The sequence below is a fragment of the Taudactylus pleione genome, unplaced genomic scaffold, assembly GCF_031769625.1.
Source record: "Taudactylus pleione unplaced genomic scaffold, aTauple2 ptg000212l, whole genome shotgun sequence".
NCBI classification, from domain to species: Eukaryota; Metazoa; Chordata; class Amphibia; order Anura; family Myobatrachidae; genus Taudactylus; species Taudactylus pleione.
In genome coordinates this window covers 1,850,767-1,922,855 of record NW_028284614.1, presented here as the reverse complement: position 1 = coordinate 1,922,855, position 72,089 = coordinate 1,850,767, and the positions used below count along the sequence as shown (strand labels likewise).

Sequence of the window (72,089 nt, the reverse complement as noted above, 5' to 3'; positions counted from 1 at the left end):
CTGAACGTCTGAACATTCAGTGTATACACTTCACCCCAAGGAAGATTACTGCACCATTACAATGTCGTTATCATCACGGCATCCAAAAAAATAGAAGTGGATGGGCACCTTGAGTGTGTAATTAAACTTTAATGTCATGGTGTGTGTGTCTTCTGTATTTTTTTTTTTTATTATTTATTTTGCATGTGAACTACAGGTACCATCAGAACCGTAATGCCACAATTTGTGGTACATGTGGTTCTCCAAGTAAAAGCATGCGAGGGAGGCTTGCTGTGGATATGTATTGATTAAGCAAAATACTATGTAACTACATCTATTTTTAAAATAAAATTTACACCATCAACCTAGCACACAACGCCTAGGGGTGCCGGGGATAGCACCAGACTGGAGGGCACCTTTATTGGGGCAGTAGCCTCCTTCCCAAAGATCCACAGTCTGTGCAGACTAGCGGACAGGCATAATGTTTTGTTTGGGGGATCCGGTGCAAGGGTTCTCCAGGCTGTGTAATTACAACCCTTTATAAAGAGTCCCGTGATAGTTATGGAAAATAAAGAGGTCTCAAATTATTGTGACCCATGTATTTGCAATTATCAGATTTATCCCAGTTGTACTTGTGCTAAATACAGGGAAAACGTATGTCTTTTGTCCCCTGTATTGTCCCCTGTATTATTACCAAGGACTGCCTCTGAAAAATAATTTGCTGGTTGTGATTTAGAGGGGCATTAAATTTATTTTAATTTTTAAATTACACTGCACATGCATATTTTTATAGAACACAGATGCATGCATGGGATCGGTATTAAGGAATCATTAATAACGATCGTCCCTAAGGTAAGTACTAACTCACCAAATTACACCCCTAGCCCGCCTTTACAGTGCCTAAACCCCCCTCTCCCTAAACACAATTCCCCCTCTAACAGCCTAAACCTAAACCCCGCTTCACCGCCGACTAAACGTTTGATTGTGCTGCCGTGCAACGGTCTCCCTGTTAAGGTAAAATAACATGCGTCGGGATTTAGACGCCTGTAATTTAACAATTAGCCAGGATTAAACAATTGGGAAGCTTGTGGTTGACAGTGCGTCCGCAGGCTTCAAGACTGCTTCACAGTATTGAAGATCGCCTGACCTATGTCAGAAGAACGGCAGCAGTGAATATGAGACAGCTAAAAAGGTAAGTATCAAATAACCCTACTCCCCCCTAACCATCTTTAAGGTGTGCATAACCCCCCCTAAGTGCATAAACCTAACCCCGCACCCATCCCTACAGCCTAAACCTAAGTCTCCCGGGGGGTTCCTATCCCTAACCTACCCTTCCCCTAGGGTGCATAACCCTATGTCCCCCCTGGAAACCCTAACCTAACCCTCCCAACCCCTGCAGCTGTACACGGCCGCTGACCGGCTTACCTTCCTTCGGTATGCCAGGCGTCAGGCTCCCGGTGTAGGTATAATGACAGACGTTGTTATTTTGACGCCTGTCATTAGTACCCTGTCTGGATTTGAGAGACGGGATACATACATACATATATTATATATATATATATATATATATATATATATATAATACATACATATATACATACAACTTAACGGCGGAACTTGGATAAACACTCATCACAACTACCAGTGTGCTGAGAGCCTTATTCAGAGCCGCTCACAAAAAGCAAGCGCTCTCGGAAGGCCGCTTTTTGATAAAACCCAGCCTCCTGGCAGCTCACTAATCAGTGTGTGACCACCCACAGCTTTAGCAGGCGGACACGTGATGGTCACGATTAACGTGACCATTGGGTTTGCAAAAAGAACCTTGTGGTAGGGTCTTGTTCACGCAAGCCCCAGTGAGCTCAATGCTCTAATAGACAGGCGACATAACGAGTGATGTCAGTAGGGCCGCACACAAACGGCAGGCGTTCCTTCTAGAACGCCTGCGTTTCTCCAGCCACCCCACCCTCCCGCCTACAAAACAGGGCGAGCTGTTGATCAACATCGACAGCCACCCCGTTTATAGTGAGTCCTGGAGCAAGTGAATTTATCACTTGCTACGGGGCTTGCACTCTTGGCGCGTGCACAATGCCCCACCATCGACCCGCTTGCAAGTGGGTCTGAATCAGGCCCTGAGTCTTTATCTAAGTTACGTTGTTTTATTGTTTATGTTGGATTCTGTGATGGAGCTACCTACGGAGGGCAACAGTACCTACATTTCAATATAACCTGCTATCTATAAGGAATAAAATAAATATATATATATATATATATATATATATATATATATACACATATATACACATTATATATATATATATACCACGTAAGGGCAGCACTCCAGGAATAATACATACAACAGCAGGCAACTGCTGTTGTATGTATTACTGGAGTGCCGCCATTACCTGTTATATGTTGGAAGCACAGCTGGAGCTTTTTATGTGAGGCACCTGGGACTATTGTTCTTTTCTGGGGAGTGCCATCCAAACAGAACTATATATATATATATATTAGGGGTGTGCACCGGCCACTTTTCGTGTTTTGTGTTTTGGTTTTGGATCTGGATCTTTCTTCGTGTTTTGGATCTGGATTGGTTTTGCCAAAACCACCCTTCCGTGTTTTGGGTTCTGGGTTTTGTGTTTTGGATCTGTATTTTTTTTTAAAAAAGCATAAAAACAGCTAAAATCACAGAATTTGTAGGTTTTTCTGCTCCTATGCTATTATTAACCTCAATAACCTTAATTTCCACTCATTTCCAGTCTATTCTGAACACCTCACACCTCACAATAGTGTTTTTATGTCCAAAAGGTTGCACCGAGGTAGCTGGATGACTATGCTAAGCGACACGAGTGGGCGGCACAAACACGTGACCCATCTAGGAGTGACACTGCAGTGGCAGACAGGATGGCAGTTAGAAAAACTAGGCCCCAAACTGTACATAATGCAAAGAAAAAAAAAGAGGTGCAAGATGGAATTGTCCTTGGGCCCTCCCACCCACCCTTATGTTGTATAAACAGGACATGCACACTTTAACAAATCAATCATTTCAGCGCGAGGGTCTGCCACACAACTGTGGCTGAAATGATTGGTTCGTTTGGGCCCCCACAAAACAAGCTGGCAATTAATGTGTCCCTGCACAAACTGGCTCTACGGAGGCAAGATGTCATCCTCATCCTCCTCATCCCCTGATTCCTCACCCTCTTCAGTGTGTACATCCTCATCCTCACAAAGTATTAACTCGTCCCCACTTGAATCCACCACCACAGGTCCCTCTGTACCTTCTGGAGGCTGGTCTCCCTGGAAGAGCTGATAATTCATTTTGATGAACATCATCTTCTCCACATTCTGTGGAAGCAACCTCCTATGCCTTTCGCTGACAAGGTTCCCGGCTGCACTAAACACTCTTTCGGAGTACACACTGGAGGGGGGGCAACTCAGGTAAAATAGAGCCAGTTTGTACAGGGGCCTCCAAATTGCCTCTTTTTCCTGCCAGTACAGGTATGGACTGTCTGACATGCCTACTTGGATGCTGTCACCGATGTAATCCTCCACCATTCTGTCAATGGTGACAGTATCATATGCAGTGACAGTAGACATGTCAGAAATTGTTGCCAGGTCCTTCAGTCCGGACCAGATGTCCAAACTTGGTCCAGCCTGCCCTGCATCACCGCCAGCGGGTTGCTTAGGATACCTAAGTTTTTTCCTGGCAGCCCCAGTTGCGGGAGAAAATGAAGAAGGAGCCGTTGATGTGTCACGTTCCGCTTCAGCTGACAGTGTGTTCACCAGCAGGTCTTTGCACCTCTGCAGGCTTGTGTCGGCCGGAAAGAGAGACACCACATAGGCTTTAAACCTAGGATCGAGCACGGTGGCCAAAATGTAGTGGTCTGATTTCAACAGATTGACCACCCTGGAATCCTGGCAAAGCGAATGAAGGGCTTCATCCACAAGTCCCACATGCCGAGCGGAATCGCTCTGTCTTAGCTCCTCCTTCACTTTCTCCAGCTGCTTCTGCAAAAGCCTGATGAGGGGAATGACCTGACTCAAGCTGGCAGTGTCTGAACTGACTTCACGTGTGGCAAGTTCGAAGGGCTGGAGAACCTTGCACAACACGGAAATCATTCTCCACTGCGCTTGAGTCAGGTGCATACCCCCTCCTTTGCCTATGTCATAGGTGGATGTATAGGCTTGTATGGCCTTTTGCTGCTCCTCCATCCTCTGAAGCATATAGAGGGTTGAGTTCCACCGCGTCACAACCTCTTGCTTCAGGTGATGGCGGGGCAGGTTCAAGAGTGTTTGCTGGCGCTCCAGTCTTCGGCACGCAGTCGCTGAATGGCGAAAGTGGCCAGAAATTTTTCGGGCCACCCAAAGCGTCTCCTGCACGCCCCTGTCGCTTTTCAGAAAATTCTGCACCACCAAGTTTATTGTGTGAGCAAAACATGGGACGTGCTGGAATTTGCCCAGATGTAATGCCCGCACAATATTGGTGGCGTTGTCAGATATCACAAATCCCCAGGAGAGTCTAAGTGGGGTAAGCCACTGGGCGATGATTTCCCTCAGTTTCTCTAAGAGGTTGTCGGCGGTGTGCCTCTTACTGAAACCGGTGATACACAGCGTAGCCTGCCTTGTAACGAGCTGGCGTTTCTGAGATGCTGCTACTGGTGACGCTGCTGCTGTTGCTGCGTAAGGTGATACATCTACCCAGTGGGCTGTCACAGTCATATAGTCCTTAGTCTGCCCTGTTCCACTTGTCCACATGTCCGTGGTTAAGTGGACATTGTGTACAATGGCATTTTTCAGGACACTGAGGACACTTTTTCTGACGTTTCTGTACAGTCTCGGTATCGCCTGCCTAGTGAAGTGGAATCTAGACGGGATTTGGAACCGGGGACACACTACCTCCATCAATTGTCTAAATCCCACTGCACTAATGGCGGATACCGGACGCACGTCTAACACCAACATAGCAGTCAAGGCCTCAGTTATACGTTTTGCTTCAGGATGACTGCTGTCGTACTTCATCCTCCTCGCTAAGGACTGTTGGAGGGTCAATTGTTTAGTAAAAGTAGTGGTGTTCCTACTTCCTCTCTGGGATGATGAACGACTCCCAGCAGCAGCAACAGCAGCAGCGGCAGCAGTAGTAGGCGTAGCAATGCAGGATCCTCCGGAGGAATCCCGGATAGGAGAGTCAGTCATGCCAGTGACATGGCCTGCAGGACTACTTCCGATCCTGACTAAGGAGGAAATTGACGAGGAGGGAGTGGACGGTGTGGTTTGCAGGCGCTTGGATACAACAGGACAACGGGATTTAGGTGTCCCTGGACTGCTTACGGTCTTAGCCAAAGTTTCTGAACTTGACAGTAACTTTTTATGAACGCGCTGCAGGTGCCGTATAAGGGAGGATGTTCCTAGGTGGTTGACATCCCTACCCCTACTTATTTCACCTTTACATATGGTACATATGGCAAGACAGTTGTTGTCCGGATTTGGATAGAAATATTGCCAGACCAAAGAGGTGGAATGTTTGGTCTTCTGCCCAGGCATGACCGTGATGGGCTATTTCATCCCACGGACAACAACTGTCTCCCCCGGAGCCTGATTTAAACAAACCACATCACCATCAGAATCCTCCTCGCCAACTTCCTCCTCAGCGCCAGCTACACCAGTATCCTCATCCTGTTGTACTTCAACAGTGACATCTTCAATTTGCATATCAGCAAGTGGACTGTGGGTGCTCCTTTCAGCACTTGCAGGGGGCGTGCAAATGGTGGAAAGAGCCACCTCTTCCCGTCCAGTGCTGGGAAGGTCGGGCATCGCAACCACCACCACACTTGGACTCTCCTTGGGGATTTGTGATATCTTCTTAGAAAGCACAGTTCTTCGCTGTGCTTTTGCCAGCTTAACTCTTTTGATTTTTTTAGTGGGAGGAGGGCTTCCATCGTCATGTGAAGCTGAACCACTAGTCATGAACATACTAGGGATTGACCTTAGCCGTTCCTTGCCACTCCGTGTCGTAAATGGCATATTGGCAAGTTTACGTTTCTCTTCAGCTGATTTAAATGTCTTTTTCAAGGTCATTTTCCTGAACTTTGCCATTTGGGATTGTATGTGCCCTCTACTATGACATTGGGCATCGGCCTTGGCAGACGACGTTGATGGCATGTTATTGTCTATGTCATGACTAGTGGCAGCAGCTTCAGCACTAGGAGGAAGTGGTTCTTGATCTTTCTCTATTTTATTTTTATCGGAGAAAGTTTGGTCCTCCATTTATGTTATATCAATTTGATATACGTGCGGCTAAACACAGAAAATAATTTTTTTTTTGGTTTGGACTGGAGTGTACTTTCGGGGGTTACAGCACCCTTAACGGTCAAGCCAGCCGGCCCTTTACTTATGACACAGGCGCACGCTTGGCACTACTTTGTTGATGCACGTGCGGCTACTGCGCACACAATTCACAAACACAGAAAATATATTATTTTTTTAGCACTTGGGGGGGAGCACCCCTGATGGACAGTGCACCCCCTGGACAACACTACAGCACCCCTTTAGGACTGGGACACTGCACAGGACTTTGGAGTGGACACAGCCCCTATGGAGAACTGGCTGCACAACAGCAGCACAGCCAGCCCCTATGGACTTTGAAGTAGTGGACAACAGCAGCACTACACTACACAGCCCTAACTCCCACCCTCCCTCTTCACTGTCCACAGCCGAGTGAGAAAATGGCGCCAACGCGGGTACCTTATATAGGATCCAAAACCCGCGAGACTCGGAAGGCGGGATGGTGACGTTTTGCCTCGATTTCAGATCCGAGTCAGGTGGGAAAAGTCGAGCCTGACTCGGATCGGGGGGGGGGTTAGGGAGTTCGGATTTCAGAAATCCGAACCCGCTCACCCCTAATAAATATATATATATATATATATATATATATATATGGGATACGTTTAAGATGCCAGGGGTTGCAAACCCAAACGCCGGAAACTTTAATGCTTAAACCCGGCTACGGTTAAATGACAGGCGTCTATAATCCAGACTCCTGTCATTTTCCCAAGGCCAGCACAACTGCAGGGATGCCAGGAGACACGAGCGGACATCAGTGTGGTTGGGGGGGGGGGGGGGGGGGGGGAGTTTGGTTTAGGCCACCAGGGAGGGACTTAGGGTTAGGGCCGCCGCCCCCCCCCGGGACAGTTAGGCACAACCCCATGGGTTTTAGGTTTAGGCAGCGGGGAGGGTTAGGGGGGTAGAATAGTATAGAACATACTTACCTTTAGACTATCGGGATTTCCAGCACTGTAGGTCTTCCGCTGCTGGGTTCAGCTATGTTTTCTGGCTGCAGCAGCCGGGATTTGAACTGACGGTCAGGTGGGAGCAGGCATTCCATACCGAATGCCTACATATATGTACACAGACAAAAACACACACTAGTAATTGAGTAACAGCCCCAATCAAATGAATGTAGAGAGTTGTCAGAAGTAGACAGATATATAGATGAGAGAGAGAGAAACATGTAAATTAAAAAAAAAATATATATATATATTATATATATATATACACACACATACACATACACACAAATATATATATATACACACACACACACACAGTTGGCTATATATACCCAAATTAGAATATATAAGGATAAATAAATGAATAGTGAAATAATGACATGCATAAATAAATGTTTTAAAAAGCAAGTTTATTTAAATGAGAACATGTATTTAATATAAATAAGGATTACACTTACAAGTGCCCCGTAAGAGGACAGTCCTCTGCTATATGAAGCAGGAGCGCACCGCTAATTAAAATGCTGCCGGCGGGTCCTGCAAGTCAAGGGGGACGTGTGGAGATCCAGACGCGAGGCAGCAGCGGGGGTAAGATTTGCCCAACTACGGATGGGCAGACGGCAGCCGCTGACAAGGAGGAGGGAGGGAGGAGCGCGCAGTTACACAAGCTGCCGTGCAGTCACAAGAGGCAGCTTGAGAACAATTTCAACAGGTCAACGCCGTCTCCAGACAGAACATTTTCAACATCAAATACCGAAAATATAATATTTTCGGTGTTTGATGAATACAGTAATTTCCACATCCCCATACTAATGTATGGGGAGTGTGGAACTTCACGGAGAACTGATTTAACAAGGAGAAATGAATAATTTCTCCTACGTTAAATCTTTACTGAGTACTACTGTAAGAAAAAAATATACAATAGGGAAAAACGAAACTTTAGGGTTGATGAATAGGCCCCTAGGTCTCTTATGGTAGATGACTGGGGCTCCATTTTCATATCATGCTTCCATATTTCTAAGTGTATTTCACATGTGGAAATGTTTTATAAACTTATTCACAGGATGTATTTAACCCCAACAGGCTTCATAAGATCTGGCCTTCCCTCCCTAACCAATGCTGGCGCAAATGCGGCCAAATTGGGGATATTTATCATGTATTTTGGGCATGTCCAAAATTGAATATATTGTGGCATCAGGTATTTCTGTTAATCTCCAAAGTGACTAGGATTGCTATACCTCCAGACCCCTTTTTAGCACTATTTCATGTTTACCAGGGCAATATTTCTGTGGGGGATAAGAATGTGAGCGGGAATATTCTAATTGCCACTAAGTCTCTTATTGCTTATCATTGGCATTCAGATGTTATACCAAAATTAGATACTATAGAGGATAAAATACAGTCCCATTGTGATTTTGAGATAGCGGGAGTCTCATACTCCACCTCAGTTAAGAATCCAGTAATAATTTGGTTCAGTTGGAGTGAATATCGAGCAGAGTCCCGACGCTCTCAAAGCATTGCTGGCCTTACTTTGCCGGTGTTAGATTCTTAATGGGAGAATTTTATATGTTGGTTGTTTGATATATGTTTTTATAATATATTGTTTACATGTAAATAATTGTACGGTATGTTAACAGTACTTTGATATTTTTGTGATTTATGTTGATGTACTCTGGCTCTAGGGCCAATTTTTTCCCTGTCCCTATTCTTATATTATTTATTTTTTGTATTGTTATTTTATTGTATGTCTTGTTATTTATATTTTGTGACCAAAAATAAAAATAATTCAATATAAGAGAAAAAAAAAAAAGTTTTAAAAAAATAGGGACACCCCAAAAAATTTATTTAAAAATTGGGGTAAAAATTGTTTAAAAATAGGTTCAGGGCTATTCTGCAAGTATGCGGCAGGTGTTTTGAAGAATAGAATTATAGCAGCAGGTGCACAATTGCAGAATTTTTTAAAAGTTACTATGGGGGACTTAAAAATATGCTAGTACCCATTTTCATGTACCCCAAATTTGATGGGACCACTTAAAAAAATAACCTAAGTGCTCTTCTGCAACACTTCAATGGTCGGAAAAAAACACCTGCTGTGGCTATTTAAATCCCCGGCTTTCAATTAAAGGCTGAAACGGGGGTACCCATAGTGATCCCCCATGTTTTTACAACTTTAGGGGGGGGGTCTTACAAAGTTTTTCCTTAAAAAAAAAATTGTAACTTTACGCAAATCCTACTTCAGAGTTTCCCGTTTTCGTTAATTTTATATTGAATACGGGGATAAGCGGGAGTGCACACCATACTTTAATGCAGGTAAAAACTCAGATATGAAACGCTAACTTCGACAGTGAAGTTAACGTTTCATATTGAATACCCCTCAGTCTGTACACACTGGCCAACGGGGATACGATCTATTGGCCAATCAATTGATCGTCCAGTGTATACCCAGCATTACACGCACAAACTTTGTTATACATGTCTGGTTGCAAATGATGTTGGGGGGGGCGCAGGTTGATGACTAAGGACACATGTTTAAAGTGCTCAATTCTACTTTAATCAAATGTAGCAAGGAAAACAGGAGGTAGCTATAAACCAGCCCATCAGGAGACAAGCCCATCTAAGTAGTGATAGTTCTGTTAGCACAGGGTGTGACTTGTCTGACAGATTCTCCAGTCAGACAGCAGCGGCTGTGAAAGTTGTTACTTTCTGTCTGGTACATAATTGCCCCATTCCCTATAATACACATTCTAGGGCTGGCCATTGGCAGGTCCATCATTGATGGCACCATCAGTGGTTTATTTGAAGGCAGTAAACACATACTGCCATTAGAGCAGTGGCATGAATGAGTGGGAGGAAAGACTCAGCATGCCAATCAGTGACGCTGTGGTGTGTCAGGACTAAGCTCCATGCCCCACCTGTACCATGATGGTGTGCACAAAACACTCAGCCTGTGCCATCAATGGCAAAACCATAGTCAGTTAATTGCAGTTAGCTACCCTGAATGATAAGGTACCAGCCAATCAGCTCCTAACACAGCTTAGTAAATAAACCATATAATATAGCAAGGGCGGAGCCTAATATGTTACTCATAAAATTCTATCACTCTCCCATTAGAGCAGAGGTTCTCAAACACTGTCCTCAAGGCACCCCAACAGTTCGGGTTTTAGGGATATCCATGGTTGATCACAGGTGGTTATTTGTTGACTGAGGTATAAAAATCATCTGTGGTCAATAATGGATATCCTTAAAACTTGGCCTGTTTGGGTGCCTTGAGGACTGAGTTTGGGAACCTCTGCATTATACTATACACATTTTCTGCCACCATCTGTGGAAATAAAATAAGGCACGCCACACACAAATTGTGCAGTCTCTGCAACACAAAGTAGAACTCAGTTCATTGGTCCCCCCCCGCTTATAGCAATAAATAGTGGTTATAACATTGACAATGTAATAGATTCTTCAAAGACTGGGTTCTGCAGTATATGAAAATAGAACAAACACTATTTACAAGAACAAATTTTACAATGCCTAGTTACAGAAATGAAAAAAAAAAAAAAAAAAAAAAAAAAAAAAGCCACATTGCTTATGCAGACTTCAACATACTTGCCAACGCTCCCTCATTGTCAGGGAGGCTCCCTGATGAGTCCAGCAATCTGCTGGATTTCACCTTACCCCAATCATGAAGCTGTTATATGTAAATAAAAAAAACAAAACTTCAAAATGGGATCATTAGCATAATTTCTATGATTTGGTTATAAGGCACAGTGATCCCTATGGCTACATGCTTTTTCTTAAAAAAAAAAAGTATCAGTGTGTTTTCAACAAGTAGATCTTACTGACTGCTTTTGGGCTAGTTTACATTTGGATATAAGTCAGGTATATGACACGCCTCCCAGATGTAGCAGTACACGCCCACTTTACCGCCACACTCATAGGTGCTGCTTTCGAAGAAGCATGTTCGCTAGATTGTGAAAGTAGGCAAGTATGGTTTAGTTAGAATTGAAGCCAACCCTGACAAACTGCTCCCATACATACTTCCTTCCACCCCATAGTGATGCCATGACCCAGTCCCTGATAACAGGTTAGCCGATAACCCAGGATCCATGCTAGGACCACCCATGTTAATAAACTGTACATAATTGCCTCTGTAGTAGCCACATGAAGTATGTATGTTCACATTACTCCATTATTTAAGCTATAAATTATTGCAAACAAGACAGCTCATCTCAGAGCAATCTAACCAATTGTACATATTTCCAGAAACCATGCATCCTGGGGACTCAGAAATACACCTGAAGTCTGTATGCTGGTCTGGCGTGATGCAAGATTTTGAAAACACCAAGCTGTGGTAGAAATATTTGTTTTACACAAGTGCAAATATGGTTTTGGTCCTTGTTCCTGCTTGAAGTTTCACAGTTAGTTCAGATGGCTGTTGGAATACCCTCACTGTGCTAGAACACAAGACTTTGTAAATAGTTTGCAAATATCACTTGATCAGGTATAGCCAGAATCTATACTGTAGATTAGCAAGAACATTGGTGTTATGACAGCACACCAGACCCTGCACCCAGATACAATAGCCAATAACCATTTGAATATTACATGCACAGGCCATAATGTTTTAAGCTCTCATTATAGACAGACATTTTAAGTGTGGCACTAAAAATTGGGCAGGTATGATCCAACTACTAAGCCCCAGTGTGATGCACCACAAATACACTAGTATTACAGCAGTCATATACTGTAACATGTTTAAAGTAAACATTTAGAATTTTAACACCTTTGTGAGATTTGTAAAATTATTAAATTGATGGGCCAAGTGTTCAAGTAAGCAGAGTGACTTAATACCCATTAAACAATGAATATATTGAGAGCACAGGCAGTAAGACTACACATTAGCCAAGAACTGTAGAAGACAAATGACACAGGAACAAGTCAGTTGGGAAATGGCACTTTATTTATATTACAGTGGGCATGGTTGAGCTCTGACTCCTGCGATGCCACCAGACACCTAGTACTGCAACAGTCACCACCAAGATGCCTCCTCCGGCAGCCGCTCCCCTCAGCCATGGCATAGTAGAGGAGTTAAGGTCCGAGGAACCTGAGAACAGGAAAATAAAGTCAAAACTAAGCAGTCATGTAGCCTAGTGTAGCTTCTCTGCCCCCACACATTAGTATGATGGAGGACAGACTGCATTGGAGAACAAGGCTCCGGGCTTGGTATGTGGTGAAGGTTTATCATTAGAAGACACTAAACCCTTCTAGTTTGTTATCAGGGTTCTAGAGAAGTTTCTCTTTCCTGAGGGATAGGTCGCAGCTAACAATACAAATATTGGGTGTGTACCACTGAACATCCACAGTTTAGAATGGCTGAGATGCAAGTGGACAAGTTGCCCATAAGCAGCTTCACAAAAAGACAAACACTATTTTTTTCCCCCCATGCCAACTTGAAGCAGATTGGTTGCTATGTGCAGCTTTTCCATGCTTGGTAAATACAAATTCTGCAAGCCACAGGAGACCTCAAGGTTCTACCAACATCCTACACGACCTAGTCAATGGTTGATAAGGTACCAGGTAGGTCCATGACAGCCCACTGAGAATTATGGATTAGAGCTTAACAAAGTAGCATTAATAGTAAGCCACCTAGAAATTAAAAAAAAAAAAAAAAAAGTTACCTTGAACAGAAATGGCAAGCCTCCTATCTGATGGAATCTCACTATTGATGAAGTCAACTGGACCTTTGCTTACTGTGAACTCCTGCACAGATTCCTCAGCTGCTCGCTCTGCAAATATAGGATATCAGAGATCATGAGATATTGTTCTCATACTAAGTAGAGCATGCTTGTGCACACAGAGCCCTTACTTGTTCTTTGGCCACATGACCTTGTGCAGGAATCAGCAGCAGATGGGACGCACACAGAAGCGCTGCAGTGGAAGTAGACCTGTGGAACAGATGCTCATTAAAGATGGACATCACTAAAACCTAGACTGTTTCCCAACCTCTGTCCTCAAGTCAGTCCATTTTAGAACTTTGAATTTGTGTATATCCAAGCTTGTCACAGCTCAATGACCATTAAACAAATTACACCATGGTACAATATACTTCTAGACCCATAACATCTCATGCAATGATTACAGCATTATGCATGTAAAAGTAGGTTTACCAGTCCTTCTAGAGCAAGCTGGGAACTCTGATCCACAAAAGTGAAGGTGCTGACAATGAAGCGCTGGTAGTGGGTGGGGAATGACATGCTCTGTGTGGGTGTGCCAACTGGGACCAGCTGAGTCAGGTAGTTGTCCCCAGCATATGGGCACCTGGAATGAGAAGAATTAGTCATGTGCATAGAAGAATTATACCTTGTTGTCTCATACAGAGGAAGGGGGTGAGATGGAATGCCAGCCTTACCGATCCACAAGGATGGGCCATTGGACTTGTTGGGTGGGGTCAGGAGAGGGAGTGGCCCAGCAGTCATTTAAGATCAGGACCAGGTTTGGGTCTGTTCTTTGTAGTATTCTGACCTCCAAGAAGACTGGGTCTCTGAGCACTTTGACCACAGGGTAATCTCTATCCATGTAGTATGAAGCGTACTGCATGTCTGCCAGAGGAGAAGCCTTATTACCATCTATACCTGAGCCTGTCACCTATTCTGCAGGCATTCTTCCCATTACATGAATCAATGACTGCAGAAACAGATGTTAAAAGGCATGCTGCCGAGATACTCAGGTCTGCATTGCTACCACTCTTACCTCCAAAGCCTGTCCAACCCAGTCACCCACTGGCATCTCATTTATCATAAGTAACTGCCTGCCAGATTATTTATTCTTTAGAAAGCAGACACCTGGCGACAACCGCTCCCCAGTCCTAGAACACTGTTCTGCAACAGAGCTAGAGCTATGGGTTCTTGCTTCTTTTCCATTGCATTTGTTCTGTAGGACATTGTTAGTGCACCACCAGTTTGGTACTTTTAACCTCTACATTGCCAACAGTCCCTAGGCTCTAAGGCCCAAAGCATTAGCTGCACAGAACTGTAGTTTAAGTTAGAGGTACCCATTCTTATTAGGGATAGCTTTAGGTCTAGTAAACTAGTATGTTTTAAACAAGCCCACCTCCCCCTTAACTGAATTACAGTTCTTACAGCTAAACCGCAATTCCCTAGTGTACTGCTGCATAGGAGCTAAATACACCAGTCATTACCTTGCGCTATCCTCATCTCCAGGAGCAGAGGGCCTGAGGTGGACACAGGAAGGGGTGGGGGCAGGGTGTGCACCTCAACGTGCAGTGGGAGAACACCAGTCCGAGAGTAAATGCAGCGGACAGTCAGCCTAGGGCAATAATACAGTATTATTTTTGCTCAGTGTACAGCTCCCCCAGACACATACACCAGTGTATGGCTTACCCAAATGTGCTGTCTCTTGTGATTGATGAACCTTGCCATGTCCTTATGTCTTTGGTGGCATAAACTGTATTCTCATATACTATAGTGTTATCCGATGCCTGGCAAAAGGAAGAGTAGAGATGTGGTAGATGGGAGGAATACAATACATAACTCGTCACCATCTAGCAAGTGAAGTGCATGTGACTGTGGGGTTAATGCATCAAGCATTGAAAAGAGCAGAGGAGTTGCCCAAAGCATCCAGTCAGCTTTGAGGAGGTATTTATAAAATTGGTAGATGCTGGTTGGTTACTATAAGCACCATCTCCACTCTAATGCCTAAAACCCTATGTCAAAAGCCATGTTTGGGATTGGAACCTGGTTTAAACTGTTGCAGCAGGTCCAGATCATTTCACATAGTTAATAAATTAAAGATTAAACATTGCCCCATTTTTCAAAACTAAGGGCCCCCATTTCTTCCTATAGTACCTTCAGTGGCTGTATAATGTGGAATCATCCAATGCAAATGCATTGTTACCACCATATGTATAGCCAAGGGCTCTTACCGGATAAAGACACAAGAGTTGCAAACTAGTAGAAAGTCAACCTTAGATGGACCACAGGGAAAGCACCAGTTTTACTGCTCACTTCCAGTTACACAGCAGACATACCTGACTCCACCACAAGAGAGAGGGAACCGGAACAGTATGAAAGCTGAAGTCTTCAAAACACTCAGCATGGGGCACAAGGTGGGATCCACATTGAGAACACCGGCTGAAGCCAAGAGCAGGGATGGTGTAGTCACATCCTTAGAGATAGCGATCAGGACCTGGCTGTCATCTGTACACAGTGCAGTCACTGGTGGGAGTAAAACACAATGGAAGAAGTTTAAATCCTTCATCTCACGCTTTGTGAACTACAAGTATCTCTGGGATTTCTCTCAGGAGCAGTTAAGTTGACTTTTTTTTTTAAAAGTTTCCAGATGCAGATGATGTTCCACAACCCTGACACCCAGCCCAGGTAACCAGAAGGTGCAGCAGTAATTGTTTTGTTCACCAAAAATATATTATTGGGTGGGGAGGGAGTGTTTATTTATGGCTTAACAAGTGATGCCCATGTATAATGCAGGTTTAGGGCTGTTCTGACCCACTCCCTTATAGGAACAACTGTCCCGTTCAGAATAAAAAGCCTAAACCCTCATGTAACTGCTGGAGTATCAGATCTACTAACAAACCTGGGGCGGAGGGGAGGAGAGTAGATTGCTGGGAGACATGGGAAAGGTAGACAGATATGTGGTACAAGATGCCAGGGCAGCTCAGCTCAAGACGACATGTTGCCCATAGTAACCAATTGACTTCTATCATTCATCTACAGTATATAATAAGTGAGAAAGAATGTCTGCCTTTTTTTAATACAGTATTGTTAGAAGCCAATTGGTTACTATGGGGAACTTCTCTACTTGCCCTCTTTAAAGAGCATCTCCTTTTAGATCACTGGTCCAGATTAGACATCTCACCTTTGTTTCCATAGTAACAGGGAAGGGAGGGATCACTGGGAGAGAAGCAGCAGTCTAGTCCTTCACAGACAGCCCTGGTCACAGAGGCATTGGCACAAGGCAAGCGGTCACCACTCTGCACAGCAGCACAGTCACTGGGACTGGGAGCGTCCATAGCTGAGGGAGAGACAGCCCTTAGTGTACAGTAGTGCTAACACCCACTGAGTCCAAACTAATGATGAACAGTGATCTAGTAACAAGCAGTCTGCAGGAGCAGATTCTTTTAACCATTAACTGGTCAAGATTTGTTCTTTAGCTCAATAGAGAACATTCCTTAAAAAGCATTACTGACTAATTGGCTGCCCAGGGGAGATAGATCAACCAATACAGCCAAGAATTTAGCTCATCAGCATTTCCAGATGCATCCAGCAGTATCAGTGAGGTATACCTCACACCTAAATGAGCACACTGGTTTAGCAGCATTTGTTACTGGTACAAGCTATACAATTTCTTGGACAACATGCCAGATTTCCACGTATCGGATGACATTGTCCAAATAGTGTAGGGTGTACCCACTGTGCTGGCTGCTGCGTCACCAGGTCGTCCCTATATGCAGCTGAACCTGAGGATCCAACAGACAACCCCATGTAGCAGGGGCCAACGCAACTGGTACTGGATAATCTAATGTGTACCGGCCGTGCAATATGTCACATCACTGGGTACACATTGTATAGTGTACAGGTATAACATGCCTTGTAGAAATGTGTAGCAAACACATTTGGTTTAGTTTCCCCAATTACTGAAGACACAAGTAGGTAATAGATTAGTAATTCTGGTGATTAATAATTTTTCTTGGGCTTCAGTTACCATCGAGCTCCCCCAGTTACATCCTCACACAGGACATCCCAGGTAACGCTGTTTTCTCTACATGTGAAGAACGGGCACCGGATGTCTCGCTTACTATATTCTACCTGACCGTTGGCAATTTGCTCCACAATCAGAGTCATCACGTGGTCTCCATTCTGTGACATGAGAGCAATATTAGGCATGCTCAATACAATTCTAAGTTACAGGATACTGTACATCTTTATGTGCATAGTCTCTAGGAAAAGCATTTTTATTTAGCCCAAAGATCTCAGCTCCGGGGCTCGGCAGTGAGATACAGCAGGGAGTTACTTTAAATGCATCCGAATACTTGAATAAGTTGGAGGATAGATAAGCACCCTGTTTGATATGTAATTTTGTTAGGTAAGTTAAGGGTTAAAAGCTGGAGGGGGATGTGGTTAGTATTCGTCACTTGAGGAGTATAAGCCTATGGTAGGATTTAGGGGAGGGCTTAGAGGTCCCATATAAATAGCCTGGTGAAGGGAGCCATCTTCCTCTTTCCAGTTTATTTCAACCAGGCTGGCTAAGTGGCATATGTATTGTATTTTATATGTCTGTCTCTCTCTTCTTCTTTCACATTTCACACCCCATTTATTTCCCCTGGTCTACCACCCTCTCTGTCTCCTGTTAATTTTATCTTTTACTAACTTCCTTTTTCTAATTTCCCCCCTGTCCTTTCCTTTCTGCACATGTTCCATACTTTTCTTCCCCCTTCCCCTGCTTGTGTTTCCATATAGTCCCTGTTACCTGCCAGTGCCCTCCCTGTCATTTCCAGATACACAGGCCCCGTGTCCCCCCTGGCTGCCAGGCCTCTCACCTCCGTGACTGCTTCCCCAGCCAGGCGAGGGCCATGGTCCGCTCAGGCGCAAGGCTCCACCTGCCTGCACTCCCGCTGCCGGCTCTCGATTGCCGCCCCCCACATCGACCACCCCTTCCCCGCGGCCGCCTGCTCTCAAGCGGCAGTGATATTAGCTAGACGGCCCCCACTCCCCTCACGCTAAGCGCGGCCATCCCGCTCCCTGCACTGGTGGCTAGTTCCACCCACAGGGTTGCGGCGGCCATCTTGTGCAGCCAGGTGCCGCATGGTGCTCTGCCACACCCCTCCGACCCCCCCATGCCCCCACTACTTAAGAACAGGGGGGCACCTCCCTGCCAGCACCAGAGACCCCCTTGGTGCGGTGTCCTTCTAGTGCGCCACCCACCAACTTGTCCCCTTTCCCCCCCCCGCACCCTGGGGTGGGGGTTACACCCCCCTTGCATTTAGGGGCAGCTGGTGCACAGCACAATAATCCTGCCCCATTCAAGCCTACAATGACGCGCCGCCGGGCTGCCCCTCCCCCTTATTTCCCTGCCACCAGGATGCTGCACATAAGCCCAATGCATTTTTCAGCCCCTTATCCGCCCCGCTTATGCACTGCCAGCCACTGCCCCCCACTCTCCTCCAGTTCGCCCCTTCCACTGCTAACGCAGCCCCCCCCTTTTTTCCCAGGGATTGGCGCCTCACTACAAGGCGCAATAGCTATGCCCATCCAACCGCATGCCACTACAGCTGTTTTCCTGAACCCATACATGTTTCCACTCCCTCCTCACACCCCTCCCCCCAAAACCTGATCCCGTACCCCCGCTGGCTACAGCATCTCCTGCACTTTCTTCTGCAGAGGGACTTTGTTGCGTGGGTTTCACCGGATATTTTTTTGAGCCCCCAGGTCACAGTTTTTTGAGCGTCTAGGACCATTGTCGAAGTCCAGCGGACAGATGGTGCTGATGTCGAATCAAGTCGTGGTGGGCGCACCGCGCAGCGAGGGACTGTTGGCAAACACAAAGGAGCCAGTGGCTGGGCCTTCCACGTCAGGATCAGGTGAGCATGGTGTTACCCCATTAGCGCAGCACACATTCCCCTTCCACTGATTCTAGCGATTCTTCCAGTTCATTTGTAAATCCGCGCAAGCTTAGGCGTTACTTAGTGCAAATTTAATGGGTAGCAAGGGTGCCCTTAGAGATTTAACACAGTGTCAGCAATTGAGGTACCGGATGAAGCACGGGTTATGATTCACTGAGCGAATACGGCTATCCTTAAAGATTTAAAGTTTTAAATTAGGGAGCGGTTAGTGAAGAGTAAATTTGTGGATATGTTTGTGATTACGGCTGACGCACGTAGGTTTAGTTCAGGCTAAGTCAGCAGGAGTAATGGCGGGGGCCTTCGGGTATGTTATGTTTTTTGCGGCGTGCTACCTTGAGTCCAGACAACAGGAGGGACAGGCAGTGTTTTCAATTAGGTTTCAAGGATGTTGAGGTTTGGCTTGCTTGACCAACTGCCTAGCTTGCCCGCGGAATCCTCGGTTGGTCGGAAGCAGCCCTTTCTGGCCTGCCCAGATCTGTGGGCATCAGCCGCTGGTAGTGCTACGCGTGTAATAACACGCAGGGTCATATGGGGCAGGCTGTGGATACAGTCATATCTGCATGCTCTGTGGGAGCATTCATCCAGCCAAGGTGTGCGCGTTGGTCTGCCGCACAGGGTCAAGGAGAATATTGCAGCAGCAGCGCAGAGGTGTTCAGAAAAGCACAGTCATTGATTAATTTGGTTTTTTTTGGCGTGGGTTTGCATTTATCTTTGACACAGGAATATCTGTGGTTTCTGAGTGGAATCTGAAAGCGGAAGTCGGGTGGGGGCCCATGCGTGGCCCCTTTTGTTCCACCCACTTATGGTAGGGTTTAGGTGCACCGCCTTCAAGGGGGTGTCGTAGAAGGAATTGGGTAAATTGGGGTTGTTACAGAGTCTCTTACATAAATGGAAGGGTTCGGCAATCACACAAAATATCTGTCAGATCACTGCGCCGTTTAACAAACGGGGGGAGGGCTCTACTAGCTAAGGCAGATATCTCATCTGCTTTTTGACTGCTGCCCATTTCACCCCGAGTCCTTTAAATATTTGGGGTTTGGAGTTGCAGGGCTCAATTACGTTACACAGAGGGAAAGCCCTTATGGCCTTGTGGTTAAGATGACTGTTTTTACATGCCGGCCGATTGGCTTTTTCATTTCGTGTACTTTAGTTGAAGGTTTTAGTTACTTTTTGCAGTAGTTGTCCATGCGGGTATTGGGACATACTGTGGTGTCTCGCTACCTGGATGTTTTCATGTTATGGGGCTAGTAGATACCAGAGTTTGCCAGTATTCAATTAATTTCCTTAGTTTGGTCGTTATGGGAGCCCCGATGGCTCGTGACAGGTAAGAAGGTTCAGTTATGCGCATTATCTTATTTGCAGATAGAAATCGATACCTTGATAGGATTATGCCGCTTGCCTAGGGCGAAGGCGTGGCGTTTTGGGGAGTTGCTAGTAGCATTTCATTTTGGCCAAAAAAAAAAAAGTTTCGCTAGTACAGTTGCAGTTGCTATCGGGCCCCCTCATTTTGGCATTTAGAGTTTGTCTGTAGCTGCTATGACAGGGGTCGTTCCAAGGCGGCTTGTCTCCAGCGTTACCCAGTATAATTTTCCAAGTTGCACGTTTGGCGGATCCTGACAAATTATTTGTATTAAACAAGGCATTTAATAGGGTGGGCAAGAGAGTATTAACAAAAGGTATTTAATAGGGTGGGCAAGGGAGCATCCTAACAAAGGCGTTGCGCGGAGCCCCATCAACGCAGCCCTATTACAGGATTTGATTGGGTCAGTAAAGGAGTGGCTTCAGTCAAGTGCTTCCCCCCCCCCCCCTTTTGGTTAGCATTTTCATTAGCTTACTTTAGGGCTTTTAGAACGGGTGAGCTAGTTGCTGCTACTAAGATGTCTGCGCTATCAGGTTTAATGTTAAAATAAGGTGGTTATCAAACCGGTATTGAGCTTGTGCTAAATAGATGGGTCTAAGACAGATTAACTGGCAGGGAGCGAGGGATTTCTATTCAGATGCATGCAGATCCAGTGATTTGGCCAGTTGCTCTTTGGGGTACTTTAATAGGGTTTGCCCTCCAGGTGGTGGGCAGGGTTATCCATGTTAATCTAACTCCCTTTTGTCCAGGTCGTAGTTTACGAGGGCGTTTCAGAATTATATTATAGCTAGGGCAGTGGAAGTCGTATTTAAAACAAGTAGCATTAAGTAGTTGCGCTCCTTGCAAGTTTGTTGGGAAACCCAGGGGCCTTATGCCTACTGCCGCTAGGGATTCTGAAAGGATTTTTAGCTTTTGCCCTCAAGGAGGTTTTGCCGTTTTTAATCTTCAGATGGGTCACCCAACTATTTGTTTCCCTTTCCTTGTGGTTAGATTATTGTTGTTATTATACATAGCAATTTCTGTTTGTATTAAATACCAATATCTGTCTGTATAAATGCCAATTCTGTCTAGGTGAACTTTCGGACAGGGTTGTCCGTGAGTGCTAACTGTCGGGTGTGGGAAAATTCCTATATTTACTGGACTAGCCAGCACCCTTTGGAGTTACATGCCCAATTTTGGTTGTGAGTGCGTAAGTGGCATTGCTTAGGATTACGAGAAATGCACTGTAAGTGCCTGCTAGATGCCCCATGGGCAGCAGAGGAGAAGTTTGGGGCCAGACTTGGGAGGCAATGATATGGTCGCGTTCGTGGGTATTGAACAGATATGGCCATTGCACGCTTGTCATTTAGCGTTTGGTGGACACGTCATACAATACCCAAGTTTATGTCACGGGGCAGAGAGCTTGCATAGGCCCGACGGGGTACATCTCACGAGCGCGCGGCTAGAGCGGTTGACCTCTGCAGTTTTCAATTTCATTAAGAAGGTCACAGTTTTGGTGGCGGGCCTGGTTCTGCAAACCGGGCTTTGGCGGGAAGCAGTGCTCATGGGCGGCCTATTATTAGCGCAGGAGTGCCTGTGGTAGCATTCTTCCTTTGAGAGCGGCCAGTTTATCACCGCCTAAAGGGGGGACATGGTCATTGTTCCAAGGGAGGGACCAATGCTGTGCCAATTAGGGAAGGATGGTACTGCCCCAGGTCAGTCTGTGCAGGGCGGGGATCCGCCCCTTTTTATTTGTATTGATATCCACTGGGCTGTGGCCTTGGAGCACTGCTTTCTTCTTGCCACCTATTCTAGAATTTCAATTTGATCAATAAATTCTGGCTGTGACCTCTTTGAATTTCATATACATGTGTCAGTGTGTTTATTTCTAGGTTTAGGATTAAGTTAAGTTAACAAAAGGGAATAATAAAACAAATGGGTGACTTAAAGATCTGTGCTGTGGCTGGCAGGTAATTTTTTCAAAGGCTGCCGTGTAAACAGCAGCTTGTGAAGGTTATCGGGGTCTGACCACCATCTGAGTGGTGTTCAGTAACACCAAGTTCAAATTTTTTTTTTAAAAAAAGCTTTTTTGAAAATTGATGAATAGCCCTGACATTTGTTAACATCCTTTATTAAAAAAAAAAAAAAAAAATTAGTGATGAATAGGCCCCTATGAGATGTGTGGGTCCTGTTTACTGAAAATACACCCAAATGGTTTATTTTGGAATAACTTTGGGGTTTCAAGTACAACAGTCTTGATTCAGGTATTTCAGAGCTCATGCAAGACCAGTTTTGTTGTTTTTTTTAATTTAAACACACACTATTGGGTTGGAATTAGACATCCTCTGACCCCTGTGTTTTGGATCTGGATTAAAAAAAATAAAATAAAAAAATAATGTAATTTATGCATTCCAAAACGCTAAATTTGGATTTAAAATCTGAACCTTGACTCAGATTTATCCAGATTCACAAAATTCAGGTGGATTTCAGGTATCTGGAGAACTGAACCTCTAGTTGGAATGAATCAGATCTCTGCCTGGACCTTAATGGAGCCTCAATACTCCCTCCCAGGTCACCTATAGGCTATGGCATCATATTACAGTCACTCAATGGTATGATATATAGTGTTAGTAATTTGCCTTACCTCCTGCACTACGTAGCATCCATCATAGGCAGCACCAATGATCATTGAGCCATCTGGTTTCTGTCCTATCCAGAGCCCACAAGTAGAGTCATTATGGAGCTTGTGAGGCTTCCCAGCATTATCTCGAAGGTATAGAGTGCAAAAATAGAAGTTACATGTGCATTCCCAATAGCCAACACAGCCTGTCCTGCAGCAGCTATACAGACATTACCATAGGACTCAATTCAGGGTTTGGAGCAAATAAAGAGAAAATCAGATTTTAGCACACACGTAGAGAACAGGTACTGGGCAGGTTTGTTCTTACACTGACACTTATACCCCTTTTTCACCTAAATTCCGGGTCTGACCCAGAGTTGGAACAAAGTTCCTATCTGGATCAGACCCGGAATTTTGCCGGCGCCGACTCGGGATATTCCCGAGTCAGCGCGGCTCACACCGCAGTCGGGTCTGCATAGACCCGGCTTTTGCGGAGTGAAAGTGGTCGCTTGGAGATGTCATCTCCAAGCACCACTGAAGCCGGACCAATCGGCCGGCTAGCAGCGCACTCCAGGTCGTGACCCAGAGTGCGCTGTTCTCACAGGCTACGCCCGTGTTAAACCCTGCTAGTTACCTGGGTTGGATTGCCGGGTCACTTGACCCGGCGATCCAACTCTCTCCCCTTTTACGCCAGGGAGCTGCCCAGGTTAACCCTTCAAAAACCCAGGTTTTAGCTCCGGTGTAAAAGGGGTATTAGCTAGAATTCACCCCTACCAGCTATACAGCTCTGCACATTGTATATCCACCCCACCCACAGTGCAAGGGAGCCATTTTTAAAACCTGAGAACAAGTGGAGGAGTTGCCCATAGCAACTAGATTCTAGCTACCATTTTATCTAGTTGCCAAGGACAACACCTCCATTACATGTTTGGTATGCAAAAAAAGTGCTTAAGTACCCACAAACATCTCCCCCACAGACAAGCTAAACATTGTATGATAATTACTGGAAGATTAAGTTCTGTACATACCAGTTACTATATAGACTGCCATAACCCACTTAGAAGTTACCTCTATAGCCTATTAGCCCCCCCCAGAGATGTTACACCACACAGATTTGTCTCAGTTTCTAATTACTTTTTTTATATGTATATTCAATATATGATTAATAAACTCACCTAATTAGTGAAGGGATTGTAAACCCAAAAGAACTTTCATTTCAAACACTTTATATTCAATAGGTCAGTTCACAAGCAGTTTAGAAAAAGCATTTCAATAGTAGGTTTGTGTTTCCACCAAATAGCTAGATAGCCTCTTACAGAGCTCATCAATTAAGGATTAATTCTAAACGCAGAGCTCCCATTACAGAGGCCATGTCCCCCCAGCTAGGAAATAGAGATCAGAGATACTCACCCAATACTGTGAAGGCAGAAGCAAAATCTGGGGGCACAGAGGGAAGAGACAGACGCATCTTACTGGGGCCACAATGCAGATCAGAGACATCTTCTAACAGCCCCTCAGTACCAGACACTGAGCTACAGATCCACAGCAACACTACACATCCCAACCAGCCCCTGGTGATCCCCATCCTGCCTGCAGCTCCCAATACTGCAGGTGATCACAGGCCGGTCATTTATACCATGATGAGGGGGCGGCGGCTGCTGTGTGATCAGACAGGTGCTAATGTGACCCCAGGTGTGTGTCATAAGGGTTCTCAGGTGGGCAATAAGCACATTACCCCACTATAGTAATCACCCTAAAGGGGGGTATCCACTAGACGATAAAGGTGAGCGATAACGATAAAATCGTTTGAACATCGTTTGAAAATTTGGTCTTTTAGACATCTATCATCGTTCAAACATGCTGGTCACCCTGACGATATCGTCAGGGTCAGGTTCAGCATGTTTGCAGATGATTGATTGTGCCTGCACTGAACAACATATCGTTCAGTGTGGGCACCCTGCAGTGTAGTGAACGACTGAACGATAACAATATCGTTATCGTTCAGTCTTTTCACTGTCGGGTAGTGGATACCCGCCTTTATACTGCTTTTATACCTAAATTCTGGGGCTGATGCGGAGGTTGGAACAACAGTAGTGCACACAGGGGGGGTTTCTGAGTATATAAGCACAAGAGAAAAAAGTGTCCGCAAAGACATACAAATTATTCATATATTAAACATATATTAAACACTCATCCATTCCAATCCATTTTATATTGATATTGAGGGCTTCATTCAGAGGCGGCCATACGGTCTACGACCGCACGGCCGCCTCGATGTTTGTCCAGTGCGCATGCGCATGAGGGAGCCGGCTCCTTCGTGCGCATGCGTGAGACCCGCTACGACCGACAGCGGCGGTCGTAGCGGGTCTCTTTCCAAAGGGGGCGAGCTGTCGATGTTAGTGATGTCAGTGGAGAGCTTCTGGCTCTGACAGAGCCAGAAGCTCTCCGGGGCTTACGACAAGTGAGACCCTACCCTAGGGTCTCGTCGTAAGCCCCGATGGTCGCGATGGTCTATGACCATCGCGACCATCACCGTAGCGGTCATTAGAGCTGTGGGTGTAAACCCACAGCCTAACGACCGAAACAGAGGCGGCCGGTCAGGATGAGCGACCGCTTGCATCCTCCGACCGCCTCTGAATGAGGGCCTGAGTACCCAGAAACCCTACTGAAAGAGGGAAGACCAAGCGCCACCATGTTATTAAGCCCCGCCCCCTTGTTACAAAAATGTGCTGGTCAATGGGTAGGAGGCGGAGTCAATATGATGCAATAAAATCAGAATTGCATCATTTGGCTCCGCCCCCTCCCAATTGACCTGCAAATCTAATGTCACGAGAGGGTGGGGCTTATTGACATGCTGCCCGGTCCCATCTCCATCTCCAACCTGCAGTATGGTACTTGTGTGTGCGTGTGATGTGTGAATGTATGTATGTGTGACATATATGTGTGTGTGTGTGTAAATATATATATATATATATATATATATATATATATATATATATATATAAGAAACCCCCCACTTAAAAATCTTGCATTTGTCCCTGAACAGGGTTCCAAACTGGAGCGGACCCGGAATTTAGCTGGTGCCGACCCAGGAAATTCCCGGATCAGCGCCCTTCACACCGGAGTGTCTGCAGTGATCCAGGTCTTCCGGCGTGGAAGTGGATGCTAGGAGATGACATCATCTCCAAGCGCCACTGAAGCCGGCCAATCGGCCAGCATGCGGCGCGCTCCAGGTCATCGTGACCCGGATTGCGCTGTTTACAGTGCAGGGTTTCACGGGTCATTACCGTGTTAAACTCTGCAAGTTACCTTTTACACCAAGGAGCTAACCGGGTTAACCCTGTAATAACCCTGGTTTTAGCTCTGGTGTAAAAGGGGTATTACTTACCATCCATTTACTTTCTAACAAATAAAGGGACTATGGGGCCTATTCATCATTACTAAAAAATCGATGGAGGTAATTAGGTTTAGAACTCGCATAAGTATCCTCTCCATAAGTATCTATGCTGAAAAGCTGTCATTTTTGCGATGACAGCTTTCAGAAAATAGATACTTTTCCCTGCCTGCTCTCACTTACCGCAGCTGTAATCAGTGCTGCGCATGCGCCGATACGTTAACAAAAGAGGCGCATGCACAGCACTGATATCAGTGATATCCAGGCCCGCCAAGAGCCGCGGCGGGCCCGAGTAACAGGGGGCGTGGCCTAATTGAGGGAGGCGTGGCCACACCCCTTCAGGAAAAAACACAAAAAACAGATTTTCAGCTGCGCGCTGGCGAGGGGGGCGCTCTGAGCCCCCTCAGCCAGGGGGGCACGATCAGTGTGATCGCTCCCCCGCACAGGCATAGGAGACTGCTGTGGCTGCTGCCCAGCAGCCACGAGCAGTCTCCCACTGCAGCTCAGCACATGCTGTGTGCTGGGTTGCTGTGAGGGAGGAGGGGGGGGCGACAGACCGGGCCCCTCAGGAAGCCTGGGCCCGGGTAATTTGTAACTGCTCCCCCCCCTCTCAGCGCCCTGGTGATATCTCCTGTGTTAAGTGTGTTAATTAATACTAAAATAACGGTAATTAAGGAAAATGTCCTTAAAACTGTTATTTTAGTGTTGATGAATAGGCCCCTATAAACTAATTTTTGTATATTACTATGTATAATGTAGATGCAACAAAAAAAAAGTTTTACATTTTATGTTTTGCACACATGGGAGCCTCAAAGCAGAATTATTCTAGTTATACATTTTTCTATAGTGCACTCAGTTATTACACAGCAAGGCTGTACACAGATTAATTTATAGCTATTAGATATAGGCCATGTTTTTTTGGTGTCAGGGTGAGAGGTAAACGTTATTTGCTTCTTATACCCCTTTTACACCAGAGCTAAAACCCGGGTTATTGCAGGGTTAACCCGGGTAGCTCCTTGGTGTAAAAGGAGAGAGGGTTGGATCGTCGGGACGAGTGACCCGGCAATCCAACCCAGGTAACTTGCAGGGTTTAAAACGGGAGTAACCCGTAATCCGGATCAGGGTGACCTGGAGCACACCGCATGCCGGCCGATTGGTCCGGCTTCAGTGGAGCTTGGAGATGACGTCATCTCCAAGCGTCCACTTCAACAGCGGAAAAGCCGGGTCTATGCAGACCCGACTCCGATGTGAACGGCGCCGACTCGGGAATGTCCTGGGTCGGCGCCGGCTAAATTCCGGGTCTGATCCTGATTGGAACCCTGTTCCAACTCCAGGTCAGACCCGGAATTTAGGTGTAAAAGTAGTAATATTTTGCAGCAAGTTGCACCATACTTGCCAACTCTCTCTGATTGTCAGGGAGACTCCCATAAATAGCAGCAATCTCCCTGTCTCCCTGAAGAGACTAGCAATCTCTCTGATTGCACCTTACCCCCATTATGAAGCTGCTCTATTAAGAAAAAACAGAGATACTGTATATACATTCAAATGGGATCATTAGTATCATTTCCCTGCATTAGTTATAAGGCACAATAATCCCTATGGCTACATGCATTGTCTGTAATGTCTCAGTGTGTTTTCATCAATAAATAGATCTTACTAACTGCTTTTTGGCTCATTTACATTTAGATGTAAGTAAATTTTATGACACGCCTCTCAGATGGAGCAGTACACGCCCACTTTACCGCCGTGCTCATAGGTGCTGCTTTCACAGTCTCCCTTAAATGCTTTTTCAAAAGTAGGCAAGTATGGGCTGCACATCTCTTTAGAGCGCAAGCATGTTTTTAGGCATCAGATATGCGACTATGTAGGACTAGGAAGCCTGGGCTGGGGCTGGAATAAGCGTGCAGTCACAGGGAGTGGGTGTGCAGACATGGCCAAAGTACAGTGAAAGTCTGGTGTGGGTGTGAAATCACAAATTTAGGCTGAAATGGGCACTGAAAAATCACAAATAGTTGCCTGGAGAGGCGCTATAACCCTGGTACATACTGGTCTACCCTCCAGGAATGGCCAGGAGGGTCCCCAAAATCAAGTGGCGCTTCCACCCACCCCCGAAAAAGTGAGCAAGTCTCCCAGAGGCAGGAGTCACCTGGCCTGCAGCTGCCCACTTACCAAGTGAAGTGGGTGATAACGCAGTTTGCGTTAAATGACATCATCGTGGCTCTGCCCCCACTTCGCAATTTCTGCAATTCATACTTTCTTACACTCCCGGAAGTGGAGAGAGGTAGCCCCTGGCACCGCCGAAAGTGTAGGTAGATCGTCGGCATCCTGCCCACTTCCTATGAATCTCCCCCAAAGATTTTTGCAGGATCTCCTCTCCGGGCTTGCTCCCAGGGTGTAGTTCTGCAAAGTCAGCAAGTATGCTGTAATCTATACTTGCCTACCCTCCCGGGACCTGCGGGAGGTGCCCGATTTTTATGGTAACACCCTGCACCCGCGGGAAAGTAGGCACTTCTCCCGCATTCTACTCACTTCCTGGCTCAGCTGGTCTGTGAGTAGGAAGCGTGGCCTAATAATGCAATTCTATGAGAATTGCTTCATTTGGTCACGCCCTCTAGTGAAATATGCGGGATTCGCAGCATTTTACCATGAGGGGGCAGGGCTTAATAGTGTAGATCATTTGCATCTCTTCTCCGAGCAACATCCAGAGAGGAAAATGTGAATGTCGGCAAGTATGCTGTAATCGTGGCACTGTATAGCGGGGGTGGAGCTACAATGATGCTATGCATCATCACACCCCCAGACCCGCCCCCCACCTCCACCACACCCCTCGCAGTGCTGACCTGGCTACCCTCTCCCGGAAGGAGAAGCCAAAAGGACAGCAATTGCAGTGTTTCCCAAACTCATTCCTCAGGGAGCATTAGTGTAATGCGTATATATATTTAAGTGTTGTCATTAAAAAATATATATATAAAGAAATCCTTATCTGCTTCCTTTCGCATTTCAGGTGCTCCAAGTCACTTATTATCTCCTATGCGGCCATTGACAGTAATGTGTTTATCTATTGTATACTGAGATTTTTAGCATTTACAATTCCTACAGATGAAAAACGTCACTAGTCATACTCCAGCTGTATCAGACCCAGGGAGGGGAAGGGGAGGGAGCCGCAGCTGCAGACTTGGGACCATTATTCTGGGTCATATTGCGCAGTATCCCATGAGGCACCATGGCATTCAAATAAATACTTATTGCCATATGAGTTCCCATATTTCACATGTGTTGGGTATGGTATCCCGATGTTCGGCATGCCGCTGGTCAGAGTCCCGACACCATGAGGTAAGTAGCCTAAAGCTAACCCTAACCCTTCGTCCCCGATGCCTAAACTTAATCTTCCCCCTAAGTGGCTAAACCTAACCTCCCCCTCCCCGCACCCTAAACCTAACCCTCCCCCCTTAGTACTGAACCTTAATCCCCCCCCTAGTGCCTAACCCTAACCCCTAATCCTCGATGCTTACAGTCAGGATGCTGGTGGTCAGGATACTGGAGCCTTACTGCTCCCCAGGTCAGTCTGGGTGACACATAAGCACTACCATGGAAGCCCAGATACTGGCTGGCAGCTGCAGATGTGCAAAAATATATATGTAGAAAAACACAGTCAATAGCACAGTTACTTTAGTTACATTGTGCAATATATGTATCAAATAATTTGTAAAAAAAAGTTTATCAGAGATTAGTGTTACAGGTCCAGAGACTCTTATTAAATACACAAACTTCAAACTTTCAAACTTGGTTGTTCTACAAGTCTGGGTACAAATGTTTTTATGGGGGGGGGTGCCGACTAAGGGCCTGATTCAGAGCTGCTCGTAAGCGGCCGCTCGTTCGTTCTGAGCGATGTTTGCACAACTGCGCATGCGTACGGATCGTAATACGCATGCGCAAACCAGTCAGTGCGGCCGAAAATCGTTTGTTCGCTAAATAGCGAATGCCTGCTATTTTGATTGACAGAATGAGGCGTATGTGGGTGGTAACAGGGGAAGGTGCTTGAAAACAGGGAATGGAGATCTGAACGCAGGCGTGCTTAAAGGTCAAAACGGGCGTTTTAAGGATGTGCATAATTAATACAGCAGCGTCATTGACCACGTCACTGGGTTATTTTATAGCCAGAACTGCTCGCAAGATTGTGGTAGCAAAAACCAACCACAAGAATAGCGAGCAGTTCTTACGCTGGTCGATGTACTCGATTAATCTAATAAATAGCGGACATGACGTAGGATGCGAGCGGCCAGGGGGCGTATTTTTAAAAAAAATGACCGCAAGTTTTGTTTGCTCGTTCAGACATAGAGGCGTGAACAGACCGCAAAGAGCGAACGGTTCATTTGAATAGCCACCCCTATTTTCTGGACGAACGACCGCAAATAGCGTCCGGCTCTGAATCAGGCCCTAAGTACACAAAATATGGTTAATGTTCTCAATTCTACTTGAATTAAATGTATGCCCATGTAAGAAGTGATAGTTATATTACATTAGCACAGGGTGTGAATTGCCAGCAGCTGCTCTGAAATTGTTACTCCCTGTCTGGTATGTAATTGCTCCCTGCCTTTAATATACATTCCAGGGATGGTCAATGGCAGGTCTACCATTGGTGGTTCCATTCAGTGGCATATATTACCTAGGTGCCCCCCCCCAGTAAAAATACACCATTGAGTCAAGCATTTCAGCTCCATTGCCAGTTGCGGTAATCGCCCCCCTCCTCCCCCGTTCTGACCCTGCACTGCCCTGTGTATTTGTCCTATCTTCTGTGTATTGCAGGGAGCAGGAGACAGTCTCCCTGTGCAGACCTGTCCTGTTACTGCTAATCTTACACAGTGATAGGGCTGGCAGGCTTGGGAGGAAAACTCCTCCCCGTCCAGAGTTCTATTGGCAGCAAAGCTTCCAGAAGGAAGCCATTCACAATCAGTATGGCCGGCGGTTCTAATCCTGACAAATGCAGCCCTATAGAGGAGGAAATTCCGATCGTCCTTAAGGTATAAACTAACCTAATTCTACCCCCTAACCCTCCTTTAGGGGTGCCTAAGACTAACCTCCCCCCAAGTGCCTAACCCTAACCCCCCTCTAAGTGCCTAAACCTAACCCCCCTTTCCAGCAGCCTAACCCTAAGTCTACCGGGGGGTGCGTAACCCTAACATCCCCCTGGGTGCCTAACCCTAACCCTCCCTTCCCCTAGCCTAACCCTAACCTCCCGGGGGATGCCTAACCCTAAGTCCACCCGGGAGCCCTAAAAACCTAACCCCCCCCCCCCCCCACAGGGCTGTCCGCGACTGGCTTACCTTCAATCAGTAAGCCGGGTGTCGGGCTCCCGGCGTAGGTCTAATGATAGGCGTTGAGATTTCAATGCCTGTCATTTATAACTTTCTGGAATTAAGCAGTCGGGAAGCCAGCGGTCGGCATTGCGACTGCCGACTTCCCAACTGCTTCCCAGCCATTCTGTGCTAAGCCAGTAATTTTCAACCTTTTTCAACTTGCGGCACACCGAACAAGATTTTAAAATTGCTAAGGCACACCATCAGTCCCCCTCGGGAAAAAAAACACACACATTCGCCTCCACAGGAAAAAAATAGAATACAATGGCCCCCGCAGAACAAAAACAAACACAGTAGGCCCCACAGACAAAAAATCTAAAACAAAATGGTCCCCACAGAAAAAAAAAATATAAAACAAAATGGTCCCCACAGAAAAAAAACAAACAGACATTGGCCCCCTCACAAAAAAAAACAATCACGTTGGTTGGCCCCCCAACAGAGAAAAAAAAACACATTGCTCCCCACAAGTAAAATAAAATAATCACATTGGCCCCCACATAATTTTTTTTAAATAACCAGCTAAGAAGGCTCACTGTCATCCTTGTCCTGTCCCTCATTGGCTGGGGTTGCTCACTCACACTCAGTGACTGAGCACACAGGGCAGAGCTGGGAGCAGTGTGCAGGCGGGCACGCAACGCAGCCTGTGTGACTTATGTCATGCCGCCGAATCTCCATAGATCACTGCCCGGGTGCGCTTGAGCCTCCCAGAAGAACCCAACACTGCCCCGGCCAGCAGTACAAGTAAAGTAAACTCTGACTTTGCTGACCAACACGACACACTTGACAACCGCTCACGGCACACTAGTGTTGAAAAACGCTGTGCTAAGCGCTGGCCATAACCTAGGCTCCCCCTTGATGTTGTAAAACTACACAGCTCAGGATGCCCTGACATAGTTTTGCTATTTGGCTATGCTACAACTGTTGCCATGCATGCTGGGATTTGTAGTTCGACAACAGCTGGAGGGACGCTTATGCCCACCCCTACTCTAAGGGCTGCAGTCTGTGCACCCTAGAAGCTGTTTACTGCAGGTGCGCATGTGCAGATGTTCAGTGACGGGTTCAGCTGATGGGTATGCAGTATGCAGTGCACCAAACAAGGGTTTGAAAAAATGTATCAGATTCATCTACAATTCATGTCTTTTATTCTTTGTTAAAATAAAAAAAAACTGATTCAAAGTGTCTGCAGCTCCATGGTAACTCCACCACCTTCAGTAACACCCCTAGTTCTCCAGGCTCCATTTCATCCACCAGCGCCAATGGGAATTGGAGCTTAGGCAGCCCCCCTGACTGCAAAAGGTAGGAGCCGCCACTGATGGTAAGTTATGGTGAACAGTGGGGTAATGTGCTTATTCCCCACCTGAGTGCCCTTATAACACACACCTGGGGTCACTTTAGCACCTGTCTGGTCACACAGCAGCCGCCTCCCCCTCATCATGGTATAAATGACCGGCCTGTGATCACCTGCAGTATTGGGAGCTGCAGGCAGGATGGGGATCACCAGGGGCTGGTTGGGATGTGTAGTGTTGCTGTGGATCTGTAGCTCAGTGTCTGGTACTGAGGGGCTGTTAGAAGATGTCTCTGATCTGCATTGTGGCCCCAGTAAGATGCGTCTGTCTCTTCCCTCTGTGCCCCCAGATTTTGCTTCTGCCTTCACAGTATTGGGTGAGTATCTCTGATCTCTATTTCCTAGCTGGGAGGGACATGGCCTCTATAATGGGAGCTCTGCGTTTAGTCTAAATTTTTTATTAATTGATGAGGTCTGTAAAATGGTAGATTGTTGTCTGGTTGCTATGGGCATTAGAAGGACTGATTAATCTCTCTTTTGCACTGTGGGTGGGGCAGATGTCTAAGGATGTATTGTTGGGAGGGGTGTGTCCTTGCATATTTAAATGTCTGTAAAACAGTTACCTAGTTTTTTATTGTCTACATGCAAAGTGGCTAGTTTCTTTCTTGCATGTGACATGTGTGAATCCCTTGAATCATAAGGCCCCTTCCAGGATATTTTTCACTTATGTGCTCCTAACTCTGAATCTGGCCCTGTAGTTGTATCTGTCTAGCTGCTGCAGAACATGTTAGCAATGTACATGTAACTACTTTTGTTCTCCCAGATCATGCAGGAAAACGTCACAGGCTCCGTCATGACTCTACTTGTGGGCTCTGGTTAGGACAAGAGCCAGATGGCTTGGTGATCATTGGTGCTGCCTATGATGGATGCTATGTAAGGAAGGAGGTAAGGTGAACTACTAACACTATAAACCATAACTTTGAATTAATGTAATGTTGTGCTGTAGCTTACAGGTGGTCTGGGAGGGGCTTTGTATTGAGGCTCCAATAAGTTCCAGCCCCACTGAGATCTGATGCATTTGAACACAATACTGTAATGTATGCAGTTGGGAATATGTAACTAGTATATGTGCCTATCTGTGTACATTCATCATTATCCCCTGTTCTTTGACTAACAAACCTGTTCCCCCTCTCTGTCAGGCTAAATACAAATCCCTATTACTATGACCATACACATAAAGATGTACAGGATTCTGTAACTTAGCATTGTATTGCTCATGCCTAATATTGCTCTCATGTCACAGAATGGAGACCACGTGATGACTCTGATTGTGGAGCAAATTGCCGACGGTGAAGTGGAATATAGTAAGAGAGACATCCGGTGCCCGTTCCTGCCAGGTAACGCTCTGTTTTCTACATGTGACGTCCTGTGAGTAACTGGGGGAGCTCGCTGCAAACTGAAGCTCAAGAAAAATGACTGTAATCCTCAGAATTGCTAATCTGTTACCTACTTGTCTCTTCAGTAATCAGGGGAGGGGGGGGGAGCTAAATGTTGGGATCAGTGATGCTGAGGGGGGGAGGGTTAGGGCTCTGGGGGGGTGGACTTTGGGTTGGGCAATGGGGGGGGAAGGTTAGGGTTAGGTGCTCCTAAGGGGGGGGGGGGTTAGGTTAGTTCATACTTGCGGACGATCAGGATTTTCAGCTGTGTCAGCCTGCCGCTGTTGGGATTTGAACCGCCAGACACCAGTCCGGCGGGAATTCCTATGTATTCCTTTATATATTGCTGGATGCATTTGTAGATGACTTGGCAGTTAGTTGCAGCTTCAGAGTTAAATTCTTAGTGCTATACAACATAAGCCCTTATGTCTCCCCTGGGCAGCCCATTAGTCAGTAATGCTTTGTAAGGCTTGTTCCCTATTAACAAGCAAAAGGAAAAAAACTTGACCAGAAAATGTGGGAAAAAATCTGAGCCTTCAGACTACTTTGCTGTCTATTTGTAGTAGGGACCATACTAAGGACTCTCTCCCTCAGCAATTAGTTTGGACTCAGTGGGTGTTAGCACTACTGTACACTAAGGGCTGTCTCTCTCCCTCAGCTATGGACGCTCCCAGTGACTGTGCTGCTGTGCAGAGTGGTGACCGCTTGCCTTGTGCCAATTCCTCTGTGACCAGGGCTGGCTGTGAAGGACTAGACTGCTGCTTCTCTCCCAGTGACCCCTCCCTTCCCTGTTACTATGGAAACAAAGGTAAGATGTTCCAGGGGTTCAGGAGATTCCCAACCTGGACCAGTGATAAATATATTTCGATATATAGATTCTCTCTAAAGAGGGCAAGTGAAGTTGCCCATAGCAACTAATCTGCTATACTTGTTTTGTAGAGTGTACTAGATAGATGAATGTAGAGGCAAATTAGTTACTATTAACCTCCCCCTTAGTTCCCCATTAGTGGTGAGCTGTCCTGGTATCTTATACCACATGCGCCTCTGAACCACACATTGTGCCTGCTCTGCCATTCTCTTGTCTCCCAGGAATCTTCCGTGCCCTTGTTCTTGCTTGTCCAGTCCATTCCCCTCATTGTGGCTGCTGCTGTACCTGAGCAGACCAGTTGGTAGATGTGAAACTCCAGCAGTTTCATGAAAGCTTTGGAATAAAAACTATATTAAATGGGTGACTGTTGTGCCCATGAGGGCAAGGGTGGGAATAGCCCTAAACTTGTATTGCATATAATCATACGTTTACCATAAATGTAACCCTTCCCACCCAATAATGTCATGTTATACCCCTTTTTACATTGCCAGCAATAACCCTGGTTGTTGCATATGAACGCGCAGCAACCTATTAATGTGCAGTGTAAAGGGGCCAGGTTGAGCGATCTGGCATTTCAACCCTGGTAACACTGGCATCACTAGGGGGGGTGTGGGTGTCACTGGGTGACACCATCTGAGAGGGTGACTCCAAAATAGCAGATCTGCTCTGCTATTTTGGTGTCACCCTGTGGGAAGGTGTTACTGTGACATGGAGAGATGTGGGCTTCAGGAGCGCTGGGGAAGCCCACTGTGCAGAGAATGGGAGGCGGTAATGTCCCCAAGATCGGCACACAAGGGGGCGTGGCTCTGAGACAAGGCCACGGCCCTTTCCAAGAAGTCACGCCCCCTTTCAGGCACCTGCAGCATGCAATACAGCTATTCATGCTGCACCAGGTGCCATGGAGGTAAGTGACGCCTCTGTCTGGTAATGAGCAGGGTTGAAAACTTGTTCAATTTTGCAGTGTGAATGGGTGACCCAGGTCCTATTCACAGCATAGCACCTGATTGTGCTGATGTCGTCAACCCAGCAATGAGCTGGGTCAGGCTGCCGGTCTGAGCAATTACTCCTACACTTTCTGGTCACCTGGGCTGAGTGTCCTGTGTCAAGGTTGTGTAATGTCTTCATCTGTGATGACTTTTATAAAAAGCACAACATCTAGAATACTCTCACTAAAGGCCAACCCATATGTACAAACTGACCTAAAAAAAATTCTGTAGATACTTGTAGTTTACATAGTATGAGATGAAGACTTTAATTAAACTGCTTCTGTTGTGGTGGTTCCTCTCCAGTGACTGCCCAGTGTACAGACAGCAGCCAGGTCCTGATCGCTATCTCTAAGGATGTGACTACACCATCCCTGCTCTTGGATTCAGCCGGTGTCCTCAATGTGGATGCCACCTCGTGCCCCATGCTGAGTGTTTTGAAGACTTCAGCTTTCATACTGTTCCAGTTCCCCCTCTCTTGCGGTGGAGCCAGTCAGGCAAGTCTGCTGTGTAACTGGAAGTGAGCTGTAACACATGTTTCAGATAGCTTCTAAATTGTAGGGGAGATGTACTAAGCTCTGGAAAGTGATAAACTACCAGCCACTTGGCTCCTAACTGTAATTTTTCAAACACAGCTTGTAATAACATGACTGTTAGGAGCTGGTAGATTATTACTTTCCAGAGCTTGGTACATCAGCCCCTTAGAATCTTGTCTGAGCCTTTTCCCAGTAAGAGCACTTTGTTATGTGTAATATTGTGGCTATAATCTGGAGGCATCAGAAAATTTTTAGGTTGGAGGGGGGGGGGTGTGTCAACTTAGAAATGGATAAAGGTGAATCAACATATGGTTCACCTCCAGGGAGCGCTAGATGTGGACTACAAAATAAAGTATATTCAATATCACAATTAAGTTGCATATAAAAGCAATTATGAGGCTAAATTGTCTCTCAAAATACATTACATTTGTGACATATAGTATCACTTCATTTGAATGTCAGCTCAGAGTGATATTGTATCCAGAAAGTGAATTAGAAACCTCAGAATTGGTATACCAATGCTGGCCTAAATTAAGTCATAATGGCTCCTCCTGAGAATGAAGATGATAAATAAATAAATAAATGTTCCACTCCAGTGGTAGTAATTAGTACGAGCCACAGTCTATGCTGATGCAGCAAATAGAAAAGATGATGATTATGCAGACAATAGATCCCGGTATAATTACCCAGCTCACTCTTGGTTTAAAAGAGGTGCTGGTCTGGAAATGGCGTGGATCCCACTTGTGGTATGTTGCCTTATATGCGTGTGACTTTCCAACCAGACCAGTAATCTTCAGTGCAGTCTCACTGCACGCTGAAGAAAACTCTTGGTTAAAAGCTGGAAAGGTCTCATTGTCTGCTGCAGTGGCTCGACTTCAAAGCAGGAGGTGTAGCAATCAATAAGGTAGTTACGTGGACTGGATTCAAAGTATCGGTATTCACTTGACTCATTTTTGTCATGTGACGGTTTCCGCAAAAGGGCAGTGTAACAGAGTTTCTGTTGTGGTGCCTTATATACCACTCCCTTCTGTTTAAGCCAATAATATTGCTAATCCTTTAAATGGTCCTGGGTCTTCTGTCATGAAGGTGGTACCATGGGATGGAAGGAAGGGGACTGGACCTCTGGGGAGGTAGAAGTGGTGCAGGTGCTGTGAACTATATAAATGGGTTGCACAGCCCCTGCACTGTATGAAGGAGGTATGTAATGTGTGGTATTAACTTAAAGACCGCACATGACACCATCTAAGTGCAGTGTATGGGCCGTGCAACCTATTCCCATAATACACAGCCCCTGACAGTCGGTCGCAGCTCATCCGACTGGTGCCTCCCAAATGGCTTTTTGTGGGATGGGTTGATACACTTCTCTCCTCACCCCCCACAAGGTCTGATGCCTATGGATACAATGCTTCTGCATTAGACAATGCACAATATATGGCCACTGGAGCTCTCGTGGATCTTTGGTACTGCAGGAAGATGTGGGCCCTTATGTCTAGAAAAACATGATACAGCATTTTATTTGTATCAAATTACTAAACCAGACAAATGATATGAACTTACTGCAAAACTATAATCCTAGCTACAATCCCAAACATAGGTTTTGACATTAATATTAACCAGAATGACAATCCCTCACGGGCCTGCTAAGGGACAGACTACAGAGATACCCCTTAGGGCACGTTGTTGCCACAGTGACCATATACCATCTAGCATGAGTTATACATTGTATTCCTCAATTGTCCATATCTGATCTTCTTTACCAGGCATCTGATAACACTATAGTGTATGAGAATACTGTTTACGCCACCAAAGACATAAGGACATGGCAAGGGTCATCAATCACAAGAGACAGCACATTTAGGTAAGCCATACACTGGTGTATGTGTCTGGGGGAGCTGAACACTGAGCAAAACTAATACTGTATTGTATTATTACCCTAGGCTGACTGTTCGCTGTATCTACTCTCGGACTGGTGTTCTCCCACTGCAAGTTGAGGTGCTCACCCTGCCTCCACCCCTTCCTGTGTCCACCTCAGGCCCTCTGCTCCTGGAGATGAGGATAGCACAAGGTAATGGCTGGTGCATTTAGCTCCTATGCAGCAGTACACTACAGAAACTGGATTTTACAGCTAAACCCATTTAAGGGAGGTGGGCTTGTCTAAAACATACTGGTTTACTAGACCTAAAGCTATCCCTAATAAGAATGGGTACCTCTAATCTACACTGCAGATCTGTGAGGCTAATGCTGTGGGTATTGGAGGCAAGGGATTGTTGCCAGTGCAGGAGTTAAGTATGGGCTGGTAGTGCATTGATAAAGACCTACAGAATAAAGACAAAACCCTTAGCTCTGATGCATGTTAATAGTGTTCTAGAACTGGGCAGTGATTGACTGCCTGCCAGATAACTATTCCTTTAGAAAGTAGAGATTCCAATGATGAATGAGATTCCAGTGGGTGATTGGGTAGGGCAGGTTTTAGTGGCAAGTGTGGTAGCAATGCTGACCTGAGTATCTCTGCAGAAACTGATGTTGAATCAATGACTGCAGCGTGCCTTTATGTAAGGGGAAGAATATTTGCAGGATAGGTGACTGGTTGAAGCATAAATGGTAATTGGGTTTCTCCTCTGGCAGACATGCAGTATGCTTCATACTACTTGGATGGAGATTACCCTGTGGTCAAAGTGCTCAGAGACCCAGTCGTCTTGGAGGTCAGAATACTACAAAGAACAGACCCAAACCTGGTCCTGATCTTAAATGACTGCTGGGCCACTCCCTCTCCAGACCCCACCCAACAAGTCCAATGGCCCATCCTTGTGGATTGGTAAGGCTGGCATTCCATCTCACCCCCTTCCTCTGGACAACAGGGTGTACTACTACTTTACACATGACTAATCCTTGTCATTCCAGGTGCCCTTATGCTGGGGACAACTACTTGACTCAGCTGGTCCCAGTTGGCACGCCCACACAGAGCATGCCGTTCCCCACCCACTACCAGCGCTTCATTGTCAGCACCTTCACCTTTGTGGATCAGAGTTCCCAGCTTGCTCTTGATGGACTGGTAAACCAACTAGAACATTATGTATGTAGAAATCCTTGCAGGATATGTTATGGGTCTATACATTTAATGACATGGTACAATATACAGTACATAGTTCATGTTTAGTGGTCAATGAGCTATGACAGGGATATACACAAATTCTGTATCTAGAAGTTCAGCTAAGCATGTCTTGGGTACAATGATCAGGTTGCTGTTTCTTGCATATTTTCACAATTACCATTTGATTTGTTGCCTCAACATCCCCTTGACTTCTGATGGTGTCACATATGCTGCATATTACATCTGAGGTACATGCTGTATAATTATACCAACCATGTCTTCATCAAACTGCTACTTGTCTTTAATGACCATCTGTTCCCCAGGTCTACTTCCACTGCAGCGTTTCTTTGTGTGTCCCATCTGCTGCTGATTCCTGCACCAGGTCATGTGGCCGGAGGACAAGTAAGGGCTCTGTGTGTACAAGCGCGCTCTGCTTAATGGGAGAACATCTAATATTTGGTATCCTATATTTGCAGAACGAGCGGCTGAGGAACCGGCGCAGGAGATCACAGTAAGCAAAGGCCCAGTTGACTTCATTGATGGTGAGATTCCATCAGATGGGAGGCTTGCCATTTCTGCTCAAGGTAACTTTACTTTTAGGTGGCTTATTGACAGCAATACTGAGCTACTTTATGCTAAGCTCTAACTTTTCATAATTCTCAGTGGGCTGTCATGGACCTGCCTGGTACCCTCCACAACTGATGAGGCAGTGTAGTATGTTGGTAGAACCTTGGTCTCCTGTGGCTTGCAGAATCAGTATTTAATAAGCATTCTAAAGCCTGTAGAAGTTGCAAATGGCAACCAATCTGCCTCAAGCTAGCATGTATAAAATCAGCCTTTTTTTTTTTTTTCATATAAACATTGTGTTATGGGCAACTTGTCCACTTGCATCTCAGCCACTTTGAAGAGTGGGTGTGTACCACTGAACATCCACTTTGTATTGTTAGCTCTGACCTGTCCCTCAGGAAAGAGAAACATATCTAGCATGAAGGTATGTCATTAGTTAACAAACTAGTGTTATCAGGGTTCTAATGTGTGATAAACCTGCTGTGGTGGCAGAAGCTACACTAGGCTACATGACTGCTTAGTTTTGTTGGGGGTCTTGACTTTATTTTCCCATTCTCAGGTGCCTCTGACCTTCACTCATCTACTATGCCGTGGTTGAGGGGAGCGGCTGTTGGAGGAGGCATCTTGGTGGTGACTGTCGCAGTACTAGGTGTCCTGTGGCATCGCAGGAGTCAGAGCCCCACCATACCCACTGTAATATAAATAAAGTGCCATTTCCAAACTGACTTGTTCCTGTCATTTGTCAGACATGGTTCTTGGCTAATGTCCAGTCTACATGCCGGTGCTCTCAATATAGTGAGTGTTTAATGGGTATTCGGTCACTTTGCTTGAACACTTGGCCCATCAATGAATGCCTTCATAAATCTCCCAATGGGGTCAAGAAAATTCTAAAGGTTTAAACCTATATTACAGTATGTATGACTGCTGTACACACTAGAGTACTTGGGAAGGGCATCACATGGGGGTTAGGTGATCATTTGCTTGTTAGTGCCACAGCTAAATGTTTGTCTATAATGAGAGCTTAAAATGTTATGGCCAGGTCTAAACATATAATATGGCTAATGTACCTGTTATGACATCACACGAGTGAACCTCACACCCATGTTGTGAATGTCATGCAGAGTAGATTGTGGCTATACCTGATCAAGTGAGATTGTGTTAATAATTTGTAAGTGTCTTGGGTTCCAGCACAGTGGGTAACTACTTGTATTTCTGTAGTCTTGTGATTGCCAGCATGTCACAGCTAAACTAAACCTGATGAGAAGCAGAACTGCATGCAGTGGAGGGAGGTGGTGCTGCTGTGTGCAGCAATTAAATTGGCCCTGTAGGTTGACTATGCACCCTATAATGTGATCACGCTCCAGTGACATCCACTGATCAACCACAACATTAAGTCCACTGATAAGTGAGGAGAATAATATCTTACTACGATAGCACCTGTCACGGTGTGGGATATATTGGACAGCAAGTGAAAACTCTTTAAGTTGAGAGCAGGAAAAATGGGCCAGCACAAGGATCTGACATCAATGGCCCAACTGTGATGGCTGGGTCAGCATCTACAACACAGGTCTTATGGTGTGTTCCTGGTATGTAGTGTTGGGAAATGAGTGGTCAAAGGAATGACAATTGGTGACAGGGTCATAGGCACCCAATGTTCTGTTTGGAAACCTTGGGTCCTGCCATGCATGTGGATGTTAAATTTTAAATGTACCACACAAACATTGTTAAAATATTAGGCAGGTGGTTTTTATTTTAAAATGGTGTGTATATACATTTTTGGGTTTGTTTTTGTTTATACTTTGCTCCATAACATGGCGGGATGCAGTCGGGAAACCAGCTGACTTGATCCCTACAGCCGGCTTCCCGACTGCTTAACCCACACCGGGATAAAATGACAGGCGTATATATCTAGATGCCTGTCACTTTCCTGATGCCAGGAGACAGGCGCCCAGCATCCCGATCGAAGGGATGCAGAGTGCTGCGAGCGGACAGCTGGGAGGGTTAGGTTTAGCGCAGGCAGGGGGGGGCTTAGTGTTAGGCACCCCCCCCCCCCATCACCTGGGAGGGTTAGGTTAGGGGGAGGGATGGTTAGGCACCCCTATGCAGGGCTTGTGTAGTTTCATTTGTATGTACATAGAATTATGGTATCCGGTGTGCAGGAAAATAACTTACCTGGAGGACATTGGTAAACATAAGGCTGATATCTGTATATGGAGTACTTGAGGGTGATCAACTACAGTTTAATGTAAAACGCAAACAAAATCATGCACTTGAGTCTCCATAACCTAAAGGCTAAATATAGTATCAAGGACACTATATGGCCGTATTCAATTTCTGGAGGCGAAAAAGTATCGCGTGCGTATCTTCATATTCACTTTGAAAGTACATGAAAATGGGACCCGATGCAACTGAAACAAGCAGGAAGTCATGTCAGATTTGGGGAAAACAGCCTGACACCCCCCCCCCCCCCCCCCCCTTTCCTTGATTTGGCTTGCTGACGGTGTTTGTAAACTGGCTCAATAGCTGTTACTTAGCATTTTTGTATAAGTGGCGAATAGTATTCTGGAGGGGTTTTTTTTTTTTTTTTGCTGAAAATAACTTATCCCAGCAAATTTGGGGTACTTGAAAATGGGGGGCCAGCATATTTTAACATTGCTAAAGTAAAGTTTGACAGTTTACCTTTTGGGGGTCTGTCTGAAGAATGCATGTGGGTTCCCGCAATGTTGCACCCCAATTCTGTACTTTTTTCTGCCTGCTATTCATAGGTGAAACCTTTCACCCATTATATTGCATTGAGGCGGAAAGTCTTTCAAATTGAATACAGCGATACTTTTCCGCCTGGCGAAATGATATCGGTGAACTTTTTCGGCTTTTCGCTCCAAATTGAATACGGGCCTGTAATGGAAAACTCATAGGAGGAAAGGGATTTAGGAGTCATCATGTCAGATGACTTGAAGGCAGGCAAGCAATGCACCAAAGCATTGAGGAAGGCAAGTCCAGATGCTTGGCGGGAGAGGAAGCGGTAGCAGGAAAAAAAGTGATAATGCCACTGTATAGGTCTTTGGTATGGCCTAATCTAGAAAACTGTGTCAGTTCTGGAGGCCATATCTCCAGAAGGACATAGATACATTAGAGACCGTACAAAGAAGGGCAACTAAAATGGTGCATGGCCTACAGCACAGAACTTGCCCAGAAAGACTAAAAGATCTTAATATGTATAGTTTGGAACAGAGAAGGGAATGGGGGAGGGGAGACATGATAAAAACTTTCAAATACATCAAGGGTTTTAACAAGGTCCAGGAGGGAAGGATTCCTCAGTGGAAGAGAAGCACGAGCACATTCACTGAGACTGCAGGGAGGTAAGCTCAGAGGAAATTTGAGAAATGTCTTCACAGAAAGGGTAGTGGAATAGCTTCCCAACAGATGTGGTTGAAGCAAAGACGGTGGAAAAATTTAAACACGCTTGGGATAGGCATAAGCATTTCCTTGAGACCTAAGGAGCAAATGGGGTTGAAGTTGCCAAAAGGATAAATTTAAAAAGGGCAGACTAGATGGCCCAAGTGGTTCTTATCTGCTGTCAAATTCTATGTTTCTATCTGCTTTGTTGTAAAATTAGAAAAAATTGGAGTAGATTGTGCTACTGTGACTAGATAACAACATGTGCTTGGTTGATAATTAATAACACCTTAGCCTCTCTGAATCAAAAACCAACAACATTTATTAAACATACAATAAAAATTGAAAAGATAAAATGTATCTCTTAAATAAGAGTATAATTCAAAATATACAATTGTTGCAACAACTCATATGGCCATATAAAATATAATATCCACTGGTAGGTCTTTTACCCAATGCAGGATAATACTTATTGTAAGTTCAATTAGCGGGTCAAAAGCTCACCATTCCTCATAAACACGTAGTGGGAGCAGTCTGCACAAGCTTGATGTATATACCCAGTTGGTAATTGTAATATACTGGGCTTGTGTAGTAAAGGTATAGTGGCGGCTGGAGTAAGGTATATGTCCGTGCTGTGCTGCAGTCCCGGAACGCTCCCCCGTTGAGCAGCAGGCGATGGGCTACACGCAACCCTCAGCGTTGCCGGAGCCGTGAGTCGCCAGTTGATATAGGCTGTAAATTGGCGGTTGTACTGGGACCGGTACCCGTCCTGCGCCACAGACCTAGATAAACTCCCGTTGCTGGCACACAATGCGTAGAGCGATAATCCTCCAATGCTATGCCGCTAGTCTTTGACACTCCGGTGTAGTGGGAGCTCCCGTCTCTCCGTGTTTCAGAGATAATGATGGCAGAATACAGGCCGCTGAGCTGCTGAACACTGATCAGTGTTTAACCCCTTCGAGGCGTTTCGCTCCTCTCTAGGAGCTTTTTCAAGATGGGTATAGTCAGTCCATAACTTACCCTTAGATAGGGTTTTCAATTAAACAAATACAATCAGCTGAGTATGTCACTTTAATTATCTCTTATACTGATTCACAGAGGCTATAAGTTATTTAGCTACTTGCTATTCATTGGTCTCAACACTTACATATAAATATAGCAATATTAAATATACAATAAAATAAAATAAACATAATATATAATAGTAATAATAACATATCTACATATATATACACATATATATATATATATATATATATATATATATACACGCATGTGCATAGCAATAACTGCCATATTGGCCAGAATATAAATACATGCCATCGAATAATTCATTAATGTACCACAAAACATATGCCCATAAATAATCATTAGATATCAAATTTCCATTATTATTTTTCTTTTATAATTCTAACATTCATATTTTATATTTTATAATTTTAATATATTACTATTGTGCTGTACAAATATAAGTTACCCACTAACTTGTAAAATTAGTATTTCTACCTCAGCTAGGAGGGGGTTCCAAAATCAGAGGTATACCTGAAGTTTGTGTGCTTGTCTGGTGTGATCTGAGTCCCTAGAATGGTTTGGGACAAATGAGATATCTAGCCAATCACACATCTCTGAGCAGTCTTGTAATCATTTTATAGCTTATTATGAACATACCATATCTCATGTGGCTACTACACAGAGGTACATATGTACAGTTGTTTGTACTTTGGTTAAAAGTTACATGGGTGGTCCTGTCCTGGGTCATGACATCACTATGTGGGGGTGGGAAAGGTGATATGTATGGGAGCATCTTGCTCTTTGTCAGACTTTGGGGATAAATTCTAAGTTGAACACAGGACCTGCATTTTCCTAAATATGTTTTTGTTTACAATTTTACAATGTATTTTTTTTTTTTTTAAACTGCATCACATCTAATGCTGGCCATACACGCTACAATTATCGGGGCGATCCGCCTGACATCTGCGGATCGCCCCGATAATTGTAGCGTGTGTGCGGGCAACCGAGGGTTAAATATTGCTCGGTCGGGCATGCTGGATTGTCCAGCATGCCCGTCCAATGCGATATTTACCCGGTAACTGTCGGCCGCATCGGGCAGTGTATGCCCAGCGCGGCCGATAGACAGACATTTCCTGTGTTCCTTCCTATGGAAGGAACAGGGAAATGTCTCCTCCCCCGGGGGCGGAGCGCAGATGTCGGGCTATACACTGTGAGATTTCTCTCAGTGTATGCCGCAGACATCTGCGGCTGGCAGCTGGCCAGATAAAATGTCTGTCTCACAGGCATTTTATCTGGTAGTGTATGCCCAGCATTAGTAATCTGTAACCATTCTTATTTATATAATTTCTGTAACTAAGCATTGTAAATATTGTTCACTTATATATATCTCTAATATTATATAGAGACTATCACTACAGAACGCAGTCTTTGAAGAAGCTATTAAATTGTCAATGTTATGCTATAACTGCTGTTTATTGCTATAAGCAGGGAGAGACCAATGGACTGAGTGCTAGTTAGTATTGCAGAGACTGCACAATTGTGCTGGAGTGTATGGGGAAATGTGGCCCCCTCTTTAATTTCCACGAGTGGTGGCAGAGAAGAGCTGTATCATAACTACATCCCTACTACACACCTATGTAAGGGATGCTGGCTGATTAAAACCCAAACTGGGACAGAACACCGGCGCTGAAATCCTGACTCCAGTTCAGATACTGACACCAAAATCATGTATCTAAGTATAGCGGCCCAGGTTAAGTGTTAGGCAGGTGGGGTTGGTTAGGTTTAGGCGCTATGGAAGGGGTTGGTTAGGTTTAGGCACCAAGGAGGGAGGGTTAGCATACTTAGACCCCTGTCAGGTTACTCGGCATCAGGATGCCGCTGTCAGTATTTTGACATCTGGCATCCTGACTGCCAGTAACCCAACCCATATAGTATAATGGGTGAGTGATGGAATATTATGTGAGAGTAACATATTAGGCTCTGCCCTTGCTGTATCAGGACTGGGAGATGTGTGCGGCTGGCACTGACCTAGTATTAGTCAAACAGGAATTACTATTGGGATCTCTGACAAAATATAACCAGAATTCCTTTTGTACTTGTCAGAATGCTGATCATAATAGACAAAACAAATTGATCAGTCATTGAATATGATGCAGGTCCTAGAGAGGGCTCATCTAGAAACTCCCAGCACACTGCATGAGGATATGCATTCTGATCTGTGAGTATGCACATGTTGTGTGTACACATACATGTGTCTCTACATACATTTCTGTCTCTATGGGTGAATGAATGTGTAATGCTGGGTACACACTAAGTGATCCATTGTATATCATTCTGACGTGGACAGGGGCGTATCTATAATAGGTGCAGGGGGTCCGCACCCATATTATCTAATACTTACCTCTCCGAGGTCCCGCGTCGGGTGTCTGAGCCCTGCACAACACACCAGAAAATGGCCACTGCAGCCATTTTTCCAGCTCCATGTGTGGAAAATGGCAGCCACACCATTTCCCCAGCGACCTGCGCATATGCAGTAGACTCTGGGCACACTCAAGTGATTTGCAGGTGAGACTGCAACAAGCAGACTGGCTGAGACTTGTGGTTCCACGCAGAGTCCCACTGAACTGAGTACTATACTGTTTATATGTCCATAATCATGCATTGTGGTGGGACAGATAGCACTGTTGCAGCGATATGTATAACAAACTACCTGACTCCTAGTCGTGTATACACTTTAAGGGCCTGACGTGCACACGAAGGCTTAGATGTAACCCAGACTACCAGCATTCATGTCATTTAGAGAGTTTATCAGATTTCGTAGTATTGTGGACATTAGTATTTGTGTTAATGGACCCTCTATTACTTACAGGGCTGGCCGAATGCATATTATGTTGTGTTTCTGTGAATAACCAGTTTTTGTATATTTAATATATAGAGACTTTATCTTAAAGAAACATTCTAGTTTTATGGTGATAGTTCATACTGTAGTTACCATTTTGATATATTGTGCATTTAATGTACACAAATCTTTTATTACAACCATCTTGCTGCCCCGTACCAGATCACACCTTTGGTCAGTTATATTAAACAGTCCATGCCAGCCTGGTTGTGCATTTACTGAGTCTGGGGGTAGAACCTTTGCCTCTCTGCTGTGATGTGGCCTGAGTTAGGCATTGTCACCGAACAAACAAGCCAGAAGATCGCTCTATTACACAGGTCTCCTCACAGAATCACAAGTGAAATAATTAGCTCCATCTGTGGATGTTTTAAAATGTGTCAATGAGTGCACCTACTGGGTGACCTGGAAAACACACTGTGTGGGGTCCTGAGGACCACTGATCTATTAGATCAACAACTTCAACTTGCATCCACACTCCAGCTAGAGAACTCTCCCCCTCTAGGATTGACCCAACAATTTCTATAGCTTGCTGGCCAAGCCCCACAGAGAAGGAAAAGTCATGTCTATCCCTCACAAACACCTTAGAACCTCCTTTGAATTCATAGGGGTGAAGGCTGTCCCCTTACAAACATGTTCACCAGGAAGCAAACTTTGTCCATTGTATGTGAGATTGCTGGCCATTTGTAAAACACTTGTATACAGGCACAACTACTGTATTTACACCTACAGACTTTTGGGGCCATTCATCATAAAGGTTACACAAGGGATAGCTCCCGCTTACCATTCACTTCCGATGTGCCCCATAGCCCTAAATTCATCAAGCTCTAACAATACAATATTTTCAGAGCTTGACTATGGGAGCATTCACCATCTTCATATGGCATTTACACCCATTCCTTCCCTATGGGAAGGAGTCCCAGGTTGTGAAGAGGGTTCCTGCCAAGTCAGATATAGCAGTGAAAACATTCAGGGAGACAGATTTACTGGATCAGTCGTTTCTATGCCAAAACAATGATGAATTGTTCCAGTGCAAGGCCAGAGCTAGAATGTTAATTTATTAGGGTCCACTGGACCTCCATATTAACACAATGAATATGGCCCTTCAATACATAACCAGCCACCCACCATAACCCTTTTTTTAAATATTCTAATCTGAGATATTTACTACATTAAGCATAGACTAATTTTTTATATAGTTTATTAGGTATATCAGAAACAAAGCGGTCTGGCATCACAATGGATAGAGTAGATACCATCTAGTAGTAAAAAAAAAAAAAACCACATGAAGCCATATTGTATATGAGAAACTACAAAAAAAAATATATATATATATATATGAGAAACCATACAAAAGGCACATATAGTGATAGAAATAAAAAAAAAGTGTGATTTGACTAAATTCACATTGTAAAATTAGGAAATATACTAAGTAATATCCAACATCTGCATAGAGGGACAGAGCTTGCAATAAAGCTCTGTCACTGTGAATTCCCTTAACACACTCCACTGTATTTTTTTCAAAAATTACAGTGGGAGAGTGCCTGCTCACAACAACCCCCACCTGCTCAGCTTACACGGTCACTTACCTCAGTGATTGGTGCTCTGGTCAGCTGGTCTCCAGGCTCCTGCACTGTGACCCCAGTAAACTGCTCTATGCTGCAAACTGAGATACCAGCATGGAGCATCTGACCCGGGTTCACAGTGGACCTCACCAGATCATCAATCACTAGTCCCTGGATGCAGTAAAATTTTTTTTTTTTTTTTTTTTAACTTTTTTGTAGGGGTGGTCAGCTTGTGAGAGTGTCAGCTCCAGGCTCCAAGCCCCAATAACACCATCTGAAGGAGGCATTATCACAGGGATTCCCCCAGTATTTTTTCACAATAGATTTTTTTTAATATATCTGAGCAGACCGCATTTACCATACTTGTAATGGTAAATGCGATCTGCTTACTAAAAATGTGATTGGCGTAGTTTTTCAAGAAAACTACTTAAATTGCTCTTTAATACATTTGTGATCCTAAAATGTGAAAACACCAGTTTTCACATTTTCGTAAAAAAAAAAGTGTGAATAAATATGCTCATATGGCCTAAAAGGCTACTTACATACTCTAAGTACCAAAAAACAAAACCGGCATTTAATTTTTTTTAATGATGAAAAATTAAATTTATTACCATCTGTTATTATGGAGGCACAAGTTGTTGTTTTTTTGTTTGTTTTTTTTTGGGGTGGGAGTAATACAGTGCTGAAGGAAAACAAAGAGGCAGCTATAACCAGCTCTAATAATATAACTCATAATTAATATTCTATTACTGTGCCCATTGTACCATGTACCCCTCTTTGCTCAATCACCTGTGGAACAAAGTTGCCACAGGTCCCCACACACACACTGCTAGTTTGCTGCAGGGACTGGGCAATTTTGGCACTCACTGGGTCTCCCTCTGCTTCTGGCAATAAGTAGTTATGGCCATTCTTAGCATTTATAAAAGATGGCACTCAAGGGACTTTAAAATAAAACTTCATGGAAAATACATTTTCGCCTAGGACATCACAGCATAGTTAATGGAGAGGTCCAGGAACGGAGATCCTGCTGAAAAATAGCACTGGTAACAGCATAACCTTGTCGATATAGCTTCCTCAAAGACTGGGTTCTGGAGCATATATGAAAATAGACTAAGAAGAGCACCTTATTTTTCAAGAGAAAAATGCTTCATTAGAGAAATCTTAATATAAAAAAAAAAGTTAGGATTACATAGACAATTTTGTCTCAAATTAAAAATTAACCCCCACAGAATTACACTTCGCTTATTCAGGCCAGACTGAAGGGGTAGTAGGAAATATAGGTCCAGGCTTCAATTTAGACTTGATTCCACATCTGAAAAAAAAAAAAAAAAAAAAAACCTACCTTTTATCAAGTTTTCTACCAAACTGTAGTAACCACATGAAATAGTTTGTTCACATTAATTTCTCTTAGGGCTATAAACAAGACTGCTCTGGGATGTGTGATTGGTTCGATACTTCATTTCTCCTAAACCATATATCCTAGGGACTTTCAGATCACACAGACTTCAGGTATATTTCTAGGATTTTGGAAATCCTTAGCTGTGGTAGAAATAATAATTTTACATCAAAGTGGCTTGAAGTTTGAACACTTGTTTAGATAGTTTGCATACCACCTGCTGTTTCTAGCACCAGCTGAGCATCCAAGTACTGTATTCCATATAGACATAGGCCTTATGTTTACCAGTCTCCTTCTCTAGGAAATTGTATATAAAACTATGGTTTCCTGTGAGCAGAAAAACAAAGTGAAACTACATAAACCACTCAGGCTTCCCGAGTGATTTAACTCCTATTTTGAGGGCAGAATTTAATAAAAAAAAAAAACAAAAAAAAAACCACTCACTGGTCCTCAAATTTGCAAGTTATACCTCACAATTAAAGTAAGTTAACATTTTTCAACAGGACCTTTTAGGTTGCAGCCCACATCACAGGTCCTCTAATTTCTGCAAATTGTACATCAACATTGTAATGTTGTGGCTGATCAGTGTATGTATGTTACTGGAGAGTGGCCAAGTGACCATTGTAGAGTGCATAGTCACCCTTTACAGAGCCAATGAAATGCTGTATACAGCAACACCTCCCTCCAGCACATGCAGTGGTGTTTTGCACCACATAGTCTGTGACATGCTGGCAATCACAAGACTGCAGAAAATATTATAGTTACTCCACCAACACACTGAGCTGTAACAAGAGACCTATGCAGACCACCATTTACACACACACACTTGATCAGGTATAGCCACAGTCTGATTACAATAGCCACAACATGGGGTGTTATGACACCACATCATACACTGCACAATTGTATATTCTATCCACATACCTGGCCACAAAGATTTAAGCTCTATTAGAGACAAATATTTAGGTGTGGCATGAAAAAAAAAAATTCACATATGATCATTAATCCCCAAGCCCCTTTGTGATGCACCTTCCAAGTACACTAGATGGGAAAAGTCATACATAAAACATTAAATGTCTACTCTAGTAAATATGCCCATAAGTGTTCAAGCATCTAAAGTGCAGATATTTACAAGTGACGTTGCCCATAGATCAATGTTAAGTAGAATCTGATTGCTAACACCTTCTAGAAGATAATAGAGTCTGATTGGTTGCTATGGGAAACCTCTCCATTTCTAAAAACTCCACACTAGTCAATATACCCTAGAGGTTCCCACCACTGGGAGATTTATGAAGGTATTAAAGGACCAAGGGGTCTATTTACTAAGCTGTGTTAGGAGATGAAGTGAACGGTGAGAAGGTACCAGCCAATCAGCACCCAACTGCCATCTCACAGGCAGTGTTTGAAAAATTACAATTAGGAGCTGATTGGATGGTACCTAATCACTGTTCACTTCATCTCCTAACGAAGCTTAGTAAATAGACCCAAGTGTTCAAAAATTTAATGTGACTCAATAACCTTTAAAGATTCACTATATTGAGAGCACAGGCATGTAGACTGGACATTAGCCAGGAACCATGTCTGACAAATGACACAAGAACAAGTCAGTTGGGAAATTGCACTTTATTCATATTACAGTGGGCATGGTGGGGCTCCGACTCCTGCGATGCCACCAGACACCTAGTACTGCGACAGTGCCCACCAAGATTACTCCTCCGGCAGCCGCTCCCCTCAGCCATGTCATAGTAGATGCGTTAAGCTCAGAGGCACCTGAGAATGGGAAAATAAAGTTAAGATTAAACATGTTTAGCTTGCTGGAAGGTAAGGTTACATCTCACAGAATACAAAGATTAGATGTTAGAGGGTTGCCCATAACTACTAACTTTCCCTTTTATATAAAAAAAAAAAAAGCCAAACTTGTTTATGAATGTTAGCTTGAAGCTGATCTGAAGATTGGTTGCTATAGGCAACTTCTCTAAAGGCTTGCTACACCTCCCCTATGCTTGGTAAAGATATTCTGCAAGCCACAGGACACCAAGGTCCCACCAACAACCTGCATGACCACATCCATAGTGGCTAGGGTACCAGGCAGGTCTATTTCTGTTTAAGACAATACAAGTTCTGGCAAATCAGCAAAATGATGGCAAACTGAGCATTACGTTACCTTCCAGGGGCATATTTAATGGGTGCAGGGCACACGGGCTGTACACATAATTTAAAACTCTTGTCCGTGGTCCTGCGTCAGCGCTGCACAGAACACTGGAAAATGGCCGCTGCGGCCATTTTTCCGGCCTTCTGCACAGTAGACTCCGGGCACTCTGGTGCCCGGAGTCTACAGCTTCTCTGGTGGCCGGCCAGTCGTGTCAGTCTGCCCCTGGGCAGAGGGGGGGGTCCTGCACGGAGAATGCACGTGGGCCCCCTCTGAAGACGCCCCCGCTTCCTTCCCAGCACCTATACTCTAAGTGTTTCTATGAAGGAGGAACAGTTTCTATAAATTACATTCATACAGCTATTCATGGTTCATCTAGGCCTTGGTTAATGAAGATTCAGTACATCCCATACTCCACTCTGGCTGGGTCCATTTGCCTGAAATTAGAGTTTCATCATAGTGGTAATAAGCCACTTAGGAATAAAAGTTACCTTGATCAGAAGTGGCAAGCCTCCTATCTGATGGAATCTCATCAATAAAGTCAACTGGGCCTTTGCTTACTGTGATCTCCTGCGCTGGTTCCTCAGCTGCTCGTTCTACAAATATAGGTTACAAATTAGATGTTGTAATCTCACACTAAGCAGAGCACGCTTGTACACACAGAGCCCTTACTTGTCCTCTGGCCACATGACCTGGTGCAGGAATCAGCAGCAGATGGGATGCACACAGAAGCACTGCAGTGGAAGTAGACCTGGGGAACAGATATAATTAAAGACAAGTAGCAGTTTGATGAAGACATGGTTGGTATAATTATACAGCATGTATCTGTCACATAGGCAGCATATTACATGTATCAGAAGTAAAGAGAACGTTGAGGCAACAAATTAAATGATAGTTATGAAAATATGCATGAAAACAGCAACCTGATCATTGTACCCAAGACAGGCTTAGCTGAACTTCTAGATATCAGAGCTTGTGTACAGCCATGTCACAGCTCAATGACCACTGAACATGAATGACCCAGTATATTGTACCACTGTCATTAAAGTCATAGATCCATAACATCTCCTGCAAGGATTTCTACATACATAATGTTTTAGTTGGTTTACCAGTCCATCAAGAGCAAGCTGGGAACTCTGATCCACAAAGGTGAAGGTGCTGACAATGAAGCGCTGGTAGTGGGTGGGGAATGGCATGCTCTGTGTGGGTGAGCCAACTGGGACCAGCTGAGTCAGGTAGTTGTCCCCAACATAAGGGCACCTAGAATGAGAAGGATTAGTCATGTGTAAAGTAGTAGTACACCCTGTTGTCTCATACAGAGGAAGGAGGAGAGATTGAATGCCAGCCTTACCGATCCACAAGGATGGGCCATTGGACTTGTTGGGTGGGGTCAGGAGAGGGAGTGGCCCAGCAGTCATTTAAGATCAGGACCAGGTTTGGGTCTGTTCTTTGTAGTATTCTGACCTCCAAGAAGACTGGGTCTCTGAGCACTTTGACCACAGGGTAATCTCCATCCATATAGTATGAAGCGTACTGCATGTCTGCCAGAGGAGAAACCCAATTACCATTTATGCTTCAACCAGTCACCTATCCTATAACTATTCTTCCCATTACATAAAGGCATATTGACTCCACATCTGTTTCTGCTCCCCAAAAATAGTCAGGTCTGCATTGCTACCACACTTGCCACTAGAGTCTGTCCTACCCAGTCACCTACTGGCATAGCCTCCATCATTTGAATCTCTGCCTGTCAGATCACTTTCCATTTCTTTAGAATAGGGGTGGGCAATAAGCATCCCCCAGCAGTTGTAGAACTATACATCCCAGCATGCCCTGCCACAGTTTAGCCATGCTAAAATGTTGCAAGGCATGCTGGGATGTGTAGTTCAGCTGGAGGGCCACATTGCCCACTTTCTAAAGCATGGGTGGGCAATGTTCTATAGCACTGTTGACCTGCATCAGAGCTAAGGGTTTTTTGCTTTTATTCTGTAGGCCTTTGTCAGTGTACTACCAGCCCATACTTTTAACCTCTGCATTGGCAACATCCCGTTGGCTAATGCTGTGGGCATTGGAGCCCCACATCTGCAGTGTAGATTAAAGGTACCCATTCTTATTAGGGATAGCTTTATGTCTAGTAAACTAGTAGATTTTAGACAAGCCCACCTCTTAATTGGGTTTGGCGGAGAAAAAAAAAAAAAAAAAAAAAAGTTTCTGCTGCATAGAAGCTAAAAACACCAGCCGTTACCTTGAGCTATCCTCATCTCCAGGAGCAGAGGACCCGAGGTGGACACAGGAAGGGGTGGGGGCAGGGTGAGCACCTCAACTTGCAGTGGGAGAACACCAGTCCGAGAGTAGATGCAGCGGACAGTCAGCCTAGGGCAATAATACGGTATTAGTTTTGCTCAGTGTACAGCTCCCCCAGACACATACACCAGTATATGCCTTACCTAAATGTGCTGTCTCTTGTGATAGATGACCCTTGCCATGTCCTTATGTCTTTGGTGGCATAAACTGTATTCTCATACACTATAGTGTTATCTAAAGCCTGGCAAAGGAAGATCAGAGATATGGGAGGAATACAATATATGCATAACTCATGGACTTTACACACTAGGTAGTAGAGGGACCATATACAAAGATGCCCCTTAGGGACAGTTGTTGCCAGTCAATCTAGCAGGCCAGTTCAAGTTGGTCATTGTGGTTAATATTGGTCAAAATCTACATTTGGGACTGTAACTAGGATTATAATGTTGCAGCATGTCCATATCATTTGTCTGGGTTTGAAAAGTGATACAAAAAATACTGTGTCAAATTACCAACATAAAGGCCCACATCGACCTGTAGTACCAGAGATCCATAAAAGCTCCAATGGCCATATATTGTGTATTATCCAATGCAAATGAATTGGAACTATAGGAGTCAGAACAGGAGGGGGGGGGGGGGGGTGACATTTGAGAGGTGGCCACAGCATTACGGTAATCGGCTGCACAGCCCCAACACTGCACAGATTGTGAAATGTATGGTCTTTTAACTGAAAGGATCGCACCTTACACACCAACTCCATACAGTGCAGCCCATTTAGTATAATACACAGCACCTGCCTCCTGCTACACTGTGGTGCCACCTACTTCTCCCCAGGGGTCCAGTCCTCTTCAATGGCACCAGCCTGCCTCTCCCCCAACCTAAAAAGTGTTTGATGCCCCAGATTATAACCACCATATTACACATAAAAGTGCTCTTACTGGGTCAAGGCTCAGACAAGTGTCACAATCTAGTATTTAGAAACCATCTGAAAGATGGTTTACTGCTCACTTCCAGTTACACAGCAGACTTACCTGACTGGCTCCACCACAAGAGAGTGGGAACTGGAACAGTATGAAAGCTGAAGTCTTCAAAACACTCAGCATGGGGCATGAGGTTGGGTCCACATTGAGGATACCGGCTGAATCCAGGAGCAGGGATGGTGTAGTCACATCCTTCGAGAAAGCGATCAGGACCTGGCTGTCATCTGTACACCGTGCAGTCACTGGAGGGGGAACCACCACAACAGAAGCAGTTTAATGAAAGTCTTCATCTCATGCTTTGTAAATTACAAACATCTCAGGGGGGGCGGGTTTAGAACAGTTAGTATGTATAGGGTGGCCTTTAGTGCGAGTCACCCATGATGCTGTACTGTTCAGTTTTTAAATGCCATTGCAGATGAAGACATTGCACAGGACACTCAGCCCAGGTGGCCAGAAGGTTAGTGATACCCCCTGTCACGTCACAATGCCAGGTCACACCCAGAATTTTGCATACAGGCCCATCTAGGGTGCAACCTGGGTGAGACTCCCATCAGACTAACAGCCCAACCCAGCTTATTGCCAGGTCAATGACATCAGCCACATCACAAGCCGATGCTTGGAGATGAGATCTCCAAGCACTGGCTCTTACTATGCCGTGAACGGGACCCAGGTCGCAACGACCCAGGTTACCCATTCACACTGCAACCTGCTCATTACCATGGTTAAAATGTTGGGTTGCTTGACCTGGGTTATTTTAATCTGGCCCTTTCACACTGCACAGTAACACAGGATGCTGTGTGTTCACATGCAATGACCCAGGTTATTGCTGGCAGTGTGAAAAGGTATAACATGGCATTATTGGGTGGGGAGGCTTAAATTTATGGTCAACTGATTATATTTAACAGTTTTAGGGCTGTTCCCACCCTTACCCTCATGGGCACAACAGTCGCCCATTTCATTTGGTTTTTATTCCAGAGCCCTCAAAACTGGTGGAGTCTCAGATCTACTAACTGGGCCGCTCAGGTACAACAGCAGTCACAATGAGGGGAATGGAATGGACATGGTGTGGGCAAGTAAGAACAAGGGAGGGAAGATTCCTGGTTCAGAAACCAGGACAGCTCACAACTAATGGGGAACTAAGATGGAGATGAAATCAAATCTTCAAAAAACAATTGAAGTTGCCCATAGCAACCAGTTTCTCTACCATTCATATATCTAGTACATTCTATGAAACATTTTACAGCTGATTAGTTGCTATGGGCAACTTCTCCACTTGTCTAACCTGGACCAGTGATATACAAGCACAAAGATCCTCTAAAGAGGGCATCTCCTGAACCCCTGGAACATCTTACCTTTGTTTCCATAGTAACAGGGAAGGGAGGGGTCACTGGGAGAGAAGCAGCAGTCTAGTCCTTCACAGACAGCCCTGGTCACAGAGGCATTGGCACAAGGCAAGCGGTCACCACTCTGCACAGCAGCACAGTCACTGGGGCTCGGAGCGTCCATAGCTGAGGGAGAGACAGTCCTTAGTGTAGTCCTAACACCCACTGAGTCCCAACTAGTGATAGACAGTGATCTACTTCAGCAAGTACTGTAGTCTGAAGCCCAGATTCTTTCCCACATATTTTCTGGTCATTTTTTCTCTCTTTAGACTGTTAATAAGGAACATCCTTTACAAAGCATTACTGACTAATGGGCTGCCCGGGGAATTTATTTATAGGCTTAGGTTGTATTTGACCAATAGGTCAAAGAATTTAGCGCTAAAGCTGCAAGTAAAAATAATGTACATTATTCTGTGCCAAGTAGTCTACATCTCCAAGTGCATTCAGCAGAATATAAGAGGTATACCACATGCCCACATGAGCGCAAGGGTTTGGTAACATGTGTTTGACATAAAGATCCATTAACTGAAAGGAATGTCCCCTCTAACAGCAGGTATAACATGCCTTCTCGTAGAAATGAGGGCAGCAAACAATTGCTTTAGTTTCCCGATTACTGACGACAAGTAACAGATTAGTAATTCTGGGCATTACAGTCATTTTCCTTGTGCTTCAGTTTCCATTAAGCTGCCCCAGTTACATGCTCACACAAAGTCACATGTAGAGAACAGAGAGTTACCTGGCAGGGACGGGCACCGGATGTCTCTTTTACGATATTCCACTTGACTGTTGGCAATTTGCTCAACAATCAGAGTCATCACATGGTCTCCATTCTGTAACATACAGGTAAGAGCAATATTAGACATGCTCAATAAGACTCAAAGATGTACAGAATTCTGTACATCTTTATGTTCATAATGTCTAGTAGAGGCATTTGTATTTAGCCTGACAGAAGAGGAAGCAGAGTTTTTGCTAAAAGAAAAAGGGTATAATGAGGGATGTCTACAGAAATGGCCATGTACCAAACTGGTAAGATGTAACTAGGACATTTAGCATTCAATCTGAGTGGGTCTGGAAGTTAATGGAGCCTTGATACAAAGCCATCCCAGGCTACCTATAGGCTTTGTCAGCATATTACATTAATTCAAGGTCATGGTTTATAGAGCGGGATGCATTCCGCCGGTCATCGCATGCATGCCGGAGTTGGCAACTCCAGTATGCATGACGATCACCGCAAAGGACCGCTCTGTCAGTAAGAGCGGCCCTTTGCAATGGAGGGACTTCCAGGTCTGTGACCCAGAAGCCCCTCCGGCATCATTCAGCGCAGATGGACGCACGTGCCACAGTGGATGCTGGGAGAGATCAGATTGGACACCTCTTGCATCTCACAGGCTTCTATGGGTAACGCCTTCAGAAAGATGGCGTTACCCACCACAATCAAGCCCTGCAGTGCCTATGAAAAATGTCGTCAAACCAGCATTTTTGGGGTTTGACTGCATTTTTCTCACTGATGCATCCCACCCATAGTGTTAGTAGTTTGCCTTACCTCCTTCCTTACATAACATCCTGCATAGGCAGCACCAATGATCACTGAGCCATCTGGTTTCTGTCCTACCCAGAGCCCACAAGTAGAGTCATTATGGAGCCCGTGAGGCTTCCCGGCATTGTCTGGAAGGGATAGTGTAATTAGGAATGCACATGTAACTTCTATTCTGACATTTAAAGACACACCCCTCCCACCTATATATCTGTACACAGGACACACCACATATATATGTTCACAGGACACACCCCTCCCACCTATATCTGTACACAGGACACACCACATATATATGTACACAGGACACACCCCTCCCACCTATATATCTGCACAGGACACACCACATATATATGTACACAGGACACACCCCTCCCACCTATATATCTGCACAGGACACACCACATATATATGTACACAGGACACACCCCTCCCAGCTGTATGTTATACATCTGCCCCACCCATAATGCACAAGAGATATTTATCAATCTTGCTAATGCCCATAGCAAAAAGTTTCTAGCTACCATTTTATAAAATGGATTTATGTAAATGATAGCTAGAATTTGATTGGTTGATATGTAGAAGTTAACACCACCACAACATTCAGAGACATAACTAGACATTTTGGTGCCCTGTGCCAGGAAGTGTATTGGCATCTACCCCCTCCCCCCCACCAGTTATATAGGTGCAGTCAGGGTCATTAATGCTACTAGTAAGCAAAAAGTAACGCTGCCAATTAGCCTGTTTAATCATGCCTGCAGCCTGTGTTTTCTGCACCATTATTACCTCCCTCCTCTACCCCCAGTGACTGTCACTCACCAACAGCTTAGGATCAGTGAGTGAACTCAACTCATTAATAAAAAAAAAAAATACAAATAAGCCACCCTGCAGTGTTTTCGCATCCAGCAGCACCGCGCTCAGCATCATGACATCCTTCCCCAACACAGAGCAGGTGCCAGAAAGCAGGAAAGGAACCAGGCGCACCGCTAGAGTTACCTACAGTGCAGCAGACGCACCTGGTACATAGATTGTGGTGGTGGCAGACCATCCTGCGCTCTGCGCGATGGCACCACCCTAGTTACAGCCCTGATAATGTTTAATCCATAAAGTGCTTATGTACCCCAAAACATCCCCACACAGAAACTAACCATTGCATGATAACTGTTTGAAGTTCTGTACACACTACTGAGTTACTAGTCTGGTTTAACCAGTGCCAGCTCTAGGGCTGTCCGACCAGTGCAGTCGCACAGGGGCATCACCCATAGAGGGCGCACCCCTCCACAACATCCTGATTTCAGCAGGACAGTACTTTCCCGCTGTTCCACCCATGGGCCGAAGTGGCCAGTGGGTGGTCAAATCGGGAGGTTGTGGACCCTCACTGCCGCAGCTGTGCCGAACTCCGCAAACTATGAACGGATGCTAGGCGTGCGACATCCATTCAATGGCGGGAGAGGAGCTGGGGGAAGCCCAGCTAGTGAGGTTCCCCCCCTGCCCGATGTTATTTTTAGGCGGGCACGCCTCATAATATCATGTAGGGGGTGTGGTATATGGTAATTATACCACACTCCCATTTTGGTTCACACGCCTGGAGCCGGCCCTGTGTTTAACCCACAATGAAGTTGCATCTACAGCTTGTTAGCCCCCCAGAGATGATTACTTTTTTACTAAAGTGTAAAAATAAAAAAAATAAAGTCAACATGGCAATTAGCAAACTGTTGCCTTATGGTTACGCCATCTAGTGAAGGGATTGCAAAGACGCAAAGCAGTTTTCTTTTCTAACCAGAGGGTCAGCTCACAAATAGTTTAGAAAAAGCATTTATGTAGTAGGCTTGTGTTTCCAGCAGAAAACTTACAGACCTAATCAATTAATAGAAAGATTGTAATGGAAGCTCTGCATTCAGACTGAGGCCATGTCGCCCCAGCTAGGAAATAGAGGTCACAGATACTCACCTAATACTGTGACAGCAGACACAAAATCTAGGGGCACAGAGGGAAGAGACAGACGCATCTTACTGGGGCCACAATACAGATCAGAGACATCTTCTAACAGCCCCTCAGTACCAGACACTGAGCTACAGATCCACAGCAACACTACACATCCCAACCAGCCCCTGGTGATCCCCATCCTGCCTGCAGCTCCCAATACTGCAGGTGATCACAGGCCGGTCATTTATACCATGATGAGGGGGCGGCGGCTGCTGTGTGATCAGACAGGTGCTAATGTGACCCCAGGTGTGTGTCATAAGGGCTCTCAGGTGGGGAATAAGCACATTACCCCACTATTCCCTACCCTCCAACATGACCCGTCCCATTAGGTACAAAACACTCTGCTCCTGGACTTCCCATCTAATGTATGACTGCAGTCACCTGTGTTGAACCATTTAATAGATGAGACAGGTGTTTCAGCACAGGTGTCTGCAATCATCAATTAAGAGGGAAGTCCAGGAGCAGAGCATTTTGTACCTAATGGAATGGGTCATGTTGGAGGGTCTGCTATTCACCATAACTTAAGGCCCCCATACATCAGCAATCTGAAAACCACAATTGAACAATTTGAAGATTTATTGCCCGATCTTAGGATTTCCCAATCGAGCAATCTGCGCCCATACACTACAGATCTATTTCAGTGATTTGTAGATCGATTGCAGCAAACACAGATCTGGCAATCTTGAAAGGCCCATCATTTTGCTAGAAACGGTCTGCAAATCTGCTGATCATGTCCATACACTAGCCATCTACAGCCCCAATCGATCTGTGAAATCCAACATGTTGGACAATCTTATTAAACAATTCCAATCACTTTTTGGTTACAATCTGCGATCTGTGAAGCCATACATTGCAGATTTTTATACACAATCAATTGCAAATTGCACGATTGCTACAATCCATCTCTGATGTATGGGGGCCTTTATGGGGGGTATCCACTAAGCGATTTAAACAAGCGATTGCACGATAACGATATCCTTATCGTGCAATTGCTTGCAAATCGCGCATGCATCGGGGATGTTTTGGATGGAAGCAACCCGCGATGCGCGTGCCCGCGGGTCACTTCCGACATCCGACATCGCCCGTACATGCAGGTCAACCTGACGATCTCGTCAGGTTCTGCATGTGCGGGGATGAGGGATGAACGAGTCCTAGCACATCACTAGCTATACAAACGACAGCACGATTGCAATGTCGCAATTGTGCTGTCGTTTGTATATCGCTAAGTGGATACCCCCCATAATTTACCATCCATTTACTTTCCAACAATTAAAGGGACTATAACCCCATATTATGTATTCTTACTAAGTCTATAGGTACCCCCAAAAAAGTTTTGCACACATGGGAGTCCCAAAGCAGAATTATTTTATTTATATTTTATTTATATATATATATTGTACACCCAGTTATTATTACACAGCAAGGCTGTACACAAATTAAGTTAAAGCTATTGTGTCACTCTGGGGCCTATTCATCAAAACATAATTATCACATGTGATAATTATGATTTGAACTCGCTGCGAGTTCAAACAGAGTTTAGGAGCATACTTGCCTACATCCTGGCTGCTTCCTCCGGGCGGAAGCAGGCAGGTCGGTGTAGCAGGGGGGCGGGGCCTGTATAGAGGGGCGTGGCCGGACACGTTACCATCGTTTAGGGGCAGGACTGGGGTGGAGCCACACAATCTCGTCATTTAGGCTCCGCCCCCGCTACACAATGCCGATATTTCTGGCATTGCTATGCGGGGGGCGGGGTTATGATGACGCGAATCACGTCATCAGCCCCTCCGTAGCGGGGGTTTAGCACTGCATTGGGGGGGGGCTGGATAAGTCGGGAGGCCTGCCTACTTTTCCGGGGGGCCGGGAGCGGCACCCGATTTTCGGGAGGCTCCCGGCCAAATCGGGAGAGTAGGCATGTATGGTTTAGGAGGCATTCATCATGCCTCATTCATCATGCCTCTTGCCCTAAACTATCACTTCCGAAAAACGGCTGTTTCTACTAAGCAGTTTTTCGGAAGTGAGAAACTTTTCACTGCCTGTCTTCAACCTGCGCATGCACAGCTTGGAGACAGGCTGCGGACTTCACTGTCCCCCCGCGGGTGTGCGATTCGACCCCCCTCCTTATCCTTACCCTGGCTCACCTGTCTTCTTTCGGTGAGCAGGGCCGCATGTCTGCAGTGCCCCGGAGCTCAGCTCTGGGGCTCTGCAGTGCAGACACAGCAGGGTGGGATCTGAATAGATCCCTGTGCTGTGTGGCTGCAATGTTAATCTTCACAGGCTGCCGTGTAAACAGCAGCCTGTGAAGGTTATCGGGGGCTGAACGCCACTTGAAAGTGGCGTTCAGTAACATCATCAAGTTCCGAAAAAAATGCTTTTTCGGAACTTCATGAATAGCCCTGACACTTTTCACAAAATTTTAATTTTCACTTTCTTTTGTGAAAAATAAGTGATGATGAATAGGTCCCTATGAGATACAGGCCACGTTCATGGTGTCCGTGACACAGGGAAACAAAGGGCCTTATTCAGAGTAAGAAATAAACGCAATTTGCATATTTTTTTTTTACCCAAGTTGCGCATCTCTTTGTAGCACAGGCACCCAGAAAAGCGGGCAAGTCTCCCAGAGGCAGGAGCCACCTGGCCGAGGCTGCCCACTTTCCAAGTGAAGTGGGCGGTACAGGCAGGCCGATGCTACAGTTCACTTTAATTTGCAGGGGGGAGTTACGATGACGCAATTACGTCATCACGCCCCCAGACCTTCCCACCTCCAGTGTGTCATGCCCCAAACAGGTGCAAATTGGTTGGCTCCTCTCAGATGGGGCAGCTAAAAGGAAGTGGCCAGGTGCTGTGAAATGCATTGCAATTTTAAATTAGAATTGAATTTTTTATGCTTTTTTTAAGTTTGATTTTTAAAGGTGCATACACACATAACGATTTTTTGAACGATTTAACTATAACGATGTCGTTATCGTTAATTCGTTTGTAAAATCATTCATCTTGTTAAGCTGAACGATGATCGTTCATGCACGTTCACATTTGCAGTTTGTAGTTCATCGTCCATTCTGACTGTCCAATTAATGATATTCGTTCAGAAAATCATTCATGTTGTGCAGAATGAACGATAAACGATGACCGATTTCCATTCACTGTATGCATGATTAAAAAAATCGTTCATCGTTCGTTTATGAAAATCGTTCATTATTTTAGTAACCAATGATTTTTAGTAAACGATTTTCGTTCACTTTTTCAAGGGAAAATCTGAACGAAAATCGTTCACTAAAATCATTGGTTACTAACATCGTTGTGTGTTTTGCAGCTTAATTTGTGATATTGTGTTTTTAAATTATTTTCCAATTATTTGTATTTTTAATTATTCCTCTAAACAATGTTGTCTACAATAGTACGAAAATAATTGTTAATTTTGTTTATATTAGACAATAGTGAGATGTAATATGATGTTATGAATCTAATTAATAAATAATTTGATTATTGATTATCTATTTTTTGTTGGGTCATCCCTTATTTGCCAATTGCAGCCCATATTTCATGTTTGGGTAAGAGGGTGTTTGACCACTTACAGTATTATCTTAAGTTCTGACATTATCTGTAACCAGGGCTGCCATTAGAAATTATGGGGCCCGGGACTGACAAATTAGGCAAGGCCCCCCCAGGAAGGGGAGGGGGGGTATGGTAGAGGTGGGCGGAGCTACACTGGGGGTGGTACACCAATTTGTTCAAAAAGCTGTAAAGCAATGTTGAGTCCTGATTTCTGGAGGGGGGGGAGAGGCACATGACAGGGATGGCTATCAGGACTAGGAGGGGAACATGGCAGAGGTGGCTGGCAGGACTAGGAGGGGAACATGGCAGGGGTGGCTGGCAGGACTAGGAGGGAGACATGGCAGGGGTGGCTGGACTAGTGGGGGGAGTCTGGTTGGACTGGGGGGGGCAGGACAGGGAAGGCTGGCAGGACTAGGAGGGAGACAGGGCAGGCTGGCTCTGGACTAAGGGGGGAAGAATGGCTGGAACGTAGTGGACAGGGCAGGAACGGCTGGCTGGACTGGGGGGGGAGCATAGGGCTAACTCAGGGGTTATGTTACAATAATGGTAGTGTACCTGTAGAATGTCTTCAGCTCCAGAGTTGCAGCCGACTGAAGAGAGAGAGCAGAGAGAGAGGGGGCCCGGGTGTGGCTCTGGCGGCGGCATTCTAATATGGTGCTGGTCATGAGCCAATCACAGCTCGCGGACCGGCAGCCAAACAGGAGCGGCCACTCTTGATTGGTTGTCGTTCTGAGTGCTCTGGATAGCTCGTGGCTGTGCACCATACATGCCGCCGGTGATGTATAGCAATTGTACCTGGCATCCGGCGCAACACCGCTGCGTCCGGGCCCCCTCTCTTTCAGCTCTCTCCGGGCCCGGGACTCAAGGCCCGGCAGTCCCCCCCTGATGGCGGCCCTGTCTGTAACAGTCCTATATAGCTTGGCTCCCATTTATGGAGAGTCAGGGACTAGTTTTGCCTAGCGCAAGTGTCACAATGAAGGTTAGATCTATAAAGTACTGTACCCTCCTCAGCGCCGGAGATACTCTCCTGTTTTCAATGCTTACCCCTTTAGGCAATGGGTGAGCTCTGCAGTCTTTAGTATTGGGAACGTAACTGACACATCTTGGCATAAACTATAACTGTTGCACAGGTAGTAGATAAATGTGATCTTCCAGTCACTCACACATTCAGGGCGGCCAAGATGTCTGCAGGCCCTGGTGTAGGGGAGTGGCCAATCTCGGGGGCTTGGCCACAGCCCACTTGGCATAATACCCATTGCTACAAATGTGCACTTCAGTGAGAGACTAGTGACTTAAACGGGCTGGTCCATGAGACCACGCCCCCTACCAGCAAGGCCACACTCTTTTGCCAGCATGCGACTCCGACGCGCGGACAGTTATCCTTGTTATCGAGACAGCATACCGGGTGTCACAAAGGTTAGTGACGCAACTTTGAAGCCCTCAAACAGGCTCAGATCCAGGTAATCTGTACCCACCCCACCCTACCCCCACTCCACACATTTACTGTACATCAAGCTTTGCATTTGCTGCTTCGTGGCCAGTGAGATCCTACACAAATTACACCATTTTGGAAAAGGGCAAAGAGGCCAGTGTCATTTTAAGCCAAGTTGATTTAAAACTTTTTTTTTTTTTTTTTTTAAAAGAGCAGTTGGAGGGTTGAGAATTGTAGCTGTAGAGAGATAAGAGCTGGGTGATGCCACTGACCAGCGTGACGCAGATTAGGGGTCTATTTACTAAGCAGTGTTAGGAGACAGAGTGAAAAGTGATAAGGTGCCAGCCAATCAGCTCCCAACTGTCATCTCACAGGCTGTGTTTGAAAAATGACAGTTGGGAGCTGATTGGCTGGCACCTTGTCGCTTTTCACTCTGTCTCCTAACACTGCATTTTATGTTGTGTTTATGTGAATATCCAGTTGTGTATTTTATGTATAGACAATTTGTCTTAAAGAAACATTCTATAGTTTTATGGTGAGCATTCATACTGTAGTTACCAGTAACTGTGAGAATGTATTTTGATTTATTGTTTATTTAATGTACATGTAAATCTCATTTGATTTAATACAACCATGCTGCCCCTTACCAGATATCACCTGGTGTCAGGTAATTTACATATCCCATGCTTGTACATGCCAGCCTGGTTGTGCATTTACTGTGTCTGGGGGAAGAACCCTTGCCTCTCTGCTGGGACGTGGTCTGAGTTGAGAGCTGCCACCGAACAATCAAGCCAGAAGGTTGATCTATTAGACAGGTAACTCCAACTTGCACCCTCTCCACACCATTCATATAATCACCTTAACCGGGGTATCACATAATACTGCAACTAGAGGACTCCCACCCTTTTTTCTATAGCTTGCTAGCCAGGCCCCTCAGAGAAGAAAAAGTTATGTCTATCCATTATAAACACCTTACAACCTCTTTTGATTCCATGCGAGTGAAGGCTGCCCCCTCACACTTGTTGAACATATTTCCTTGCCTGAAGTGTGTTCACCAGGATGCAAGCTTTGTCCATTGTATGTGGAATTGCCGGCCTTTTGTAAAACACTTTTCTACAGGCACAACTACTGTATTTGCATCTACTGACTTGAAAAATTTGCTCCATTGACCCTGGAAAAGGAAGTCTTGGCAGATATTAACCCTTCATTTAAATTAACAAGAGGCAGCATGAAATTGTACACAATTTCCACAGTAGCACAGAAATGCATTATTCATACATGGATACATGACCAGCCTCCTACCAGGACCGGCACCACCATTAGGCAGCTGCCTAGAGCGCCAGTAACTGGAGGGCACCGCTGAGTGCACCAAACTAAAACATGAAGGCTGTCTCTAGCAGAGACATCCTTCTTTCACCCTGCACTGGTGGCACCCACGGATGTAATCAGCCGCAGCTATAAGTCGCCCCACACATGCCCTCACTGCAGTGTGGGTTCAGTGTGTGTGGGTATAGTGTGTGTGTCCTCCACACTTTCACCAGAGGGGCTTGGTAGTAGTAGTGGGGGCAGTGTGATGAAGATCTGTCTAGGGTGCAGAGATTCCTTGTGCCAGCCCTACCTCCTACTATGACTCTTTTTCAAAATAAAGTTTATTTCATCTACAGAATAGATTGGATTAGAGTCCGCCCTCCATAAAGAATAAACTATAGAATGTTCCCTTGAAATATGAGAGATTTTCGTAGGCACGAAGTTTGTCAGAGGGGCTAATTCTGACCTTATACCATGTGGAAATGTCTATATGCACCAGGGCCGTATCTCAGGAGATAATGCCGGTGATATGGCACATGCTCAGGAGACTCTGGCAAGGTGTCTGCACACGGGCCCCCTCCTGTTATAAAACCAATGTTTACACTGCTGCTCTCTGTGTGTGTAGCATACGTAAACATGCTGCTTGCCTTTTGAGAAAACCCCTGTATAGGGGAGAAACGCGTCAAGGAACCAGTGAACTGCCGATTACTTCATACACTCTTGGCTCCAAGTGCTGGAGGGATTACACTGGAGTGACTGCCTATTGCACTCTCCGGTCGAGTCATCTGGGTCTCCATAAGCTCAGCTCCCGGCAGCCGCCCAAACTCACCTAGCGGTCATCTGACTCCATCCCGCTCAGCCGCCGGGTTTCTGTGCTGACCAGGATGGACACGCACTTGTTGCCACCGGTCTCCATCGTCCATTGGGGCTTCTTGGCCGTGGTGCCCCCTCCATACGGGTTGGTGTCCCTCTGCCAGCGGTGCGTGCGGGAGCCGGTCCCGTGGTGCCAATCAGCTACACCTCAGCACCTGGTACGTTGCACCTCTATCCACAGTTTTTCGCTATCCATCCCATTACGGGCAGGAGTCGCCTGAACGGTGTGACTCTATCATACACCACTGCCACTCCATATATCTCCTGTGAGCCCTTGGGTTAGGAGTTTTAGTCACTGGACTTTATACATTGGAATGTTTGCGATTTGTGACATTGAATAGCCTGAATTTTATTCCCTATCTTGGGCCTTCTTATAGCAACAATATTGCCATTTGCTGGACTGTGTTTATTGGCTACATGTTAGCCCTTGGGAACCATTGGATACTATCCATTTGCAACAACCATTCTATTTATTTGGTTGCTAGCATTATTTATGGCAACATTTTTTAATTATTTGTTATATGTGTGTATGTTATATTGAACTGCAGTTCATTATCGAATAAATTACAAAATTTTTTTTTTATATTAACAAGGTGTCATATATTTATATTATCACCAGCGCAGATACCTCAATTTTCTCTTGTGTAGCAGCCGTGCCTGCATTACTCCTTGCAGCACCCCCAATGCTGTGGCACCCGAGTACAGGAAGAGTTTAGTAATGGGAATGAGAGAAGATTAAAAAATGGATTTGAACAGTTGCAGGTGGCATATAGGCATCCTAGGTCCCACCATGTCCTAACTGTTCTCCTTGTAGATATACTGGCCCTGGTTATGTAGGGTCAGCAGGATGTCAGTTGTACTGATCACTACAGTATTCTGTGTGACACAGCTAAAAGGGAGCAGACTAAACCAGCGCCTCCTGCATTCTGTGTACTGGACATCAATATTGTTGGGGAACTAGTGAAAGGATTTAGGGCAGTATGGTTCAATTTTCACATGAATATTTGCGATATGTCCCACTCCCATTGTCTGCAGTCCAGCATCTGCTAAGCAAGAGTAAGCATACCGGTGATCACAACACTTCCAGGACTATGACTCTATTGTACACACACACACATCATCCTGTGCATACACAATCCGCAGGGGGTGGGGGAGAGGGATGCTTCGGATCCCTCTCCTGGTGCGTTTTCTTTCTATAAATATATTTATTGAAGCATAAGCAGTGCAGCATATGATACAACACTTGTGTACAAAGGCAGTAAAAGAAGTAGAAGAAAGACCAGTAAGTATGTAACAATGAGAAAATAATATGTTGGATAGGCAGAGTAAAATATGGGGTACACAATTATGCAGGAGGACAGCGTCAGGCAGGTGCAATCTGACTGAGTCAGTTTAAACCCCGTGGTTGTGGGAGCATTATACCTTTAAGACTTTTGATGTTAGCGTCAGTCATTAGTGTTAGCCTATAGGGATCCTTGGGGATTTGGCCTTGCTGGTATATTAGGTCTGTTATCCAAAGACTCAGCCTCTTTGTTTCTGGAAATCCCACCCTCCCTCTCTGCCTGTTTGTTGTGTGTTTGTCTGTGTTGTGTGTTGTGGCGGAAAGAACAGTAGTGTGCTTCTAGTTACATAAATTAGATGGGTGCGCTCTCCTTGTTCAATGATAGGCCAGAAACGTCCCTACCGGGAAATGACACAGCCCGTCCGGGCGTGCTTTTTGCTGGAGAGTTGAACACCAACGGTGATGTGTTTGGTCTGTGTGTGTTTTGTGGGAGTGTCCGTTCTTTGTTGTCCACCAACATACTAACTTTAAGCTCACAATCAATTTTAATTGGCAACATCTAATTATCTAATTCGATAGCCCAAATTCAATATTGTATTAATTAATTAATTAATAATCTGATTTCAAATAAATTTGACCTTTAATTTTAAATCCAACTCCTGTTGTCCGTGTGTTTATTTTTAGATACATTTTTAGTTGTGTTAAGTCTGTAAGGCAGTGGTCAGGGAACAGGGGTAAATTTCCCCACAGGGGGTAAAAATGAAATTCCTGGGGGTAATGGACGGACAGCCGGGCATACATATGAATCATTCTATAATATAGAATGATTCATAGGCATGCCCGGCTGTGCCGCAGGGAGGCTCTAAGCCAGACGCCCGCTGAGATGCTATTACCAACGGGCGCCCGGCTCCTTCCCTGCAGCGCCGCGTTAGCCGGAGGCTGGAGTTCTCTTCTGAACTCCGGCTTCCGCCTCTCTCCATGCGCACTATGGGCTCTATTTACTACAATACGCATATTGAATGCAGATTGTAATGTGATATTAACGACTGAATTCGCATTGCGAAAACAGGCAATATCACAAGGATTTACTACAAATCCCTTGCAGGGACAGAGCTTGCGATAAAGTTCTGTCCCTGCGAATCCCCTTCAGAGCCTTATCACGGTATTTTCGCAAAAAATACCGTGACAAAGTGCCCGCGCATGTGCCGACCGGCCGCCGCTACTACCCCCCTCCCCCAGCGCTAAGCCCTGCCCCCGCAACCCCTCCCCCCTCTTCCCTTAATTACACTTACCTGCATGATCCGGGCTCTGGTGATGTTCTCCATGCCTCCGATCAGGTGATCTCCCATACTGCACTGGGACCCGATCACCTGATGACCGGGCAGCAGTGCACTATGGGAGATCAGCTGACCGGAGGGGAGTCATCACCAGTCCCTGGAGTCAGGTAAGTAAATTTTTTTTTTTACTATTTTTTTTTCTTTTTGCAGTGATCAGCTTGCGGTCTGTTTAGACCACACAGCTGATTACTGGGACTGACTCCCGGCTCTGCTCTCCCTGTTAGAGCAGGGCAGGAGGCCGGTAACCGGGGGAGACCCTGGATAATGCCACCTCCGGGTGGCATTATTATCACAGGGCTTTCCCCGATATTTTTTCAAATTTTATTTTTAGTAACTCTGGTTGGATCACATTTCCCATTACAGTTATGGGAAATGCGATCTGCTTACTAAAAATAAGTGATAATTAAGGGTTGGAGTAGAATTTTATGAATTCTACTCCAATTGCCCTGTAATAACTATAGGTGATACTAAAATAATGTGAAAAGGGTGTGAAAACACCCTTTTTCACTTTATTTTAGTCAAAATAAATAATAATAATAAAGTAATAAGTGACGTCTCTCACATAGTACCAAGGAGCAGCCGGACAGGACGGTAGCGGATGCAGGAGCGGGGATTAAGGTAAGTGGGGTTTTTTTTTGTACAAGCGGTACTACTACAGGGGCATTATATGGGGGCACTACTACGGGGGCATTACTATAGGATTTCCTTCCTTTCAAACCAAGGGGGTAACATCGGCATATTTAAATATATTTTGCGGTAAAAGGTAAAAAAAAAAAGTTCCCTGACCCCTGCTGTAAGGTATAGTGCACATATCAACCATAGGGAGTTTAAAGCCACCACTATACAGGAAACATAATATAAATATATATTATATACCATAAAAGATGTTCAAAATATGTGTGAGCTCAGGGGGATACATATTGGGGGAGAATATAGAGCAATTAGAATTTATTAGAGAGATTGGAGGATTATTCTCCTGGGGCTTTTTGCATAAAGAAACTCATAGGCTTCTATAAAGTAACGTCATCTACGGAGCTGGCTGCATAACAGCACATCGCAGCCGCGGATAGGGAATGGGATCCCGGCAATCGGTATGCCTACGGTCAGAATACATCCCATACTCAGGGTCTCATTTATAACTATGACCCTGGTCCAGAGACTTATTAAATACATACTTGGTGGAGATACTGTACACTTTTTATGGGGGGGGGCCAAGGACAATATGATAAAAGTTCTCCATTCTACTTGAAATTTCGCAAGGAGAACAAAGGGCAGCTATAACCAGCCCAGCAGGAGACAAGCCCGTGTAGGAAGTGATAGT

General features: G+C 45.1%; 2 protein-coding genes and 1 pseudogene across 5 annotated transcripts; 1 reads left to right on the top strand and 2 right to left on the bottom strand.

Annotated features, from left to right (window-relative positions):
• Positions 1 to 12,194: 12,194 nt before the first annotated feature.
• On the bottom strand, positions 12,195 to 24,485 carry LOC148517682 (zona pellucida sperm-binding protein 4-like; annotated as a pseudogene). The gene is made up of 11 exons (XR_015879260.1): positions 24,279 to 24,485; positions 22,893 to 23,014; positions 16,146 to 16,301; positions 15,301 to 15,487; positions 14,654 to 14,751; positions 14,452 to 14,579; positions 13,663 to 13,852; positions 13,421 to 13,571; positions 13,120 to 13,198; positions 12,932 to 13,039; positions 12,195 to 12,357 (listed from the first exon to the last, which is right to left on the bottom strand). The product of XR_015879260.1 is annotated as a zona pellucida sperm-binding protein 4-like (transcript).
• An 8,589-nt stretch (positions 24,486 to 33,074) lies between these two features.
• Positions 33,075 to 41,106, top strand: LOC148517681 (zona pellucida sperm-binding protein 4-like). 2 transcript variants are annotated; one of them, XM_088478348.1, is made up of 12 exons: positions 33,075 to 33,281; positions 33,728 to 33,849; positions 34,208 to 34,301; positions 34,999 to 35,148; positions 36,498 to 36,688; positions 38,488 to 38,585; positions 38,665 to 38,792; positions 39,353 to 39,542; positions 39,629 to 39,800; positions 40,142 to 40,220; positions 40,295 to 40,402; positions 40,945 to 41,106. In XM_088478348.1, exons 1-12 carry the CDS (start codon positions 33,107 to 33,109, stop codon positions 41,085 to 41,087), a joined length of 1,650 nt encoding a protein of 549 aa, XP_088334474.1. In that variant the 5' UTR covers positions 33,075 to 33,106; the 3' UTR covers positions 41,088 to 41,106. The 2 variants fall into 2 exon arrangements, with proteins under 2 accessions (XP_088334474.1, XP_088334475.1); XM_088478349.1 differs by having other exon boundaries at positions 33,076 to 33,281; positions 39,629 to 39,779.
• An 11,151-nt stretch (positions 41,107 to 52,257) lies between these two features.
• On the bottom strand, positions 52,258 to 61,152 carry LOC148517680 (zona pellucida sperm-binding protein 4-like). Of its 2 annotated transcripts, none has more exons than XM_088478347.1 (12): positions 60,949 to 61,152; positions 59,008 to 59,129; positions 58,201 to 58,294; positions 57,435 to 57,590; positions 56,134 to 56,324; positions 55,246 to 55,343; positions 55,044 to 55,171; positions 54,150 to 54,339; positions 53,908 to 54,058; positions 53,471 to 53,549; positions 53,290 to 53,394; positions 52,258 to 52,419 (listed from the first exon to the last, which is right to left on the bottom strand). In XM_088478347.1, exons 1-12 carry the CDS (start codon positions 61,121 to 61,123, stop codon positions 52,277 to 52,279), a joined length of 1,632 nt encoding a protein of 543 aa, XP_088334473.1. In that variant the 5' UTR covers positions 61,124 to 61,152; the 3' UTR covers positions 52,258 to 52,276. The 2 variants fall into 2 exon arrangements, with proteins under 2 accessions (XP_088334473.1, XP_088334472.1); XM_088478346.1 differs by having other exon boundaries at positions 53,887 to 54,058; positions 60,949 to 61,151.
• Between the last annotated feature and the right edge of the window lie 10,937 nt (positions 61,153 to 72,089).

Bases quoted from the DNA above. Each gene is read 5' to 3' on its own strand.
- LOC148517681 (XM_088478348.1), top strand. From the start codon at position 33,107: ATGGGGATCACCAGGGGCTGGTTGGGATGTGTAGTGTTGCTGTGGATC. The intron at 34,302-34,998 runs GTAACGCTCTGT...TCTCTCCCTCAG, and splicing joins CCGGTGCCCGTTCCTGCCAG to CTATGGACGCTCCCAGTGAC. The intron at 36,689-38,487 runs GCAAGTCTGCTG...CTTCTTTACCAG, and splicing joins CTTGCGGTGGAGCCAGTCAG to GCATCTGATAACACTATAGT.
- LOC148517680 (XM_088478346.1), bottom strand. From the start codon at position 61,123: ATGGGGATCACCAGGGGCTGGTTGGGATGTGTAGTGTTGCTGTGGATC. The intron at 58,295-59,007 runs GTAAGGCAAACT...TGTATGTTACAG, and splicing joins GATGTTATGTAAGGAAGGAG to AATGGAGACCATGTGATGAC. The intron at 54,059-54,149 runs GTAAGGCTGGCA...TTCTCATTCTAG, and splicing joins TGGCCCATCCTTGTGGATCG to GTGCCCTTATGTTGGGGACA.